General features: G+C 30.1%; 1 protein-coding gene across 6 annotated transcripts; it reads left to right on the top strand.

Annotated features, from left to right (window-relative positions):
• The first annotated feature begins 4,337 nt into the window (after window positions 1-4,337).
• Window positions 4,338-43,238, top strand: LOC142326342 (uncharacterized). 6 transcript variants are annotated; one of them, XM_075368769.1, is made up of 5 exons: window positions 4,338-4,396; window positions 12,259-12,404; window positions 27,559-27,873; window positions 30,763-31,016; window positions 39,784-43,238. In XM_075368769.1, exons 2-5 carry the CDS (start codon window positions 12,306-12,308, stop codon window positions 39,812-39,814), a joined length of 699 nt encoding a protein of 232 aa, XP_075224884.1. In that variant the 5' UTR covers window positions 4,338-4,396; window positions 12,259-12,305; the 3' UTR covers window positions 39,815-43,238. The 6 variants fall into 6 exon arrangements, with proteins under 6 accessions (XP_075224884.1, XP_075224880.1, XP_075224883.1 ...); XM_075368765.1 differs by having other exon boundaries at window positions 30,751-31,016; XM_075368768.1 differs by having other exon boundaries at window positions 30,751-31,016; window positions 33,966-43,238.
• Window positions 43,239-55,377: the final 12,139 nt, after the last annotated feature.

The following is a 55,377-nucleotide window of genomic DNA, read 5'->3' as shown; positions in this document are numbered from 1 at the left end:
TAATTTCACTTTCATATATTGAAATTACACGCATTTACCTTTATTAATAAGCAAATACTGAAATTTAGCTGAATAATAAGTTCCTTTTTCTTAAATTTGTCATTAATTACAAGGTCATTGTTAAGTTTGCGATAATTGTACTGAAAACATTTTCAGATTACTAATACAGTTGCCTTTATGAGCATTTCTAATGTAAAACCTATGAAAAGGTTTTACATTATTTTACTTTATCATTTTGAGAAAAAATTGGTTGAGTTTTTAAGAAATTTGTTTTAAAAGTACAATAAAACTTTTATATTTTTCTCAGTATTTGTCATATCTAGGATTTCAGTGTATGTAGAAGTAATGTTACAAAAACATTCATTTAGTTCACAGCAACCGTAAACCATTACAATTTCTCTATCTGCTGGGTATATTGATTATTCTACACAATGGTTAAATAATTTTATGGTGATTTTTTATTATACACCTTGCCATGTAACAGACACAGATGATCTCTGCATCTAATAAAGTTCAGCAGTCGTACTAATAAAGGAAGATATTCAAATCTTGTAAAGAATGAGCCACGTTAGTTTTTAGTAAGTGTTCCAGCATAATAAGTTGGCCATTTACCTGACTGATCAATTCTTATGATATTTTGTCATTCTCTTGAAAATTCCATTACAACTTGAAATCACTACCAAAATATATTTTTAAAATATGAAAAGAAAGCGGCAGTAATTCTTGGGTGTCTAGCCGAAAAATTATCAGTAATAAAATAATTTCAGAAGATTACAGTTCATAATTAAAAATATATCTTTTCTGTAAGTACTTTGTTCATGAGCATTTCTTTACCATCAACACCAGTGAGAAGCATTCAGCAGAGATCTGACAGACTGATACTTCTGTATAATTTAGCAAACTTAAAATAATGAATTTAAGTAAAAATACATACCAGTAAAGAGAAATGTAAACACGATTTGATAAGAAATTGAGATGTGAAGTGTTCTGATGGATTATACTCATGCATGGGTGTATTTTTCTACGTTTATAAATACTGAATAGATTTCCCGCCCTGACACATTGTACCATATTTTTTTATTGAAAACAAATGCACAACCAACGGTATCGTTTTGTTTCGATCCATCAGTGTATATAATCGCGTCTGGTTTCATCTTGGAGAGAACACTGAAACATTTGCTGGAAGACAATAGGTAGTGTTGATTGTTTATTGTATGTCGTAAGGTCAAAAGTAAAATTTATAAGGTTTATTCTCCACGGAGGATATGAGCAAGGATACGTAGGAAAGAATGACGGTGTGTCAACATTTATATGCTGCAGCAGACACCGGGTACGGACACTTTTAAATGAAATAAGATTAAATGAAGTGCAGCAAAAAATGTGTATATGTAATTTAATAGGCCTACAAGGAAGTCATGTGGTGGCCACATCATATTTTTAAATTTATTATCACTGCGTATGGATTATTTACTGAAAAAATAATTTTATCCAAATGCTTCCCCTTGTGTATGGGAGCCCCCTAAATGAAAAAAAATGAATTGCATAATTTTATTGGCGTAGCCAGGAAAGTTGCACAATTCATTCCTTTTTTTTTTAATCCAAAATGATTTTGAGATCCAATTAATTTTCAATATTAAAATCATGTTTTTTAAAATTCTTTATGAATTAAATTATATGTGTAAATTAATTACTAATCTATCCTCTCCATTAAAACTTGTATTTATATACTTTTAACTTTTTATTATCTTAATTTACTGATGATTTGTAATCAATTTTCTCAAAATGATGCATTATTGGAGTCAAAGCATTTTCCAAATTTATTCAAGGATTAGGAAGTAATACTACACCTCTAAAAATAGGATTTTGTCATTTTTCTAATTTTTTACTTTTTGGCTCCATAAACTGGAATTTTTTAATTAAGGTATTATTGATGTGAAATCTATCTTTAAGGGGTAGAATATAAATTTAAAAAAATAATTATTTTGTTGGGAGTAGCCCAAAACACTGATTTGAGAAGGTTTTATAAACTAAATTTTATTCTTCCATTTCATAAAGTTGAATTTGTGCTAATTTTTAATATTTTTTACCAGTACATTTATTAGCTCAGAAAAAATTTAACTGACTTCAGTAAAGGAGAAGGTCCTAAATTCAACCTGTTTAAGATTTTTTTTTAAATATGTTCAACCCTTACTTTTTACCAAAGGGGTTTGATGACTCTTTTTGTATTTTTTAGACTATGTTCTACTAATGCTACACTAAATATTTTTAGCAAATATCTTCAAAGGAAGACTTTTTTTTTTACAAAAAAATTGTGTTATATTTACATACAATTTCAGGATACTTTTCTTTGATATCATTATATCTTGAATAGTTATAGTAAAAAATCTTGAATAGTTATAGTGTTGAATTGTTATAGTATAATTATACCTAGCCTAATATGCATAATGTTTTCTGGTAAAAATTCAGAAAAAATTAAAAACTTGAGTAAAAGAAATAATAAACACATAATTCTTTATCAAAAACATGCTCAGTGCAGTTTATTTAGATTGTTTCTCTGCATTCCTTTTATGAATTTTTATCAAAATGTTAGTCCCATATAAAAAACACAAAAAAGTTAGATTTTCCCGTCTAGGTAGTGCTATAGCTCTAGAAGGGAAAGTATTGTAACTGGTCTAATTTGGGCATATGCAGTTTTTTTAAATTAATATTTTTACTGAAAAGTGGCATTCATTGTATGATGAATTTGTATTGATACCACAAAAATAATATATTTAGGTAGGATAGATATCACATGTGAAGGACTTACAACACCCATTCTGTCATAATGTTGGCAAATTATTCACTGTAAACATTTTAATCAGCCCCTCACAGCCTTATGTTGTTATCTTCTTTTTATAACTTAAGTTGCTCTGGTAATCATATCATTTAAGTCAATTTAGAAGTGTACATCATTTACAATCATTCCATTTTCACTCCTGATAGTAAATGGAAATTGACCTCATGAAAAAAACACTTAACCTTTTGTGATAATAAAACTAAATACACTATATTTAAGAAATTAAATGCGTCAACCTCCCACTATTTTGTTGTTTTGCAATTTGCAGACCTCTACTAAAAGATAATCACATCAAGCAAAACCTTCCAGTTTTGCAAAGAACATTTAGGACGATTAAGAAAAGCATGAAAGAGCGAGCAATATTTTCAGGTAAATGTGGTTTAAGGTATTTCCTCAGTATAAAGGCCAGAGATTGCTGAATAAAAACAGAAAAATTTGTACCAGCTTGTCATCCCAGCAGCCCAAAAAGACGTTAATGCATTAATGATCAAGGATTTCATCACATCTGAGGAGCTTGTAAGATACCATTTAGTGACAAATACTGCAAGGAAAGTGTTGTTCCTTCTCCTCAAAGGCTTTTTGAAAAAAGTAACATAGTCTTAATACCTCTTCTGCCACATTACTTAATATGAAGTGCCCAATTAGTTATTTCTTTAAACTTTGACAAGATATGTTATAAGATTGTAACTTTGAAGTATTTATTTACTTACTCTTAAAACAAAAATGTTTAATGAAAGATTGATTTATTTTTGTAGAGAATAAAAATATGAGTAAATACTATTTAATTGTAGAAGCCTTTTTAAATAAAATAAAACATGTTAATATGTTCCTGAAATACTTTGTAGATATTACTATTATTAATAAATAAAAATGTAAATAATAGCAATACTATACAATATTACGCATTGATGGGCATTTCATGTAGAGTACTATTTTGTGAGCTTCTAAACCAACAATGCTTAGGAGTTGGTGAGTGTCATTCTATATGAAGTCATTGAACATTTTTGGTAATATAAAGATTGGAGTGGATAAGTCATACGATTTTTCGTTACTGTAATATAAATTTGCTTTTATCATTGCTACATCATCAGGTACTTATTTCTTTCACGATATTCCCAACATTAATTTCTTTCGCAGTTCGTTCTGCAGCCGAAAGCGTGAAAAGAGATTAAAATAAAAGTACGCAGTTTGTCCATAACAAAACATCATATTTCTCAATATTATTTTAAAGACGATTTCTGTTAATGTCCAGAATTTACCTCTTAGTCTTTTTTTGTGATTACAATTTCCGTTTGCCATAAATAATTAACGTGAACGATTCAAATCAATACGACAATAAATTTGTTTCGTTTAAAACATTAACTTTAATGTAAAACGTTTTCATTAAATAATTTAATATTTTAATATAATGAATTTTTTTAAGATGGACTAACTGTAATTATAACATATTAAGACTTATTTTATCCTATTTAGTGTAACAAAATTTAATTCAGTAAGCGGTGGTCACTGTGTATAACTCGAACTATTGTCTGCTCTGCTTACATTGACTCAAAATTTTTGGTATGTTATATTTTTTATACAAATTTTTTTTTCAATATTTGCTTATTTAAAAACATTCTGATATGCGATAAACTGTTGTGGTATTTGGTTTTTGTATTTTAGGTCGTTATTCTTGTTATGAAACGGAAATATATTAATCGTACCGGACTCCATATTTGTGGCTTGACTTGTTGTAATGTTGCTTCTGTAAAAGCCGCGAAGTGTTGGGTTTATTATGTTATTTTTTTGTATTATTGTGACTTTAACCAGAGAATTTTTATTTAGAACTTTAATACTATATGATGTCAGATTTAAGTAACGTTATTCTGCGCATATACATTAATTGTAATATATGATAAGCATTCATTTCCCCTTGCTGTATATTTCTTCCAAGGTGGTCATTCATTTTCAAATTTGGTTATCTTTTCAGTTTGTTGTTTGTGATAAGGTGTGTTGTAATAAAAATATTTTAAAGTATGTTTTTGAGTGTAAATGAAAAATGACGTAGAAGTATTAAAGTTTTCTTCTAAAGTTTAATGTCGGCATTAGTCGAATTTTTGACAGCGATTCGTTTATAGTTATAGTTGTGCGTAAGTGTATGGTATTTAGAGATCAAATGTTACGTTGACAATTGAACTTACTTTCTTGTATGATTTGTGTCTATTGATAGTGGTAAATCGCTATCACTGTATTGTGAAGTATCTGTTTATTATAAATGCAGCTTAGTTCTGAAATTATATCAAATATTCCTGTCCGATTATTGCTGAAAATTAATAGTTAGCATTTGTAGATGCTAGAAAATAAATGAATTCATTTACTTTATTTTGCTATGTAATCAATTTTTTTTCAATTTTGTCAGGGTATCTTGCTATTTAAATGTTTGACCTCCAAGATTTCAAGATATTACAAAACAGTAAACCATTGTATTGGTTGTAATAATGTGAAATTTGAGTATTATATGCAAATTTTTATAAGGTTAAAAGTTGCTTTGTTGATTGGATTATTGTAGCGATGATTGTAATATATGTAAATTAACAGCGGCTTTTTAATTTTACAACAAACTAACACATTCTTAACATACAGCTTTAACTGAATATTGTTTCCAAGACAGTTTTAAATTAAGAAATTTGTATTAAATCTGTTTGGCTTTCTTTATCAAAGTTGAAATGCACTCCAAACAGATTACCTAAAAGCAATTTTGAGGTTATGAAGTATGTTATCAAAATCTTTGTACACTCTAAATTCAGAAATGAGTTTGTTAGTGTTTCTGTTTATGATATGACAGCTTTGGAATGTAAACCTCTGGAGTAATGTTGAAATAAGCATAATCATTGGGTTTTTTCTGTTCTATTGGAGTACATTCGTGGTTCAATATAAGGATGGTATGATAAGTCAGTGACTTTAGAATAAAAAAACATTTTCTTTTTACAAAAATTTAATCTATTTTTCAACATAATCTCCTTTTTGTATGATACATTTATTGCAGCGATTTTCTAACTTTTTTATGCCTTCCATAAAGTATGATTTTTCAAACTTTTCAAAGTACTCTTTCGTTTCAGCAATACCTTGTTCATTCGATGAGAATTTCTTACCACCAAGCCACTTCATTAGGTTTGGAAAAAAAGAAGTCGGAAGGGGCCAAATCTGGAGAATAGAGTGAATAAGGGAAGCAATTCATAGTATAATTTAGCCAATGTAGCAAATAAAATTGCAGATGAGTTAGCTGGTGCATTGTTGTGGCGAAAGAGCACTTTTTTCTTGCTAATTGAGGCCGCCTTTTCTTCAAAAATGATCTTGTGATCATTTTTCCCTTCTTAAACCATGTTTGTTCCAGAAAATCATGATCATGACCTTTCCAGCTGATGGAACCGTGTTTGTCTTTTTCAAAGTGAGTGTGTTTTGCCCATTTTACAATTGTGATTGCTATTTTGTTTCTGGCATATAATAATGAATCTATGTTTCATCAACTGTAACATAAGGTTGCAAAAGCTGTTTTGGATTGCGCTGATAAATGGTCAAGCATGTAATCATCATGTGGCACAACTTTTGATCAGTTTCACAGAGTCCATCTTGCTGGTAGCTTCTGCATATTCAACCACTCATGTAAAATTCATTATACAGGTTCAGTTGAAATACTTATGATCTTTGTTTGGCAATCTTCCAGTACAAATCATGGATTTTATCTATCATTTCTTAAGTATTTGCTTCTTTTGGACATCTGGGATGTTCACCATCACTTGTACTTGTATGACCACAGCAGAATTCAGTTAACCGCTTTTGAACCATTCCTTGTGGAGGTCCAGACTCCATAATACTTTTGAAAAAATAAATTTAATTTATTTTTTCCTCACAACTAGTAGTGTTTTCTGAGTACACAGAATTGGTGTTTTTCCATGTTTTCTTGACACATCAATTTCAAGATCTGTTAAATATGTACTAATTATCAGAATGACTAAACTTTATATGCAAGCCCAGATAAGATAACACTTATAAACAATTGAGAGAAAGTAGAGATTGGAGTGCCATATTCTGATAAGTCACTGACTTATCAAACCACACCCTTGTATTCCAGATTTTAACCAGGATTAAAACTTTAAAAAATGGATTACAGTGATTAATTAGTTATTTACCGTAAGCTATTTATTTGTTATACATATGTATGACAAATTTTTTAGAGTTCTCAATATTAAAAACTTAATAGGAGTTAAGGCTAAAGATAGGTTTCAACAATTTTTTTAATAACATTAATTTAAGATGATAAGTATTGCAGTCTTTTTTCATTGTATTCATTCAGAAATTTTGGGGTGTGACAATTTACTTTTAATAATTCTAAAATTAAAGAAAAATTTAGAATATTAATTACAATCCTTCATGTAATGCTGGCCTCTGTGTCATGATTGGTAGCGTCTTGAGCTTTCATCTGTAGGTCCTGGGTTCAAATCTCGGTCAGATGGCATTTTCATACACTACAAAAATTGTCATCATTTCATCCTCCGAAGCATTACCTAACGATGGTCTCAGAGGTAAAAAAAAAGAAGCCTTTGTTAATGAAACTGCTTAATTGAATCAGCTTACAGTAAGCTGTTCAGCTGATTAAATTTAATCAGTTATTTTGATCAATCCATTTGAAGTGTCCTAAAAAACATAGCTGGTTGCTAGACCAGTTTAAAAAAATTAAAACTTACCCACTTGTTTCCTACATATTTCAGGACCTTAAAACTTTTTTTTATTAATATTTTTATTTAAGCAGTTTTACCTGTGGTGGCCATTTCTGTTACGGTGCACACACCTATTTTTGTGATTGTAAGGGTTTATGGAAAAAATCATAACTAGAAAACTTTGGTTCTGGATGGATGAAACAAAAAGCAATTTAATCATATTTTCTCAAGGCAAAAGATTGGTCCAGTGGTGTATTTACCTATTTCTCTTCTTTCTATGAGAAAATTGCCAATGAAGTTGAACATGAAAAACTGTGAAATTTCACTTTTGGTAATTTTCTTTCTTTTGGGATGGCATACACAGTTTAAATTATTATGAAAATCTCAAATCTGCACAACTTTCAGTGTTTTTATAGATGTTTATGGCAAATAAAAAAGTTTCTTGTGTATTGTATTAATAAAAAAGTTATAACCTCTCAAAAATCATGAAAAAACTGTTAAAAGCGATACCATTTTGATTCAGTAAATAAGTGCTCCAAGGGTGTTTCTTGACTTCTTTGTACTTTATATTTTTTACGTTTAGCCCCTAAGTTGTTGAAGTTTACGTTTTCAATTTTTTTAAATAGTCTTTTTAAATTATTAATGATAGATTTTAATTTAATGAGAACTTAACCAATACCAGTAACCTAATACAATTTTGATTCAAAAATGCTTGTAAAACTTACCCAAACTGAGATTTCAATGAGTAGCCTACATCTTTTTTTCAAGAATTCATTTTTATTTCTGTATTGGTTTATTTTTGTAAACACTATCAAAGAAAAAATAAATTGTAGCAAAATTTTAATTATTCTTCAGTGAAATTTTGCCAGTTTTTGTAGCAATGAAAGTTTATTATTTAGTGTGGTTAAACAACAGCAGTGATATCTCTTCTGATAATTCTCTTGAAATTGTGCGAGAATAACCTGTTACTGTAGCTAGTTCAAGTGATATCAACTTTCTCAGGACTTTGCAAATTGATACCGACACTTTGTCTTGTTGAGACTTTTGATGAAATGATGTACATGGTACAGCTGGGTGGAAAAAATGAACCGCACATCGTCATTTTTTGAGGCTAATATCTACCACTTCCCTTATCCATCACTGATCATCAATACACAAGCAATAGAGTCTTTTTCCTTAAGTGAACATTGTATAATACTTGACACAAGATGGTCCTTATATTCCTTGGAGTCTGAAGTAAAGTAACATCTTGCAATGCCTTCTGACAAGGAACATATTTGTGGTAGCTTCTAGTACCAACGGCTCTTTCACAGCAGTCAAAACTGCTTTTTTGAATTTCTGAAATCTTAGCTGTCTCATCTGTTTTAATCAAAAAACATTTGATGTTTTTCAGCTTGTGATTACAAAATAAACACACTTCATCAGCGTTTAGTATCTGACTGTTTAATGGCCTTTGCAAGCCTGCCTTTGCTACGTCTTGTTTTGTTGTTTCTCCCACACCATCTCAGGTGTTTTTCCCATGGGATGTTCAAAGAAGTGCCATTCGGCTTCAAGGTAGCTGGAAGTTTTTTTTGTGACTGAACAATTTAGCAAAATTCTTTTTTATTTTTTGCTGGCTTGAAGCACAATCGGTAAAATAGATGAGTTTTTTAATGTTCTGATATACTTCCTTGATAATATTGCCTATTAAAAGTTTCTGAAAGCAATAAAATGTTGCTTTATCGTGCTTCAAGTGACTATTTAAAATACAGACAATTTATGTTGTAATACTTCATTTTCCTTAAAATAGAACACAAAAGGGTGAACTGTGGCTTTGCTGTTGACCCAATGGAAGCGTATTATCTCACCTTGAACAAGAAAAAAAAGTTTACTGCAAAGTCTGCCAACACCAAACATTTTTCTTCTTGAAAAATTGAGCTTGAGATTTTGACACTGAATGGTGAGTTTACAGCTTTTCCACTGATTCGAAAAACTCATCTTTGGTCTGAAGAACAGTAATCTCTGCTCAACCAGCTGTTACCCTCTGTTTGTACATTATTGTATCTGCCAACACATCATACTCTTTGGAAAAGTTGAGCACGTCAAACACTGCCTGCTTACTTGGATATTTGGTGCACACATTCATCATACAGCTGTAGTTATCCCTGTCATAAACAAAGATGTCTACTAAGTCCTTATAATTAACATTAAGTTTGGGACTATTAATCATGAGTTTGATGTTCTGATGGTGGGAGCAGACAACTATATGAGTCCCAGATGCACCAGCTAAAATACACCATTTTGGACAGAGTTTGCAGAACTTTGACTTCCAATTTTTTCTTCAGGGTTTTCACTTTTAAAGGAGACATACAATTCATTTAAGTTTATCAGAACAAGGCGCCTTCTTATGTTCTTTGACACCAACACGCATGCTAACACAATCCTTTTTACCAGGACATAGCCTGCTATTAATATCTTCATAAAATAACACAACTTTTTTAATTGTGTTGTTATTAATTCCTGTTTTATGTAACTCCGGTAGAATGCCTTGCTCATTAACTAATTCTCTTAACAAGTCTAACCAAACGCTCAGATACATTGAACACTGATATTATTTTAGATCTGGTCCAAGATTTGGGAAGTAAACCGATAATTTTAACCTTATCTTCATTAGAAGCAAGAACACAATTTTCTTTCAGTTTTAAAATAAGATCATCATATTCATGTGAAAAAGATTGAGCTGGATTTTCATTTTCAGAAACTTTTGACTCAAAACACAATTCAAGATTTCTTTTTTAATTTTTCAGATATCTTATTTATTTTAAATTTTAATGCTGATGGCCTTTGATTCGTGCTTAATTTTTTCAATTTTGATGGAGGTATACGCCCAAAATGTTGAAAGCAGCATCCAATTGTTCAATATTGTGATGTGGGGTAATGTATTGCTTTCGTCTTTGCATTCATATAGTTCTTAGTTCTGCTAAGAAAAATTACTTTTGAAACAGTTAACATAAAGAGACTTTCAGGAACTAAATTTGAATTTGGAAAAATGTGTTGTAAGAGCTTGCTCTAATGTTATTTGCCTTAAGTTTTTCTTAATTGTTTTTTTTTTATGAGTTCTCAAAGAGTCACAACAGAACTGTCCATACAGGTGACTGAATTTTGACAAAAACCTTTTTCATGATATTTACAAACACTAGTGACATCTGAATTAACATGTAAAAACAAAAAATGTTCTTGGTTTTCATCACTAAATTCACAAATTTTAATGAGTTCTTTTGGCACTGTACCATACACTTTTATGACGCTCTTCATTCACATAAATTAGTATGGCACATTGTTCTTCCATTGCTTTATGTGAAATTACTTTTTAAAAAAATGTAAAAATTTAACTGATTTAAAAATTAGCAAATATAATATTAAGTAAAACTTATTTATTTATATTTAATAAACACTTCCAAACACACGATGAAATTTGAGATACTCATAAAGATGTGATCAGGTCACTGACCAGTTTGTAACTGCAAAGCTAAATGATGCAATAAGCATAAATGAGCATGTTGCAACGTGAATTTTCCTGATGACTGGAAATAATTTCAAGCGCCTGTTATATAACATGACCGCTGTAGTTGAACCGTTCAAACAAGTCATTTCAACTGTAGTAATAAGTATAAAAATATTAAAGTGCCAAGAAGACAAGAACATTAGAGAACTTATCTAGTGAATCAAAATGGTATCGGGTTTTTCATGATTTTTGAGAGGTTATAAATTTTTTATTAGTACAATAAACAAGAAATTTTTTTATTTGCCGTAAACATCCATAAAAACACTGCAATTTGTGCAAATTTGAGATTTTTATCACCAGCCCCATGAGTTATTGGAAGCCAAAATTTGAATTATTAAAAAAATTAGTTTTCAAAAATTTATAAAAATTTAGGGGTAAGTATATTACCATTAATATTATTTATAGTAAAACTACTAGCATAAACCTACATATAAAAAATAATTAAAACTGTGTATACCGTCCCTACTTCTTGATAAAATTACCAAAAGTGAAATTTCACAGTTTTTCATGTTTATTGGTAATTCTCTCATAGAAAGAATAGAGATATGTAAATAAATCATTGGACCAGTTGTTTACCTTGACAAAATATGAATAAATTGCTTTTTGTTTCATCCTTCCAGGACCAATCGTTTTTTAGTTATGATTTTTTCAGTAAACCCTTACAATCACAAAAATAGGTGTGTGCACCATAGCAAAAATGGCCACCACAGGTAAACTGCGTAAAAAAAAAAAAAAAAAATAAAAAATAAGGTCCTGAGACATGTTTGAAACAAGTGGGTAAGTTTCAATTTTTTTTGAATTTGTCAAGCAACCACCATTGGGGTCACTTCAAATGGATTGACCTATTTACCAAGTTTAGTACTAAGCACATAAACTACATTTTGTTATTCTACTATAGATAAATTATTTATTACAATTTATTTTATGAATTATGCTTTACATTGTAATTTATAATTACAGTTTTCAGTCTGGTCCCATGGTAATTATAATTCAGCATTGCAAATTTTTGTAACAAAATATTTTATTATATTTTGTGTTTGAGTATATTTCACGTATAGTTTTTGGTCTGGAGATAAAATAACATTTTATTGGGATTAGACATGTAACTTTTTTTTTTTATATTTGAGTGGTAAAATAGGTTTAGGTAGTTTATTCATTAAAATTAATGTATTATCTTTCAGAGGAGATTGCTTTCGTGTTTGTGTAAAATCATTATAATTTCATCGTTATGAGAAACACAAATGTGGATGACTCTGAAAATGAATTTGATGTGGATGAACCAGATGAAATCCAGAATAATCACACTGATGATGAATGGACACCAGAGGTATTTTTATATAGCTCTTTTTTGATATTTTAGATATTTTTTGGTGTTTTACTTTTTTTTCACCAAATGTCATTATGTTAGATATAATTCTCTTAATCATATATACAGTATATTGTTATGAGCTCTTTAAAAAGTTACAATATTTGAAATAGTCCTGAAAGTTAATTAAAACTTCTTCTTTTTTTTTTAAATTGAACAGACGTCAAAAAATAAAATATATATTTTTTTTTAAATTTCACAGAAAAGAAAAAAAAAAATTTTTCCACATGCCCTTAATACAGTCTATGTAATTTAAAGTTGTCGCTAAATTAAAAAAAAAAAAAATGATAATCTGTATCTCATCTACTCGTAATTCATTTAAATTTTATTGCTAACTTAAAAAAATAGGTTTCATAAATTGTATTGAGGAGTAATGGAATAATTCATTTTCATTTTTAGTGAAGTTTTTAAAAAATTATTTAATTTTTTTGAATCAGTTCAATTTTTGAAAAAGGTTTTTATTTTACTCTTTTTAGTTTTGTAACTTTGTTGAAATTAAATTATGGCAGGCCTATAAAACAGACTGTTCGTAAAAGAAAAGAAAAGAAAGAAAATGTGATAATTTTTTGCCCATTATTTTTTTTGATTGTCTAAGCAACGGAATGGGATCACCACCTAGCAAGACATATGTCATTTAAGAAAAAAAATCATCAGATTGAAAGCTTCTGATCAAAAATTATACATGGGCAATAAAGTTTATTTATATATATATATATATATATATATATATATATATATATATATATATTATAGAGTGGAAGGTATTTTACTATTAATTGGAGAATAATTTGTTATAAATTACAGAAAGCTTAGCGCTTATAATCAGATGCTATAGAAAATTATTTTAGCAGTACCTTATCTGTTTACATTACAAAATTGAACATTTTTCAACTTTTTTCTAACTGATGTCTTAAATTTGCTGTTTACCGAGTGTGAAGTCTGCAGCAAGTAATACTGACATAACATTTTCATTGGAATGATTGTAGTCATTTAAAAATCTTTGGCAAAGTGAAAGAAAGCCAAAAAGAAAAATAAATCTGAATATGAAAAGGAATGGAGATTTTGTGAATGAAAAAATAATGTTCAGAATGAGCTTTTCCAAGTGGCGTTTCAACCATATCAATTGCCGTTTATTTCTTTTAGAAGTACAAAATAAATTTGACTATTCTATTTTTAATCCAGAAGTCCTTTATCAGCCTACTAGGTGGAATCTGTAGTAGATATTTATTATAAGTTTTATTCATGTTAATTTTGGATCTGTTGTGTTTGATTTGTTGAAAGATTTTCTGCTTGAGATATTTTACTTTTTTTTTATTACCAAATTATTTTAAATTCAAACATACAGTTTATTTATTGTCAATAGTATGTCGTTTAAAGCTGTCAGAAAATGAATAATATTTTTTTACTTCTTGTTTATTCAGGTATTGTAGTAGGTGTGTAATGATGATGACTGGAAACAAAAATCAATATACAGTTAAAAATTCAAAGCTTATGGAGTTCCTGTAGAATTTTTTTGATGTTGATCGATTATATCTGAAGTGGTTAGAGCACAGACAAAAACTTAAGAATTTGCTTCATAGTTAGAGTTGTTACAAACAATATGACAATATTATAAATAAATGTTTTATTCAGATTGGTACATGATACACAACATGCCATTATAAGATTAATCATTAATATAAAAACATTAATTATAAGACAAGAAATAGATACCTTAAGTTCATATTAATTATTTATATACACACATAATGTTAAGGTAAATATATTAAATGTAAAATATTATTACAAAATTATTCACAATTTAGAAGGTGGTATTGAAAAACATTTTGACCACATATGTACACGTTGAATAGGATGCAGATAATTTTTTTTTTTTATGTATTACAGAGAAATATTGTTTTTAAATAAAATGGTAGGAAAATATTTCAAATAGTTCAGCAATTTATTAAATTGGCAGCCACAGCATAAAAATGCCCTTTTACTAAGACAAAAAATTATATTGAGATTATACAAAACCAGCTTCATAGTCTGGTCTGGTAGGGGTGGGTGTGATCTTTTTAAATACAATTAATTATTCGTTTAGCAAAAATTTTACATAAACATAAACAAAGGATAAGTTAATTGTTTAAATATAGGTCTACCCAATTCATACTTTTGGATGTCAGATAATCTCATAGCCATTCTTGTATTTTAAGAACTTGTAACTTTTTTTAGGGAAGCCCCAAGAGATGACATTAAACTTTACGTAGGATTATATGTAAGCATAGTAAATATTTAATCGGTACAATTTGATTTTGTTACAAATGAAATCAATTTGATCATTCCATAAGAATTTGTCATCTTATAAAATTGTGCTTTATGAGCATTATTTGTTACGTGCTATGAGCGAATACTATTGTTGTGATTGTAGTGGGAATTCTTTTTCTGATAAACATAACATTGGTCGATTACCAATGTTATGTTTATCAGAGAAGCACAATTTAATAGTTTATAAAAAATCCGTTGGATGATTTTTTGTACTGCTGTTGCAGAATTTTTAATTTTTAAAAAATTAATTAGATCTTATGATGAATAGAAGAAGTCTGTCTTTACCTTGTAGACATTTGGCTGCTACTTTGAACTGTTTATACAGGCAAAAAAAAAATGGAGTGAAGTTCCACTCGCTTATGAATCCCGGTAAAGAAGTGATTATCTTGGTGGCCGTTTGAAGCAATTACTTTGTTATAATTATTTTAATCTGATGTTTTATGAAAACAAATAATGCTTCATTTCTATCCATGGAGTAGCATATCTACCCAGTCCTAACATGATTTGTATACAGAGGGGTCCAAAAAATGTGCTCACTGTCTGTAATTAAATAATATCTAAACAAAAAGACTTACTCTCACAAATCTAATGTGTAGTGTAGTGTAAGGTATTAAATTTGTCATGGTAGTTGGAGCTGGCCATTTATGCTGTGCTGTGGTTGGTCATGGAACAAGCCAGTCATATTAGCCATTGCACCAGAAGACAGTCAAGTAGCAACAATGACTGAGGTTCGCTTATCGTTTGTTGGACGTAAGGCTGTACTGAAGTGGTACTGGAAGTACGAGAACATTCACAAGGTACAACAGCAGTGGCAGAGAGTACTTAAAGTTTTGCATAATGAAAGATCCGGCCGACCATGAACACCTACAAGCCTGGTGTCAGTGCTGCGATGTTGCAAAATTTCACCCCATCACTGCAAAAATCAGTGAACCAGGGAGCTTGTGAAAGTGGAGTGAACCAGTAAAGTGTAAGACACATTCTGAAGAGTGCTGAGTGAAAAGTGTGCATTCCAAGACTGCTATATGCGATGAATGAGGACGACTCAGACCTAAGGCTGGAGTACTGTAAATGGTTTCAGCACATGATAGGCAAGGATGAGGAATTTGCAGGGAAGTTTGTGTGGACTGATGAGGCACAATTCAAACTTAACGGTACTGTGTGAACCGCCACAATTGTGTTTACTGGGCTCCTGAAAATCTTGTGAATCTATAGGGGGTTGTGTGGTTGGTTTGATTGGTCCCTTCTTCTTCAAGGGTATTGTAACTGGTGAAGCGTATTGTGATATTCTTCAGACAAGGATTTTGCCTGCCATCCAAAACCTGTATGGTGATGAACTTTTTTATGTGCAGCAAGTTGGAGCCCTGCCTCACTACCGTCGAGATGTTAGGTTGTATCTCGATAATACACTACCCAGACGGTGGGTGAGTCAGGGTCAAAGAGGTGCTGTTGAGTACCCACCTCGTTCTCCTAATTTGACACCTCTGGACTTTTATCTCTGGGGGACCATCAAGAATAACATGTATCGACAAAAACCAGCAACGAGCTACGTGAAAAGTCATAGTCATGTATTGCCATTATGCCAGCCACACAGTGGCTGGCATAATGGCAACAGCTGTAGTTCAGTGTGCAGTTTGGCACCGTGAGTGTTATGTAGAAGCTGCTGATGGTCATTTCGAACACGCCATAACCCTCTCTCAGATCCAAAAATTGTCACATCAAGTCAAATTTGTCACAAAATAGCAAACAATAGTACATTTTTTTTAACCCCTCTGTATAATGTATCATTGTTTATTTACTGATGAAAATAAAATAATTAGTTATTTATTTTTTAAGTAATAAATTTCTAACAAGTAATTTTGTAGTAGATATAAAATATCTAAATATCGTAAAAAATATTTAAATATCCTTTATGCTGCAGTTAAACTAATTTGTTTTATTAAACAATGCAATCCTTTACTAATTTGTTACAAAAGTGGAAACTTATTAAAATTTCAATAGGTAGATAAAATTGTGTAGGTTAACATAAAAGTAACTGAAAAAAAAAAATTAAATTAAAATAAAAACAATCAAAATTAATAAGTGTTACTAGTAGATATAATACTACTAATCATATCAACTATGTTTTTGATTTATATTATGCTCTGATAATGTGAATAATCATCACTTTTTGAAGATGCAGCTGTTAAAGTGTGATTGAATACTTCTGTTTAGATTAAATTGATTTTACATAATGTAAATTAGTTTTTTAAACACCATTAATGTTTAAATAATAACATACAGTTAATCATTATAATAGCATCCATCCAGTTGGAAATTATGTAGTCTTGTATTATGTAGTTTATCTTTATTTCATAACCTTTATTTTTAAGATGCATCTTACCATCGGATTTCATCCCAGCAACCGTCAGGTTTTAAGGAACACATTGTCCCTTTCCATTTATTGTAAGACATATTCCCAGACAGCAGTTTGATTTTAAAGAACACTGTAACAGAATTTATAATTATAACATTTTAATGTAACACTTATGCCTAAACCATCACTTTCAATTAATCATCCTTAACTTGAACAGCATGTATCACATTGCGTGAGATTAGGTTACTAATCCCTTAGTAACAGCACTTTTTAAAAGGTACAAAAATTTTTTTTAGCAGGACAGGTTTTGTGGAACTATTTTTATCTGATTTTTTTATGAAATACAAATAGTGTTTTATTTCTCAATATTTTTTCCAATAATTTATTACATCGGTGTATAAAAATAATAAACAAGTATTATTGTATAAATCCAAATTAATTAAATAAATAATATATATATTTAATATGTTCATATTTATATTTAGTTCATAAATTAAGTAATAAATATAAATAATGTATATGTATAAAATAAGCTAATAAATATAAATAAAATACACATGTTCTCACCAGGTCTCTGAAAAAGAACTCCGCAGTTTAAATTAAATTTACTTGACAAATGTTTGTGTTTTATTACATGAAGTCTGAAGTTTAAATTTCTTTTTTAATGTAACTCAATATGAGCACTTTATAGCCCTGCAGATGTAAAACCAATAATTCACCTACTTCCACACTCTGGAAAGCATGGCTGCAGGAATCACTTCCACGATTCTTACTGCTATAATAACAGCTATAGTTAATCTTTTGCACAGGTGATAGAGTGAGTTTGTTTTTTTGTATGTAATGTTTTTTTGTAGCTCCAAAAGAAGAAATCCATTGACATTAAATTGGGACTTCATGTTGGCCAAGTGGTGAGAGCTTCTCTGCCTATCGGTGTTCTGGAAACCTGTCACTGAGCGCAGGCCATACAATTTCAGGATGGTGAGGAAAAGCTCCATTCTGTTGGAAAATTAGGCCTTAATGTATTTCTAATCTATGGAAAAAAGTTCTCTAACTTGACCAAGTACACTATGCCTATATTGTGTCTGCTTGTGGGGGAAAAAAGACCCAAAGATTTGGGGTATGATACCACACCAGACATTTATTTTCAGATAGTTATGGATAAATTCCACCAATTTGGATTTTCAGAGCTCAATAAATAATGGTGATTTACGACTCCGTGAACATGAAATGTTGCTTCATCTGAAAATAAAATCTACTGCAGGTAGTTTTTATCAGCAGAAATGAAGTCTAACATGCTGGTTGCAAATTGAACTCTTTGTGGCTTATTGTTAGGTTTAATTTTATGGATTAGCTGCAGTTAAGTATGAAGTTTCAATTGCCTGTCAACAACAACACGGATGGGATGTTTTTAGGAATGTTTAGTTGAAGATTAACGCTACAAACTGAATGTTGTGGACTTCGTCAGGACATCTTTCTATGTTTTAGGTCTACCTGGTGAGTGTCCCTTCAAAACACTTCCAGTTTCCAAAAAGTGTTCACACCACTTTCAATTTTGTTATGCTTTTGTCACTCAGAGAATTTCTAGAATATTTCACATAATTTCTTTATAGATATTTTTGCAATATTTAATTTTGTTTCTGTGAGCCATACATGCCCTGTGTTTTCTCTTGTGGTGATGCCATGGTGCTGAAGTCTGGGCTCATAACAGTTTGGCCTGTGCAACAGTCACAACTGCTATCTGACAAAGAATGTATTAACCTTTTCCCATCCCAATGATCCGCGGTTGATTAGCGCTCTGCGAAAATATATTGGTATCTGATTGCCTCCCTTCATAGTCTTATGCTACCCTCTTGTGAAAAAAATTTCAAAACATTACAGTATATTAAAGAGATTTAACAGATTCTGACAAAAAAAAACATTACGATTGGATATTTTTTATACTTGTAACAACAAAAAAATTGAAACCGTACAAAAATTACGATAATTTAATTGCAGAATTTTTTTGCGCCTTTTTACTGCATTTTTTATTAGCGAAATATTTTTTTTTTGCTTTGTGTTTATGAAACATAGTTTGCTGATTTTAAAAATAATACTTTCAAGCAAATCGGTTGAAAATTGGGCAAAATGTGATGAAAAACCTGTGTCATAAATCACAGATTAGTAACGTATGTTAGTATAAGTGAAAGTAGATTCAGAAAACTACGTTTTATAAAAATCCCCACCTCTCAAAAAGCTATTCAGATTGACAAAAAACCATTTTTACTGTATACTGTTATTCATTACGAATCGATGTGTGTTACATGTTTACCGATATCATTTGTCAGAAGAGATATTTATAGACCTCAAGTAAAAGTGACGTATTTATGATCACAAATTCCTTGTTTTTTTTTTTTGTGTGCCGTATATCATAATTTATTATGTGTTTCAATACATCGATATGTTGCTAGTAAGATAAGCTATGTTTGTAAATAATAAATAAATCCGTAATCCTCATAGCAATTATAATACAAAAGTCACACACACACACACACACACAAGCACATTTCTGAGAAAAAATGGTCATATTCTTTCTAGTCTAAATAAAACATTTTACATCATATAAACGTCGTTCAAATTGTGTAATAAAACTGATTCCTTTGTGAATATAAAAAAAAAATAACTGACTTAGGTCTCATATAAAATGATTTTGTAACAGCGTTTTAAAACTGACACCGCCCATAACCAGTTCCAAGGATACATGATCTGAAAAGGTTAACTAAAAACTTAATGGTTGCCATTTCAAGATTATGCATAAACCACTGTTGAGTGCTGTAAAATAAAACTATATTCATTCTTGAAACCCAAGAGTACTTTTTTTGGACATCTGGTACATAATCTAGTAAGATTTTATAAAATATAAAATCTTTTGAAAAGCTAATTATTTAATGTAAAAAGCAATCTTTTATTTCGCTTTTTGGCCTTGATCTTAATCAAATCCTTATAAATAATAGTGTATATTTTATAATTTCTTGCATGAGGTTGGTTGAGAGTGAAATTACTTAATATCATTGGATTCTTGTTAGTTTATTCTTCTGTAGGATAGTACTATTAAACTGTTAATAGTTTTAGAACTCTAAAACTATTAACAGTTCATAAAATCATCACCATTATTATTATGTGTACCTTGCTAAAGGAATATCCCTTCAGTGAATTCCTGCTATCTTGTTTTTTAAAGTTAAGAGTAACATGTATGACAGTAACATAAAAATCATCTCTTAATACATTTCATCAAAGTACAGCTATGTTTTTTGTAAGTTAATATTTCTATTTTATTTTTTACTGCTACCTGAATTTTATAAAATTACTCCGATTATCAAATGAATTTTATTCCGCTTAGAATACAAATTTTCTTTTTTTTAAATGTCCCCCTTCTGGGATTGGGGAATATTTCCTGAATAGGAAATATCCTTATCAATTATTGTTCACTTCTTTTAGAAATATTCATTTTAAAAGTTCCAAAGATTAGTTTTTCCTCCCTTATAACATATTCATGGCAAAGTTACATCAAATAAAATTTTGTTCAGGCTATAAAACTACAAAATATATGTTTTAAAAAATTACAAAAAAAATCATTATAATGTGTGAGGTTTGAAAAAAAAATATGAAGGCAATTGTCAAGTTTCAAGATTTGTATTAGATTTATTCACAAAAGAGATTTCAAAAAGCTAGCTGTCCTGCAAAAGTTAATAATTTTATAAATGTTGCTACTAATAAAAGTATTGTTAATTGTATTAGCATCTTAAATCAGGGACCAACCTTACCCATTAGAGGGAGAAAAGTCTCCCTATAAATAAATAAGTAACAAAAGTAGTTTCACAGAGAGTTTCAAGTTAGGTCAGAAAATAAATTTGGAAAGCATCAAAATAATTTTGTGGATAGTAGAAGTGGAAGGTCAAAAATTTAAATACGTGGAAGGTTAATTAAAAAAATTAAGGACCATTCAATACTTTTTCTTGGGGGAGGGTGAAAGTAGAATGATAGAGAAAAAAATACTGCCCAACACACAGTCTACTTCAATCGATTTCATTTTGTTCAAAATGTTAAACGAGCTTGAATATATTTTGAACAAGACATCAGAATTGATAAAAGGACAATATCTTAAAAATAAAACTGAGATGATTTTCATTCCATAATATCTTTGTATTATTATTATTATTATTGTTGTTGTCATCTTCATCATTGTAGTTGGAATTGTAGTCATGATCATAGTTACTAGATGTAATGTTCAGTAGTAATGTTCTAAATAATATTGGGTGAAATTTTCTGTATTGTATGCTGTTTTATTGTTGTTCTGCCCATTACTTAGTATGTCCACAGAATGTTGATATTGAGGATTAAAAACTTGGAAATTCATAGATAACAATTTTTCATCCAATTTCAGCATATATTTATATCTTATTATTGAACAGATTTCTAACAGTGTTAAAGTTATTTAATCCTGCACGTACTTTGTTATTCCTTTTCATGTCAAAATTAGTGCAGCCATTGCCTTGTTTCAAGATTTCTTTTCATTCATTTTATTTCTTAAATTAATGTCCAACACCTCTATAGAGTAAAATAGGTATATAGACTGCTTTGAAATATTCAAACTCTTATAACGTAATTTTTTCCCTATGATTATTACCTTGAGGTATGGAAATTAAACAAAGAAATTATTTTAACTTATCAAGGTTCTTTTTTATTCAGGGAAGACCTGCTTAAAAAAAGACTTTTACTTCACTGATCGGAATTACCACATTGTATATCAGGTTATTAGGAAAAATATAAAGGATTAAAATGTAAAAACCGAACGAAATGCTTTGATTATTTTTTGATGAACAAGTGATTAGGATAATATTCAAATGAATTGAAATGTAGATGTTGGTTCAATGGAACTAACATCTACATTTCAACAATATGAGATCGTTTTGCATGAGAAAGGGATGCTAATTTTGCACATAAATATGAAATCCATGCTTTCATAGGAATCCTACTCCTTTCCGACTGTTCAGGTTGTGCAAGAAGACACATCAAAGATATTTGGGATTACTCTTGGGGAAGTGATGTATTTGGCCTTGAGTGAATACTGCTTTCATTTTTTGATGCGATGTGTTAGATATTCATGATCGCACACAAAGGATAAACCTGGATCACCTTGCAGTCTTCAGAGATTTGTTTGAGTTGGTTGTACATAACTTCCAGCGATATTGCACACCATGTGATTATTGGAGTTTGGACCAACAATTGGTGAAGTTTAGGGGTACTTTTATATGTACATCCCTAGCAAACAAGGAAAATATGGAATTAAGGTTTTCACATTGATATATGTAAACTCATTGTAGACCTTGGGCTTGGAAGCCGATGGTGGTAAGCAACCAGAAGGACCTTTCAAGTTCTCACAGCAGTGGAGGAAGTAGTTACTGGAACAAACAGAAACGTAATGACAAATAATTTGTTTACCTCAGTATCACTTGCTGAAAGGTTATTAGGAGAGAAAACCTTAGAAGGTACAATTAGGTCTAACAGGGTTAGTATACCTGTAGAACATAGGGCAAATAAGCAACACAAAACATATTCATCAATTTATGCTCACCATAAAAAAAAGATTGCCATTTCATATTGCACAAAGAAAAACAAAGGAGTGATCTTACTATCTGCAATACACAATGACCAAAACAATTGATCCTGAAAGTAGAGATATGCAGAAACCAGAAATGGGTCAATTGTGCACTAAGTATGATGTAATATGGAACACTAAATGCTGGCCTATAGTCCTTTTCTTTGATCTTGTAAATATTGCCGCAATTTTAACACTTCAAGAAGAAAATTCCTGAACCAGCTTGCTTGGGAGCTTCTTCCCCCCTAAGAAAGATTCCCCATCTCTTACCAGCTGATATGAAGAGCTGAACTAGAAGTAATCCTGGGTATTGAAGAGCCCCGGCATCAGCCTCTTCCACAAGACAACAAAGTGGGTTGTTGCTTTGTGTGTGGCAGATCAACCAGAAGTCCTGTCAACTATCTGGCTAGAAGATTTGCCCCAAACATTTTGCTGCTGTTTGCCGATGCTGTCTCAACAATCACTAACAGACTTAGGAAACGTATAGGTGTAAAACATATTTTATAAACTAACGCAAAACAGAAATTGTCATTTTGAAAAATGGTATTATTTTTCTTATTATATATATTTTTAATAAAAGTAAACAATTTTTATTGATAATTTTTACTTCATTTATGTAGCAATAAATATGTTTACAAAATATATCAGTTTCAGTTATTCATGTCCTAAAAAATTTGTAAGTTAAAAGAATTCACAAAGTTATATAATTTTTGATTGTTCAAAAATCAAAAAACCAACATTTCTTACTAAATTTTTTAACTTTAAAAAACATTTTAGATACCACAAAATAATTCTAGCAGCCTTAGTAAAACACATTGAATTTTCAACATATATAAAAAATAATTTGGGTAATAAAAGAAAAAATGAAATGGGCCACAAGTGTGGTCCGTGCGAGTGTTGTGTGACAAAATTCGCATGAGTAATTCTGGGTTAAAAAAAGTAGGTTAATTCATAGAAATACATACTGTAATATATGACCAAAGATTGTATTTAGAGAGATTTATAGGTAGTTTTAAATGGAGTCAAAAATGGGAAAGTATAAAATAAAACTAATTTGTATTTTGGTTTAAAATGAAAGGTTGGAATCTCATCTTGCAAGAAGTAAGAGCTATCAACTAGGTAGAAAAATAATTTTAAAAAATTCAAAAGTGGACTACATTTGAATATAGTGAAGCACTGATATATGGTCTTGCTAGTTTCATACCAGTTTAATGCACTAAACTCTGAATACCTTAACAATTATAAAACTATTACAACTGAACAAAAACCAGACTAATTGATAGACTTTGTGGATAATACAAAATTTTCCAAATGTGAAATTTGTAAATCATACACAAAAACTAAAAATCTACTGAACAACTTACGCTTTTTCCTGGTTTAGTGCAGGGTTTAAAATGTCTCCCTTCGATATTGGTAAATAATGTTATGCTACTGATAATTAGTATCAAAAGTAGTTTAACAAGCATTGTTGGTAACATTTTGTTAAAAATAGGTTTTTTATAGTTGTATGTATTTATATGTGAATCCAATTTCAATGCAATTTAATTTATAAGTTGTGCTTAATTTAATTTTAATTGGTAATTGCTGTAAAATAATTTATAACATGTTTTATGATCGATAGAATTAAAATTTATTTTGAAAGGTGTTTTTTATTTCATATTTTGGTATGATTCTTTTTTAAAAAATAAAATTTTGAATTAATATGAGATTGTGTTAAAAAGGTGAAATTAGGTGTGAAGTCAAATCACGGGTGAAAGATGTAAAAAGATACAAAAACAATTTGTTTTACACATGAATAAAAATCACTGCTCATTTAAAATAGTATTATGTATTCTTTGTACTTAATTATAATGACATTGACTGCTATGAATTAATTATAATTTACATAGATTGTTTTATATAATTTAATTCCATAGTTGTGTGAATTGTCGCACAAATCAATAATTTATTATATTAAAATATTATTTATCTTAAAAATTATCTACATACATAGAGTCATGTATTATACATGACCCTTTGTGTGTAATACATAATCAAATTTTTTTTTTTTCAGTATTAAACTATTCTATTTTAGGAGATGTAAACAGTGCAATAAAATTCATTAATAAAAAAGTTATAAATTATTTTCATGAATTTTACATTTATTATTCTTGTAACTCCATTAGTATTAATTTTTTATTATTAATAGATTTTATATTATTCAGTAAATCATTTTGTAATTTTTGATTACAGATTTGATTCTGTAATTTTTTCTTAATCATTCTTATTCCTTATAACAATGTGAAATTTTTAATTTATACATTTATTTTAAGCCTCATAAGTAATGTATGTTTTCTAAAATAAGGAGTACAAAATTTCCTCTTTTTCAGCCTAATATGGTTTTAAGCTTAATATGCTTTGTACTTTCCCGGGTACAGCTCAGTTGCTACTGTAGCAGCATACTAGAAAGGGAAAGTGTAGCAATCTACCAAAATTTTGGGAATTGGGGTTTTTGTAAATGTTGACGTTTTAAGATTCCCTTAAACACAAAAAAGATAGATAGATTTCTGTTACATGTATGTAACTACATCCATGTACATGAGTTGGCCTGTATTTTGAATATATATATATATCTGTGATTGATCAATAGCTGAGCATAAATTCTTTGAAAATTGCTCTAAAAATTTATTTATACATGGGGCATTGATAGCATTAAATTTTGGTCAAAATTTTAAAAAACGGAGTTGTAGTTTTGGCCACTTTAATTTTTGATTTTTTTTTATAGAGGTTGTGTACTGAACTTTGGTCTGAACTAAAAGTAATCTAAAATTACAAAGTTTTATGTCAGTTGGATTTAAGGGTAGGAAATATTCAGCATTATTTCTAAATAATTTTTGCCTCATATCTTATAAACATGTCCAATAAAGATGAAATTTGTTTCAAATGTTTGAATATATATATATATATATATATATATATTTATCCCAGCCTTGGCCTGATTTTTGACTTTATTGAACGAGGGAGGCATCACAGTATCCATATTTTTTTTAAACATAATTTTTAGTAGCTATTTCTACTATTAATGTAGACAACATGGATCTTTTTAAAGAAGGGACCACTGGACAAGTGTAATAAATTAAAAAAATATTTTGAATTTTTTTTGTTGTAATTTCTGATAATTGATCTGTTTTTCAAGTTGTGGCTGTTATTAAAAATGCTATGTGAGGAGATAACTTTTGAGCAAGAGGGTCATCAAACAGATATATTTTTATTTGTTTTTATTATTATTCTTAATTTTTTTTATCAAAATAAGTGCAATATAATCTTCATGATAAAAATGTAATTTGTTCAAGGGGACAACTGGGACCCAAAATGTTGTATTATGAATTTTGATTTTTTTTCCAATTATGTTCTTATATTGTACACTTTTTAAAGTAAAAACAAACATCATTTAATTAAGGGATCAAATAGAAACCAAAGTTTTTTACTGAACATTTTAATATTTTTTGCAATTGTGTTTGAAATCATTAATAACTTACATTTAATAATGACATTTGCAATTTTTATTTTCATTTATTTTATTTTATTATTTTCCTGATATGAGAAGTGTGCAGGTGGATTTCCCCTAATTGGCATATTACACAGTTTCTTTCTAGACTTAATGCTTTTCAAGATAGGTTGGCCACATTTGGCTTGATTAGTTCAGGCTTTTGTCCGAAGTGTAGGGCCATTGATGATGTGTGCCTTGTCTTCTTATATGTTTGCCCTAGGTACAGAGCTTATCTTATCAAAGTAGCTAGAGAGCTTGTGAAAATCAATTCTGGTTTTGATTTGCAGGTTAATTGGAAAATCAAAAGGGAATTTAACGTAGTTGCTGGCTTCCTTAGATTCTTAGCACTGTGGAGGATGGCTGAGAGTGGTCTCAGACCCCCTCATATATATATAACAACCTGGGTGGTTAGGGGCCCACCTGGGTGCTTACATTGCCAAGATAGGCAATTTGGTATCAAGCTTAGGCATTCGCTGTTAGGATGAGGCGTGTTTGGAAGAGGCAATACAAAGGCGATAGTAGGTTGTAAATACACTGATGGTAATGTCTACCGAGGCAGTTAAATCGGAGGCAAAACTGCCACATTGATGACAGGTCAAACTTAGGAATGTGATGTGTTAGCAAATTTAGAGGGTTTAAAAGACTGCAACTGGCAAAGTCCTTGGCTAGGAACAAGGGGGGGGGTGTGGTGATTGGGATTGTTATACCACACAGGAGGTTAGGATGGTATTGAAGAAATAATAAAATGCATTTCCTTATTTCAAGATTTCTGTTTTTGTGTGTTTGTGGGTAAGCATATGTGATATATATATATATATATATATATATATATATATAGAGAGAGAAAGAGAGGAGGGAAGAGCAAGTCAAAGAGAGAAAAATAATGACAACATTTGCTAATTGCTAGTTGATTAAACTGGAACGACTAAATTATAAACATATCTTAAAATTGTGTCAGTAGTCAAGTGAGTAATTCATAAATTAAAAACAACTTAAATATTTTATAAAAGAATGAAGAATTTAGACAAACAACTTTCAAGAATGATAAAAATTAAAAAAGTAGGTATAATTTTAGTTCAGCACTTGTAAAAAAATGTGTTTTGATTACTGGTGAACCAAAACTGTAGCAGTTAAAATTTTCTAGAATCCGTTAAATTTATCTCTGTTGTGGTTTGTAAGAAGTGTATCAGGAAAGCAGTAAAATTGTTTGGTTCTTTTTGTTGACTGTCAAATACTGCAATAGGTTTTTTTCTGTCTGTTATTAATTTTTTGTTGGTTTTGTTTTTATTAGGTTAGTGGGAGGAGGAGAACATCAACTAGATTAAGAAATTCAGGAAAAGCGAGACCATTGTTAACTGAAGTCAGTTCAAGTGATGAAGAGGGATCTGATGATGACGATGATGAAAGCGAAGAAGAAACAAGAAAACGAAGGAGTAAACAGAAAAAAGGCAGACAAGTTAAAAGAGCAAGAGTTACTTCAACGACAAATGAAAATTCAGATTCACAACAAGGTGATGGTGAAAATAAAAGTGTCACAAATTCAGATTCTGAACCTACCTCGACGACTACATCAAATTCAGTTACGAAGCACAGTAAAGAGTTTTCGGTAGGTAATTTTAGTTTCTGTTTGGAGTATGTTTTTAATAAATTTAACATATTTGTTAATTAATGGTAATATATTTGGTAATTAATGTAATATATTTGTTTGTTATTACATTGTTTGATACATTATGTTTATGTACATTCAAACTCGCTTACGTTCTACCCTTATTTCATTACTTTCTAGCTTCTCATCCTTGACATTACTCATAGCCTGATTTTTTTACATATTGAGAAAAATTATAAAATATTAAATATTTAAATTGTTTTTCAGGAATAATAATAATAATAATAAAACTAAATTTATGCTTAAAATTTACAAAAGAGGAGAGATCATTGTTTCAATGTGTTTGATACTTAGTTACATTTATAATTTTGAAAAATTATTAAAATAGAAGTGGAGTTATTTACTATAGGAAAACAAAGTTTTGATAAATGCTAAGAATCCCATTTGCAAATATAAACAATTATATAACAAATTCATCAATTTTTTTTTTCTAAAAGATAAGAAATGTGGTTCTAATCATCTAAACCAGTGGTAGTCAATCGTTTTATACCTACCGTTCACTTTTGTGTTTTCTGTTAGTAGTAAAATTTTCTAATCGCCCACTGGTTCCATAGTAAAGGTGATTTATAAAGTAGGGAAGTAACTTTACTTTATAAAATTTATAAAGCAGAGTTACAGCAAGTTAAAGCTTATAATAATAATTGCTTACCAAATATTTTATATCAAACTTTTGCTAAGTTTGGCAGAATAAATCTTTATAAAACAATATTTCACAATGTTTTTTTTTAAGCTTTAGGCATGTGCTCACTCTCACAAATCTGCATACAGATGTGCGAGCTGTTTTGGGACAAGGCTCTTTTTTGTGGTTGCACTATAGTGCCATTTAGTTTCACTTATGTAACATGAACTAAACTAATGTGCGAGCGATACAAATAGCATATTTTGTGAAATTTTAATTGTCACGAGGAATTTTATGAAAACCTAATGAAAATGCTATAAAATTCTTTTAAAAAGTCAATTAAATTTAAAAAAAAAGGAAACTGCTACAGTATCGGACAAAACCCCTGCCGCCCACATGAAAACTAGAACACCCACTAGTGGATGATAGGCACTGATCTAAACAATGAATAAATAAATGTTGAATTTATAAATTATTATTGGTGTAATTTGTTTTAATAGATTTCAATGTTGTAAACATTTTGAATTGTAATGCTGATAATTTAAAAAATACAATTTCAGTTTTATTAAAATGCAGTTATTGTAATATCTAAAGTCCAAATCAATATTAAATATTCTAAACCAGTTTTATTTAATTTATCCATGTATATTCTGTATTTGGAAGTTGTTACAGATTAGATAGCAGCAAGAAGAGATAAGAGTTTTCTTGATTAAAATGAATATTTACCTTGGAGATAATTAAATTTTTTAGCAAAATTTATTAATTAATGTAATTATTAACATTAACACCATCGTCATTTTTTTCATATTGTAAACGGGTAATTAATTGTTAATAAAGTTATTGGTAATTTCATAATATTTTTTACGCAATAAAAATTATTATTGTAGGACTGAAGCAGTTGTAATCTGTAGCTTGTGGATCTAACTAACTGACTAGCAAAACCTGACCAAAAAAAATTCTGGTTAATCATCATGGCAAACTGAACAATAAACAATCAAGTTGGTGATGCCAACTCTCTGTAATAGTTATTTGAATCTGTTTAAGTTATGGTTATCGTAAAAATTAAATGGTTTTTTATAATTACTCAGTAAATCGAGAAATAATTCATGTTCTGACAACACCATACAAGAAACTTCTTAGACTGGAAATTCTGATTTAGATGTCACTTGAGAGGTTTTGTTATCATTCACGGCAGATCGTATGCTGGATAAGATATTTCTGTTTACATGATGGAGAAAACTGAGATTAGTTTTTAAAATAACATGTTCGGCCAAAGGCTGTGTCATCTTATTTTTTTTATTTTGTTCTCTTGACATTTGATCTTTCATTTTTTTATATTATTAATTTGTTAATTCATCAATGATCATAATATTTTATTATTCATTGTCTTCCTACCACCACTTTTCTACCTAAAATCTCTTCTGCCTTAAGTACTTTTTTTTTTAATCTGCGACATTTTTATTCTGTATGTTTTTTTTTACAGTATATTGTTCAAAATTTACTTCGTATGTGGAAACATAGTTAATCACTCTGATCTTAGTGTGACTGCTCTGTAACAATTTATCAGCACATTCTTTATTGTGTACATTGTACGATATTGCAGAAACATAGCATCTCTTTGTAAGGAGATGCAGTTTATTTTTTTTACCGGAGACCCAAAAAATTTCTTTTTATTTTAGATTACTAATGTTTAGTGTGTTACATTAATGTAGATGTAAAGATGTTTCAGTGTTAATATAAAAACTTAAAATTGTTCATTTTTTAAAAGTTGTGAAAACATATAAATTCGGTTAATCCTCATACAATATGAATTCAGGAAAAAATAATTATCATGGAAGAAAATTATTAAAACTTGATAAATTTATCATACATAAATATCTTCTGCATACTATTATTGCGTTCTAAGATACGAGTCAAACATCTCTCTTCATACCCTTCTCTGTAAAACATGCCCATCATATAAATCAAGATGTTCAATAAGTTGCTGAATTTTTAAGACAATGTATAGCAGTAAATTCTCAGTTACCAACTGTTTGAAAGATATTCTGGCAAGTTTTAAAGAATTTTCCTTCATTATTCTTTTTAACTTAAATTAAAAGGTCTGTTTTGTCTAGCGTTTCTGTAATTTGTTTCTATTGCATTTTTATTGTTTTTGTATCATGTACATACTGATGTTATTAGATTGATTTAGTTGTTAGAATTTGTTCCAGTCTGGATCATTTGTCGTACTGAAGACTGATTTTGCCAGTGACGGGGATCCTCCATTATGGAAAATCGACGGTAAAGCTTTATTACAAAAATATATACCTTTCGAACAAGACGGCAAAACATATTACAAGAACACATCTGTTTATTCTGGATGGACTGTAAATAATAAACATCAGTATTATCCTGCAACAGTTGTATTTAAACAACAAAATAGAAAAGAACATATTGTTGAATTCCAGAGAAACCTCATCAAAGTGTAAGTACTCATATTTTATTTACTTTACGTTAACTACCATTTTCCAGAAGGCACGTACAAGATCGCTTAATCTACTATTGGTTTAAAATACATTTTCTCCGTAGATAACTTTTACTGTTAGTATGAGCTTCTCAAAGCAGTTTCATGAATACTAGTCTAAAAGATGTTGCAGTAAAAATGACGGAGAGATTGTGTCTTTATATGAGGCTACAAGTGTTAGATGTATTATCCTTCTTCCTTGGTTGTACCACAGTGTTGGATTATTGTATAAAATGAAGAATAAAAACCATTTATTTCAAGACGCTGGTACCGATCTTTAACCATATTTTTTAAGATTGTTTTAATATTTTTGGACAATTATTAAAAAAAATTAAGTTGATAAGTTTGTTGAATAATTTTTACATTAACATTACCGCAGTTAACTTTTGCATTTCTTTTAATCGATAACAACTTTGGAATAATCTTGAATTAAAAATATTTGTTCAAATGAGAGATAAAATTAAATAAGAGTATTATAAAGTTTTTCGTATTCCAATCCCCAACAAATATAATTTTTTAAGATGCTATAAGACAAAGAAAAAATCTCCTAAGAAATTCTAATCCCTCTTTCATTGTGTTTCTGCATCTTACTCATTTATACTATTTTTCTATAGCAATATACAATTTTTCTTTAACAGGTCAAATGTAACCTGTCACCTAAATTTTTAACAGTAATATATTTAACAAATTTTACTCTTTAACCTATAATAGTAAGAGCTTATTAGTCCTCTCATTGTACTCTTTAACCATAAGATCCAAGTCAATTTATTAAGGTATGGTTAAAATTCCACCTGGTTACCTTTTTCTGCATGAATTTTCTGAGTGTTACAACAATCCTGAAAAACCTGAAAAAAAAGTTTTCCAGTACTGAAGAAATCTAAAATTTTGTATTTTTGGTTATTTGCCCTGGAAATTTTTTAATAGTGGCTTGGAAATTTTGTAAAATTTTCTTTTTTTCTAGGCAATTATTTAAAAAAAAAAATCATTTTTTAGTGAAATATAAATAGAAAATAAAGCTAACACAACAAACAGAAAGTTGTTAAGGATGCCGTACTAAAAGTTCTGGAAAAAAAATTATAGATTCAGTTTATTATTTTCATTGTACCCTGTTTCTATTGTGATGTTGAAAAAGTATGCCAAATACTGTGTTTTATCCTGTCTTTTTGTTGTATTGCAATACAGTTTGAATCAGTTTCCATTTGGAGATTGGAGCAAGTGCAGAGAAGCTGAGTGCCTGTGTTATTAAATATATATATATTTGTAATAAAGTGCTTTAGACAATTTTGAAACTCTTTTTTGTTTTTATGTATAATAAAAAAGAATATATTCCATATAATATATACATGGAATATGTATACCTGCTCTTCTTCATACACTTCAGCACTTCTATGCTGTGTTTGAAAATTTTTCGTAGTTATTTTCTCTACTTTGATTTTCCATCGGCAGTCCTTTCTTCTCATCAACCCACTTAAATGAAATTTCCACAACTGGACAGTCCTTCACATCATCTTCAACCTTGGCTGTAACTTTAAAATCTGTCTGTCTAGGAGGTTTGTCTGACTTTCCGGCTTTCAAAAAAAAATCTTTGTGAACAGTAAGTTCGTTTGTTTTGATTTCCTTGCATCATTTAAAACTAAATTCACCTCTATTTCATTCAGAAAATGTGCAGAAATGTCACTAACATTTTTTTTTCCTAATGGCTGTATGCAGTTTCACCCATAAATTTTCACTCGCACACTAACGTAATGTAATTTTCACAGAATCTTGTAGGCTTCTATAATACACCAAATTTATTTTTTTTTACAAAAATAAAGATTTTTAAAGTATTGGTATAAAAAAAAAATGAATTTACTATATATATATTACTTATAATATATTGCTCTTTGAAGTACAAATCTTACTCTATTTTTGTATGTAGTTCTTGCCATTGTTGAGATACTTATAATAGCGGGACATTAGAAGTTGTCTTTTCATCGTATGAATGATGCTGCTTGTAATGCAAGCCCACATATTAATGACATGTTTGACATATCGTGGAACTGTTGGTGAGCAAAGAAGGTTTTAAGATACTGGAACTTGTTATAGTCACTTGATGTAAGGTCCAGGCTGTATCTGGAATGGTCAAACTGTTGGCAACTGAAGGTCATGAGGAGACGTTGCATCTTTAGAGACCCAGCACCCATTCAGTTTCCCATAATTCAGTTTTTCAGACAGTTTCATGTAGAAGCGATGTGAAATTTCTAGGAAGTTCAAATCGATGATTTGGTGTGTGCAATCATCTTTGATGGTCGCCCATAATTTTTCACTCATTCATCATCATGTACTTCATTAAGCAGTTGCATCCATCTCTGTACCGTGGAATTACTCATTGCATTTCCTCCATAAATTTCACAAGTTTAATGTTGAATTTCAGCCGGTTTAATGTTCCTTGTATTCAATATATAGGTAACAGACAAATTTCACATGCAGCAGATGGCTTGTTTTCTTAAACATTAAGCAGGTTTCTTAAACATGTCACGGGACTCTGTTTGCATAAGTAGAATCATGATTGTAATGGAACAGCAGCAGTATTATTTAGAAGTAGAACTTAGTTTCTGGATGTACCTCAAAATCTATTTTGCCCGATAATAAATCATTGTACTAAATAACTTGAAATTTTGAACAGAATTCTAATTGCTATGTCTACAAAGTATTAATGTGGATAGTTATAATTTTAACATCTTTCTGGATGCTTAGTGGAAAATCATTACTGAAAATGAGTAACAAGATTTGAGATTGAATATTACATTATGTTGTACAGCATATGTAATTGGTAAGTAATTTATTGACATTGATGTGCCATTTTAAACTTATGTAATAGCACTGGATATCTATGGTTACATTTTCTCAATTTCTACTTTTTTTTTGCAGTGATGAAACACCAGCTAGCGAGTAAACAAAAGTTTATAAAAGATAAAATTATCTTGATAATGTAATGATTGAAGTTGTCTTCATTATAACTTATGATTAACATGTACATTTTTTTATTATAGTACAGTTAAAAGACTAAGATTTGTTTCTATAATAAATAGGTTATATAATTATTTGTGTAATTTTTGTTTATTAGTTGGAAGTTAGTTGTTTTTATTTTTTGTGCTCAGTAATGATTTCAGAATTTTGATTCTGTATTTGGAGAAAACTGAAGTACTTGATAAGCTTATCTGTTAACACGTTTAGTACTGTATAAAACACATAATTTCATTTTCTTGTTAATTGATGTAAAAAGTTAAAATTTTTCCTTTGACATATTTTGTTTAGCATTGGCCATTATGTATTTATTTTATAATTAATAATTATAAAAGAAAGAAGATGAAACTAGTCAATAGTAGTTGATGTAATTTGTAGAAAAATTTTAGGGTAAAGATAACTTTTCTTTTTCTTTTATATAGTCTAACGGTTGTATTTATGAACCTTAAAAGTGTACCTGAATTTAATGTTGGAAAACATTTTTTCTTTATGATTTGCTGTTTGGTAAATTATTTTTTCATAATATTATTTATATTCTAATGCATACATTTTTATGCAGATGAGTTTTGGTTATTTTATCATTCTCGTACTTTTTATTATATATTTTCCCTTTATATAAACATTTTTATAAAAATTCCTACTATTTATATTTAAAATGCAAACGATATGATTTTTTAGACCTTTGAATTATTTTCTTCTGCTCGTACACGTATATTCCTTCTGGTTTTGTTAGTCATTAACATATGTTTCCAGCAATCTGAATGGAGTGTTTACTTGCACTTAGTTTTTTTTATACAGACTGATGTTCCCATTTGCGGGATGGATTATCATGTAATACTTTACTTTTGATAAAACAAATGATGCTATCTGATGGTAGAGATAGTAACTAAGTGTTTTATTAGACTCGACTTTTAAACTTATGTAAATTATAATTTTTTTTCTTTTTTTGTTATGATGTTTTTCTGTTGTTTACGATTTCCATTCATTTCATTATTATTATTTTTAAACTACCAATTTTAATTAAACTTGACAGTTTTTTAATTTTTTAATTTGTATTTTTTATCTTTCATCAGAAATTACTTACAGTTCTTTCCATTTCCTTAATTAAAAATTTACCAAGTACTTTTTTTCATCATGTTGTTAAACATAATATTTTAATTAATGCCATGATAAGTTATATTAAGTTGTAATTAATTGTTTTGAGGGTATTAATTATATATTAAGCATTAAGTAATTATTGCTAATACAGTGGATTCCAGAATTGGACTGCTTTGGGATCAGAATTATACGGCCCTTTTCAGCAATGTTAACAAAACACAAGGAGCTGTACATAAATACAGTACAATACATGCTAATTATTAAACATGATTTATTACTCAGAATTATTTCTAATACAACATTAAAGTTACATAAACAACATTTTAAATTGCCAAATGATTCAACTGTTTTACATCATTAAAAAAAAAAAAAACAGCTTGATAAACAAAATAGAGAGATATAAATCAAAATAATGATTGTCTTTTATGGTCAGTAAATTACAAAAATAGTACTTAAATGTCTCTTATTTAGTTAAAACCTTTTGAAAAATTCTTTTGTTTTACTTTGTTTTTTCCATTTGATTATTTTGGGTTCTACAAATTTGACTCACAATATTGTGAGTCTATATTTTGATACAGACTCACAGTTCTGCTAGGCCTCCTCCACTATCAATGAATTTTTCATCTTTTGTAGATACACATTTGACTTCATCAAGGTTTTGAGTAATTTTTTTGATGTTTTGTCATTATCTAACACAACTTGAAAGAATTAAGTGCTATGTAGACCAGTACATGCAAAACTTTTCTCCTAGTAGTTAACCTTTTAACTACTAAGTTATTTAGTTAGCATGCACAGACTAGGTTTTCTTGACTCATCTATGATAGAGCTGTAGTCCTTCTGTTGATTCATTTTTACTTTCATTTGTGTAATGATTTTATATTTTTATACGAAGAATATTTTATAAAAGATTAGTAAAAATATTTTTATGTAAATTTATTTATATATTACATTAAAAACCAATTAAAAAAGTTAATACTATTATGTACATCACTAATGTTATTTTAACACTGCTAAAACACAAATAAATCTTACAAACAAAATAAATAAATAATAATAAATTTTGAATTTGTGTGATAAATACAGACATGTACTACACACAACCCTACATCACATTGTGTACACATATGTCTAGATTCTTTCCCATTTTTTCATGTATTTCAGAATGTATTTTCTCTTTGCTTTTTTATATTTGTAGTCTGGCACAAGAGAAGGAAAATGTGTCTCAGTTGGTCTGAGTGATTGCTCTTTAGATGATGGTTGTCCCTCACACTGAAAAATCCTTGCTGTGTGGTACTGTTCAAGAAGTTGTAATGACTTGTACTTGAAAGTCACCTAAGGTGATGTGTTTACCTGTATTTACCGTGTACAAGGCATGGGCATTCAGCAGCACTATATCAGTGAAATGAAAAAAAAAAAAATTTTTGTACCATTTTACTGTTTTGCGAATACATACCACTGAACTAAGTATCATATCACTTTAATCTACTGCCCCCATCTTCCCGTTGTAATCAATTGTGCATGTTGGTTTATTTTTATTTTTTTGCTATGTTATCTTTTTTATGTGTTATTTTAATTTCATCTTTGTGAAGTGTATGTAAGAGAGCATTGTTATCTGCTTTTTGTCTAACCATTTCACAATCATATTACAAGCATACCTCAAACTCTATCACCTATGTTCTTCGGATCTGGCAGAGATGGCATCAATAACTTATATGGTTTTACGGTACCACATTTGTCTGCATAGCTTGGAGATGTAAAGACAACTTTGGACTGGTATACCGATTGTCAGTATACAGTGTGTGATGTTTGTTCATATAAGGGTTCAAAAGTGTCGTGAATTTACTCTTCACTAATACCTAATTCAGGCACACTGTTGATTTCAGTACCTTTACAGGTATATATAATGAAATCAGGCACATACCCTGTCTCACAGTCACGTAAAACAAACATTTTTGTGCCAAAACGAAAACGTTTGTTTTTATGTACTGTTTGAAAGCAAGATGCCCTTTGATCAACACCAGTGATTCATCTATAACTAAATTTTGAAATGGATAGAAAACAGCAGAAAAATTACGTTTCAGTTCTTTGAGAATGGTTGAAATTTTAAAAATACAAGCACCAACAGGCTGTTCTTTATTATTAGAAAAGTGTAGTGTACTTAGTAAATTTATATATCTATCTCTAGCCATGATTTCAGAAAACATAGAAGTTTGTATCAATCTAGTTGACGAGTATTCTTTTATAGAAATTGTTTTATTCCTGGCATTAAGAGTGATTCAGCTATAAATGTATATGATACGTGTTAGTTTCAGCTGCTGTTATTTGCAATTAACTACTGTTTAATTTTGTCAGTCAATAAAATTTTAAAATAACCTGCATAATCTGTATCATTTTGGTTATCAATTTTGATCCCAGAATCTGAATTGTCAAATGGATTAATAACAGGTTCAAAGGTACCTCAGACCACAGTAAAGTAGGTTTGACTTTCTTCATTTTTGTTTTTTTTCTGTAGCTCTTTATCTTGGTTTTTCTCATCAATCATCTTATGTTTTTTGCTAAGAGATTTTTTTCTATGAAGCTGCACTGTACCATCATCAGTTAAGTCGTCTTACATTGTTGTCTTTGGAAGATTGAAGTCACTATATTATAAACACCTTGGTTTTCTTCTATAGTCTTGTCAGCGGCTAAAAAGGTATACAAATTGATCGCTGTCGCTAAACTCACCATCTGATTGTAAATCTAATAATATTTCACAAATTTCATGTTTATCCATTAAATTATCACAATAACATTCAGAAATAAATGAAAATGAACCTGTACCAACCATTGTTTACAAACTAACACACAAGTACACGTTGTATGAGTTGAGGATAGCAGCTGGTAACATGATTTTTTGCACCGTTTATTTCAGCATTAGATAAAGATATCGATAGTAAAAATAATTACTTATAAAGCCAATAGAATGTAGCAATTGGTAGACCAATAATTATACTGATCGCGTTAACACAAAAGTAGTACTTGGCTGAGAAAGTTTGAAAACCGAATATACACGACAATAGACATATGCGAGTGCATCAAGCTGCTGTCACATGCATGTGACGCTAGTACTTAAAGGTTAAGCAGAGGTTATCTTCCTCCCTATAGCATTTAAATAAAAGGCTTAAATCACTAATAAAATTGTTTAATTTTTTAAGATAAACATACAAACTAGTGGGCCATGTAAGCATAATTTTGGGCTGTTAAACTGGCTTAATTTTATATGAATAAAATCAATGTTTTTGTTTTTACAGAGCTGCTCCAAATAAATAAAAACTCCTGGAATTCACTGTAATTTACTTAACCTATTTATTTTGTTATGAGAAATTTTTATGATTTTTGCATGTTTTTTTATTTAATATTATTTTGGTTGTCTGAAATACACCCACTGTGTTCTGTATCAGAATATAAGATTATTAAAATAGTATTAAGTCATTAATCAATTGGTTTGAAGAGCATCTCCACTAATTATTTTATTTGTATTATGTTTATACAAGTAGAAAAATTAAGCATTTAAGCAAATTAAACTCATAATTTTATATATGAAGAATAAACTGAGCACTTAAAAAAAAAATTATAAAATAGTTTTTTTTTGTTTTATTATTATGTAACTATGAAAATGTTAGTTTTTCTTATAGTTTTGTTAAAATATTAAATTTTTTAAGAATGTATGATTGTTGAATGTTATTATTGTTTAATCGGATATTTGATGTTATGTTGCTTATTATTAAATATGTTATAATTGATATGAACGAAGATTTTTGCTTTATTATTCTTTGAATAAGTAATTTTTATCATGTATATTATGTAGTATTTTATATGATTCTTTGTGTTTATTTTTATTTTGTAAGGAAATATGAATTGTATTTAATTATGATTTTTGTAATGTCTATAATATTATCGTATAGAAATTTTTATATTCCATTTTCTTATGATTTTGAAATAGATATGCATTTTTAATGTTTACTGGTTTTGTTTTCTGTTTATTTATACTCTAAAATACTAATTATGTTAATGTTAAATATGTTATTTATTGTATTTAAAATTCATGCCAAAGGGGTAACAGATGTTTTTAATCTTCAGTTTGTGGAATGTAGATCACATATTTCTTTAATCCATCAAATTGGATTTTAAATACTTCACACTATTAATTATAATAATGTCCAGTAGCCATAAAAAATAAATTATCTGTTTTTGATGTCTGAGATTTTGGTTCATTTTTCAGTAAAAAAGTGTATTCAAGAAAATGTATTAGTTTTTTAAAAGCAATTTTTATCTTTTATTCTGCATAAAATATTTCAGGCTCTGTTCATATGACAGAGACATATATTCCCTTCCTATCTTCTTCTACTCTTTACATTATTTTTTTAAATTATTACGCCTTTATCATTAGTTGGAGCCACTCATTTTTTGTTTCAGTTCTCTGTTTATGATTTTGTTTACTTTTGCATTATAATTCATTATTATTTTACTGAAAATTAATGTGAACATAGATTATGATCTAAAACTCACTGTCCAATCTATTTGTAAACTTTTACTTAGCTTTTATATGATTTTATTTAACTTGCTCTGTTCACTGTTTTAACAGATATGGGAAGAATTTTGCCTACAATATTTAGTTTATTTCCAGATGAGATAGAAGGCTAAAATTTTGCACACATGCTTGTTGTCAATGACCATGCATTTTGATAACAAAAAATTCAATTAAAAAATCTATTTTCGTAGAAAATTTGTTGTTTGCAAATAATGGAAATTTAAATAACTGCATATTTACAAAAGACATAAAGTGCATGTCAGCAGTGCTTTCTGTTAAGTAAGAAAACAAACTGACTCATAATGTAGTGCTATCTAGTGAGATATATCACAACCCTTACATCATTTAAAGACTTGTGTACCAAATAAGAACTTGAAATAAAACTATGAATTTCAAAATCAATTTTTGTGTTATTAATTTTGGTACATTATACTTCAGAAAAGAAATTAGTATAACATAACAAAATTATTAAACCATGTATTAAAAAAATTGCAAAACTAATATTATACTGTCTTACCATTTGCGTATAAAGAATTTTTTAGAATACAAACTCAGTGTGAAACTGAGTAACCCAGTATAATTTATATGTACATATATATATAAATAATATTTATATATATATAAATAAATGTTCAAAATAACCACCGTTAACATCAATTTACCAACGGTAGCAGTTTTCTACACAGTGTAATATGTGACATGCTAACTGCACTGTCTGCTAAAGGTATCATGTTAACTGTATTTTTGATTTGCTGTCTCAGCTTCTGCAGGTTTTGTAACATATGTAATGTCTTTTAAAACACCCAAATGGTCCACAGGTAAAGTTTGGATATTCAGCTGGTATTCCAAAGCAGTTTCTGTTCATCCTTTCTATCGTTCAGGAAAGGTTTTTGTAAGAAATTTCATCATACCATCATGATAATGGGTTCAAGCCCATATTGCTGTTTGATAGCATTTGTAAGTAAGAGATGCCAAGGTGACATTCCCCTCAAAAAAGAGTTGCTCAACAATCCCTGTAGAAGATAGATTCTAAAACTTTTTTCACCCACTATCTACATTGAGAATCAAATTTTCTAGCACTCCCAAAATTTTTAAACTTACCATCTGTTAAAAATAATTGCAATTGCGGTTTTTATGATGCGCTCAGCAATTGCAATTATTGCTTTTAAAATTGAAAGTGGTCTTTTCCCTCTAAAGTGGAATATTTTGATTCAGAAAAATCATAGAGACACAAAACAAAGAAAATTAAAGCTAAAATCTTAAAGCTTTAAAATGATTTTAATGCAGTTTACCAAGAAAAATTTGTTTCCCTATGCACTTGATCAAACACGGAAAAAAAACTTTCAAGTTTTTGAAACTTTTCTCACTTTTCTTAATTTGTTGATTTTTGAAATCTGAAGTATACTGTCAAAAACTAGAGTATTCAAGCTTTAATTTTTTTTATTCATCTCTAAGCCTCGTGGTTGCAAAGTTAAAGTAGGAAGAATACAATCATTTTTTATCATAAAACATAGGTGTCCTTTTAATTTTTTGTACTAGTGTAATAGGTATTTATTAATTTTAGTTTGAAATATCAGGAAAACAATTTTTGCCTTTCTTTTTTTAATCAGCCATTGCCTGAATGCCCCCAATTTTCTATGGGTCTTCTACCATCCCCCCCTGAAGACCTTCAGCGCTCCCTAGGAGAGGCATTACCTCTAGAAGATACTATACTGTTGTAAATTACCTGGTTTCTGTTCAATTGTGTGTGATTTGTGTTACTCCAATAAACAATTATGCCTATTAATTGATCCATTAAGTTTAAAAGTGGCTTCATCCAACCAAACGGTTAAATCTTCAAATCCTAGTACCATTCACAAAACTTAACTTGCCTGTCAGGATCATTTCTTTTAATCTATGAAAAAGTCTTTGTATGTATGGCCTCCACTTAGCTCATAAAATTTTATGAAAATGTTCCTTTTAATACCAGTCTCAATAAAAACATTGTCCAAGAGGTGTGTTTGGGGATAATTAAAGGTTTCCATTATTAAAGCGGCATTTTAATTACCTGTAGAGGATTTTCTTTGCTCAGATTGCCTCATTTTTACAATTTCCACTGTTCAATTAGTCACAAGTTCTTGAAATTCGTTTCATCGGTGGTGGTATTCCAGATACCATGGTCCAACATCTTTGAACCTTTGTAACATTCTTAGTTACAGCCAAAAAAGCTACAACCATTCAAAGAATGTATACACATACTTGACTATATATATATATATATATATATATATAATAAATGTGTGTGTGTGGGTGAGAGAGTAGAGTGAAAATCCCGTATTAAAGAAATGCAGATAAATTTCTCGCATTAAACTGTGGATAAAAAACCTAGAGACCATTTTAAACTTTCGAATTAAATTTTATTATCATGTTTATTTTATATTTTATCTAAATCTACAAATTCAGTCTTCCATGTTTGTCATTTTTTTAATTTTATTCTATTTATGAATAGTAAATTTGATATTTGAAAGTTATTTTTAAGAATTTGGTTGTAATGTTCCTGTTATTGTAAACCCATAATTTTTAGTGAATACTTAAAGCATAAAAAAAAGTTCTGTATCTGCCCTGAATCCATTATATTATGCCTCATGTTTTTCCTCTTTGCAACATCTATCTATTCAGTTTGATCCAACATAAATAATTAACCAGCCATTGCAATCCAGGCAAGCAGTTTGATTACATTTTTTATCACATTTTAATTAGTTTTTCTAAGTACACCTTTTAACATGTAGTTAAAGTTACCTAATTCGATGATAATTTTATTTTGAACTTTTGTAACTTTGTACCTTTATAATTCTTCCACAAAAAATATTTATACTCTACGTAAATCAACTAGGTCCAGTTTAATCTCTAACATACTTATCCTTTGTTGTAAAATAAATAATGATTATTTATTATGATTATAATAAATAATGGTATATTAGTAGTTAATAACATAACACAACTGTCTATGGTATGGGTGTAATTTACCTTTATTTTCTTTTTTTAAGTTATAAATAACATTAAGTAAAAAAATGTTTAATTATAATTTTTTTCAATAATGCTTGACAATTGAGTAAAATTTTATAAAGTTATATAAATGCATGATGCATCAGTTATTATATAACAGTTTATTTAATCTTGTTACCAATAATTATACTATTTGTATTCTTTAAACATTCAGTTATAAAAATATAATTACGCGTATTATATTTGCTGTATAATTTTATTTATTACATTTTTATTATGATTGGGTTTAGTTTTATAAACCGTGTAATTTTTATCAATTAACATTACTATAGAATTATAGTTTATTGTGTGTATAGTAGTATTGTACATTTTTTTACACTAAATTTATTAGATGAAAATTCATTCTGTAATGAAATAATTTTACGTTAAATTTTATTACAAATTCGACATTGTATGAAAATCTATTAAAACAAATATGTATTCAAAATGATATTTTTAATTGTGAATAAATATTTTTATTCTTACTTGTTCGTATTTATTTATGTCCACTGGTATGTCTGCATATCTGATTGTTTATTTAAAAAACTTGTTTTTTGGTAGTATTTTAATTATTGAAAGAAAGTTTTCTTTTTTACTATACACAGGTGTATCACGAAGTTCTCTCAGGACTTCATAACCTATTCTACTCTTGAAAATAATGGAAAAGGTTCATATAAACATATGTCCTAAGATGCTTCGTTTGTAAGTTATGGATTTCAGCTACCATGGTGGAATGAAGTCACACTGAAATTTTTAGGATGTTAATTAACATGTTGACTGTCATAATGACGCTGCGGGCCCAGCGACTCCTCTTGGTGGCTGTTATAGAACAGTCTCGTGGGAGGCAGTCTGTGTTATAGCCAGAGTCAAACCAACAGATATAGTTGCTAATAAGAAAGGAACGTTACATTTCCAATAGGTTAAATAACCTACTGATGTCAGAACGAAAGCAGGAGATTGAAGACCGGAGCCTTACATTTTGGCAGGTCAGGTGGAACGAATCCCCCACACGCATAGTATATTTCTTATAGTGTCTGATTTAGGTGCGATTGGATGGGTCTCCCCCAGTCGGTATATCACGCAGTTTCTCTCCGGGCATGGTGCCTTTCGGGCGAGTTTGGCTAGGTTTCGTTTGGTTGATTCGAGTCAATGCCCGGATTGTGGGACTGATGATACAGTGAACCACGTCTTCTACGTATTGTTTGCGATTCGATTTGAGGCTCCCGTTGGTGGGGGTGTGTTAACCCGTGCGATCGGGGGCGTGGCTTCCCTCCCTCGTGGTAGTCCTGATCGTGACTTGGTAATGCCACGCGAGACACCATGATAGGACCGGGTGGTGGTGCGGGGTTTATACCCGGCTCCTGCGCGGACCGGAATGAGGTTGCATTCCCCTTGTTAGGCGACCTAAATTGGTCGACTTATTTGGATGTAGGTCTGAATTTCTTTGTCGCTTAAGACATAATTTTGATCGGTATGAATATAGCACCGATTTAACTTCAAACTCGTTCGTTTTCTGAGGCATTCACAGCCACTAACGGTGTCAAATCTTTACTAGGCGCAGGGTTCGCGCTTCTGCGGTTTCGGTCAGTTAGTTTTAGAGAATCGTGTTAGGTTGGATGTGAAGATGTCCGATTGAGGCCTACGTGAAGACGAAATTTGATCTGTATTTTACTGATGCAACGTCTGCCGAGGCATTTACATCGGTGGCATCCCGACCGAGGCCTGACTGATAACTTAGATGTAATTAGTTAGAGGGTCTAAAGACGACCTTCGGTAAAGTCCTTCAGGGATCGGAACTGAGGGAGTAGTGTGGCGACCGGTAACGTTACAAGGTGTGTGTCTTCCTCCTACGGGGTTGGGATGCCATAATGTAACCCACCAGGTTAGTCTAGAGGTGAACTAGTTCACCTCTAGAACAGAATCAGCTGATTTCAAGTAGAGAGTTCTAAGGTTCAAGTCCTAGTAAAGGTAGTTACTTTTATGCAGTTTTGAATACTAGGTCGTGGATACCGGTGTTCTTTGGTGGTTGGGTTTCAATTAACCACACATCTCAGGAATGGTCGACTTGAGACTGCAAGACTACACTTCATTGACATTCATACATATCATCCGCTGAAGTATGTAAGTAAGTAAGTACGGTGATTCCGGAGGCTAAACAGAAACAGAGAGGCTAGCTATGCCATAATGTATAAGAAAAATCTTTCCTCCATGCCACAGCAGTTAAGGGCAAAATATGGAAACTAATTAATTAACTGGAAGTGGTAAATATCGAGTATATATTTCATATATAAAAACATGAGTTCACCCGTTGTTATTCACGGCATAGGAGTAATGAAGAATTAAAATTTAATTTTTTCATTTATAATATGCCGTGATTAATGCCGGTGATCTCACTTACAATGTGGTTTTTATATTCATGTAAAGTTATTTTTGTTATGGTAATATATGCTTTTAATGTTTTTATAATAATTTCTTACAGCGCTTAATAATTTATCGTTGGAAAAACGAATTATCGACTTGATGGAGCACCAACACATTTCACGAATAAAGGAAGACAGTTCTTAGAGGAAAAATTTACTGATAGTTTGTATTAAGTTATGTATTAAGTAATGATAGTTCTTTGATCATATTTCCGCCATCTCTGTTCCAAGCCGAGAACTTTTCGAACAGTCGTAGTACATTAAAATTTATAATTTCTCTTATAATGATATGATTTATATAATGTATTATTATAAACTGACGAGAATAATTTTTTTTTACTCATTTATGTTTAAAAAATTATAAATAATTTAAATAATAGTAATCTCTACAAAAATATAGGACCCGCTGTAGACTAAGACCAAGATGAGTGACCAACATGAAATCCACTTCATATCTACTTTTGATCCCTGATAGACTCCCACAATAAATCCAAAAATTTTATATGACCATGATTTTTTTGGAATTAATATATTATTTAAATGAATCAAAGCTTCCTCAATAAGTAATGTTTCAATATCTATAAAGAAATACAGACAATAAATTTATCATTTAATTTATTGTTTGTATTTTTATTGTCTTTTGGTTGTTTGGTGATTTCTTGTTTCTCTAGGTTTTAAAACCTTTTGAACAGTACAAAAGTGGAAGAAAAATGGATGAAATTTTAGTGAAATTAGTTTTAAAAAAATTTCAGTCTTTCAAAATTAATGACAGAACGTAAACACGCTGAATGGATCAAAGTTTTTCTCATCTTAATACTTGGTGGGAACTGAATCCTAACGTTTCAAGTAGAAATCAAGTGCACTACGCAACCAAAATTATTGCAAATTGAAGGAGTTAGAGACCAGACTTCTAAAAGGAGAGACTATTGACAAGAAAGAGCAAAACCTTGTGGCAAAGAAAAAAATGGCAAGAAATTCTTATCAGAATGTTTGATATAAAATTCCTTGCAAAACAAAATTTGGTCTTACGTGGTCTCAGAGAAAACAATACCGGCGCTAATAGAGGCAACGTTTTAGAATTGGTGCATTTAATCGCAAAGTACGATCCTGTACTTTGTGAACATCTTGTAGAATCTAAAATGGGTAGCAAAATTTCAATCAATTATATGTCACCAGAAATTCAAAAAGGAATTTATTTCAATTTTGGAAGATAAAGTTCGCCAACATATCATCAGAAAAGAAAAAAAGGGCAAATGTTTCTCACAAAGAACAAACAAGTTATGTATTAAGATTGAAAATACGTAGCGATTGAAAATCATGAAGTACAAGTAGCTGAGGTTAATACTCGTACATACAATTTTATTTGATGTAACCTAGTAATTTGAACTAGCAATTCTTTGATTAGAAAACCAGTGTTCTACCATTATGGTATCCCAAGTTTTAAATAACCTATATATTAAAACGAATTCTCTTTCAGTTGGATTTTTATTTTTTACTTCCTCCCTCCGTCAAGAATTTGTGACATCTTAAATTGAGACTAAATTATTTTTGTTAATTTATAAAAAAATTTAAATAAGTGATAAATAATATTGGTTAGGATACAAAGCAGTACATGAAAAAGTATTTTTGCAAATTTATAACTTTATCAAGGTGGTTTCTATCGATTAAATGTTATATTAAGTAACGATAAATTTTACAGATCGATTTGTTTTGCCTTTACTATCAAAGTTGTCTTATTTTAACATGAAAAACTAGATCCTTAAAACAAATTAGCAGCTATTTTAAAGAATATCAAGCATAATATTAATTTATTTCATAAAAATTTCAATAAATTTTGTGGGAAAAATCTATATCTATACTACTACATAAAAAGGAAGAGTATTTTTGCTTGTTCGGGGTATAAACAGAAACTACTCGATCAATCGCAACCAAATTTTTACCCATGTTTCTTGGTATAACTGAAAAGGTTTTATTTTTATATATTTCTTCTAGAAAAATCTCGAAAAAAATTAGTGGAGATTTGCCGGTTGAAGCACAAACTTTAATGAATTTAATTAATGAACTGTGAACTGTGAGTCTCTACCACTGTGTGAGCTGGCTTTGAATATTATAATTATTATATATATATATCATTATTATTATTATTATCATTATTAAAATATATCTTAGATATAAATTATAATATATCATTATAATTTTAAATAATGGTAAAATTCTATTTTATATATACATATTTTCAACAGAGAATAGTTTGCCAAATTTGAAAGAGAGTGTTCCAGGCTGTCTGAGCCTTTTGAAATGGAATCATCCAATCTATCTTCGTAAGAGATACCGGAGGATACTTTACTGTCGGCATTAGAAGGTACTGAGCCAGTGAGCCAGATGATGCGGTGAGCATTGCATGGGGCGGCTAAAATCTTGCTTTTTCTTTTAGAGGCCTCCGAGCATTCTGGGGCTCCATTGATGTTTGTCCATCACTCTCTCTTCCAACAATCATCATCACGTCGTCTTCTTTCCTCATTCCCTGAAGGGGATTTTCTCTATTTCAACTTTTACCGTCGGTGCATTATGTTTAAACCGACTTGTGCTATTTAGTTTACTTTCCTTCCATTTTCACCGGTCGAGAGGTCATTTTCAGGTCTGGAAGAACTTTGAATACTAGATCGTGGATACCGGTGTTCTTTGGTGGTTGGGTTTTAATTAACCACATATCTCAGGAATGGTCGAACTGAGAATGTACAAGACTACACTTCATTTACACTCATACATAACATCCTCATTCATCCTCTGAAGTATTATCTAAATGGTAGTTACCGGAGGCTAAACAGGAAAAGAAAAAAAAAAGGTCTGGAAGAACAACTTTCTCCTTTTTTTCTGTGTTGGTTTTGGAGTAGTTTCTGTAAAGGGCAATTTTTCAACTTTTCATTGATGATACGTTTCACCATGTTCGCTAGATCTGGTGCCAGTTCAGAGATTGCGACTTTTAGTTTAAAAGAATCTGCAGGAGCTGCAGCAACTTGAGCATAAGGCGCAACATTCGGTGACTTTTCTAGCTTCGAAGTAGTTGACGTTTTAAATAGTCTTTATCTCTTGCATTGCTAATTTCTCCTTTCAAATTGTACAGTTTCACGATCAGGTAGAGTGATGCCTATGGGAGTTGACACAAACTGGCGGATCCCTGCACGGGTCATTCGGATATAATGGGTCACCACAAGGACAACAGATCAGTTTCCTAGTGCATCATGCCGCTGTATGTTTGAATTTCTGATATCGAAAACAAAGCAATAGTAATGAATGGGCAAACATCGGTTAATGAAAACCAGCCTTTATTTTTCTCATACTTCTCCCTTGCGTCGTGTGTTCAGTCGACAACATGCAACAATTCCTTGCCCATAGAGTTCCTCTACAATTTCATCTTCAGTGGTGATCAACAAATCCCTTCACTCAACTACTCCCTAGAAGGTATTTAGCGTACCATGCGATACAGCCTCAATGTTTATACGTCCCATCTTCTTGGCCTTGAGTAGTGGTGATGATTGTAGGTCGTTAACGATTTCAACGAACAATCTCATAGTAAAAATTCTTTGTCTCCTTACAGGTCCTCCTGCAGCTTCTGTGATAGAGATTTTAGAATCTTCTTCCCTCTTTATCACCAAATATTATATCATCAAACTCAACGCTCCTTCGCTTCGCTTGCGAAGCCAAAGGCTCTCATAGATGGACATTTTTATGTGGATTATCTGCCACAGAAATCGTGAAAAACAACGTTTTCATGAATAAAATGACACCATTCAGTATGTCGCAAGATGCGGGCGAAGAGGCGTTTGGATATGCCCAGTGTCATTCATCCTACCTGAGTTCCCCAAGTCAGTTGCTTCCTACAGATTTAACCCGAGCCGGGGAGTCAGGTACTATCTGAACCTCTATACCGACATGCCAGCGCTCGCACATAGTAGTAAGGACTCTTATTATTATGAAATACACACTATTTAGTCCTATTTTTAAAAAAAAGGCAACTGAATAATAAATTTCGTACCTAACATTTATATATATTTTAATTTTGTTTATATTGTAAAAAATGTATCTAGGTAATATTTATTTGTCTTTTATATAATCGTAATTTTAATTACAGTTAAAAATAATCTGTAATATTTTAATGTGTTTTTAATTTTTTTATTTTGCAGATCAAAGATGTATAACTGATGATGTATAACAAAAGACATCTTATATACATATTTCTTCAATTCATAATAGAATTATGTTTATAATTTAACGGTTATAATTATTAACGGTTATGTTTATACATTAACGGTTCGTAATTCTCTCGGTTTCAAAAATTAATGCAATTCAAAAAAAATGTTGCGTCATTTCAAAATAGCAAAACAAAAACTTAAATTTCGTTCACAAAATTGAAATATGTTTTAATAATTTTTTATTCAATAAGTTAATTTTTTCCAAACTAATTAATCACAATTAGAGGCATTACTGGTGGTTATGATACTTAGGGTGAAGGTGACATTAGAAATGATTTCGTCACTTTGAATCTTCAAAATATCTAGGAAACATTTTATTAAAGCTAAAATTACGTATGATTAATATTGTGTAACTTTTTAACCATCATGAACATACGATAAATATATCAACAGAAAACTACAAATATAATTAGTTCACATAATAATGTCTGTAACATTCACTTTAAATTGTAATTACGTCCCGTACATTTTTCTAATGTTGATCTTAGATCAACACTTGATCTGATCGTTAAGTGATCTTATTATTGAAATCAGAAATTGAGTATTATTTTATATAAATTTTTTTCGCCGTAACGGACAAAGTTAACTTTTTGTTGAGATCGTAATGTATTTGCGTAGAACAATAAATAATGTTAAGCGTAAAATATTGAAATTTCGTTCAAATTCGTTCTTAAAAGCATGAAATCGGGTCGGCAAGAATTTTTGCATTTTCAGTCAACATATTTGAGAAAATTTGACGAATTTTTTATTATATGATTTGTGTTATTAAGTATATATACAAGTAAAAAAAAATTATTTATCTCCAATTATTTCTCCATGATTTCGTATTTGTTTTACGTTAAACAGGTCTATCGTTTAGTTACAATATTAGTAGAGCAGGAAGAAAATATTTAACGTTGTATATTTTTGTGTTTGAGAAAATGAAGTAGAAAAAATATATAACAATTATTATCTCACCTTTCATACATATCTATCCTTTTCTGATTTGGACAATGTATTTTTGAAGAACTATAATTAAATAAACTGATGAATTTTGATTTTCGATATTTTCAATTTACGGCATAACAATTATTATCTCGTCTTTCATACATATCTGCACTTTTTTAATTAGGACAATGTCTTTTTGAAGAATTATAAATGAATAAATTTTGATTTTTGATATTTTCAACTGACGGCAAATTCTCGCCGAAGCCTTAACACTTTTATTGTTTTGGGTGTTTTGATATCATCTGTTTTTTATTTTCTGTTCATTCGTTAAATTGAAACTTTTTTTATTTTTATATTTATAAAAATTCTGGTATCTGTCGTGTGTTTGCTAATAACTTTTTGTCGATTGTATTCACGTATCTAATAAAAAATCAAATTTGTTCTAAAACTAAAACATTTTTGGAATTTGGTGGCCAACTTTTTTTTTGCAATTAATAAATCATTAGCGTCAATCCAATTTTTCCCAACTTTTATCATGCTAGTATAATGTTCTTCTTTCATTGACTGCCCGTGATGAAATATTGCACTTTATATTTTTCCCGAATAGTTTGCAAGCATCATTAGACACTTTTTATTCCTTTAGTTTCAGTTATTTTGCGTAAACACACTGCGTCGTTTTCGAATAATTCTATTTGAAAGAATGAATTTCCATTCAATCTGTGTTTCCACATTCAGCACATCTTCCTTCGACATGAATTTTTTCACTAAAATTATGAATTAAATCTTGGAGACTTAAATTATTATTTTTCTTTAAACTATCCTTTTAACAGCTATGTGTAAAACTAAATTATTATTTTTTTGGCTCTGAAGCAAACGTACATTTATCATTTGCACAAATAATCGTGTATTGGTTAATGTGTTCTATAATGTTCTTGAAAGGTTCAACTTTGTCAATTAAATATGTGAAAAATACAACAGCATCTTGTTGTGTTGAATATTGAAATTCTCATGTACAAATTTTCTTATTTCTATCATGTCGACGTTTGCTCTGTTTATATAATTTTTAAGTGACGTATGTAATGTATGATTTTTTGGTAATTTCAGAATCTCATTCTTCAATAATGCACAATTAAACAAAAATTGAATAAATAAATTAGCATAACACGAAACTGAATCACCATTAGATCCGTGCAATTTTCTATCTTTTGCGTGGTTTATATTCATTTGCATCATTCGATTCTTGGCACTCATTGATATGTTTAGGCATAATCCAAATATCATCCTTGATTTTTTTAAACTTATTTTTCCCTCTTCAAGAACTAGAACATCAGGCCTATATTTACTTTTTAACCTATCGTATTCATGTATTGCTTCAGAACTGGCCTTGATCGTGGATGGATCAAAATTGATCAAATGCAATCCCTTAATAGACGTTGTTCTTGAAAAAGCGACGTATGCTTGACCAACTGTAAAAATATTATTATTACCAGCATCTACGAAGGCATTTTTTTGTACTCATTCCTTGTGATTTATGTACGGTGATAGCATAGCTTAAAGACAAGAGGAAATTGTTTCCGCATGACGAAAACTTTCTCCATAAATTCAAATTTAACACTTATGCTTTCTATTGTACGTTCTTCCTCAGAAGAAAAAATGCATTGAAAAAAATGTAATCTAAGAGTTAAAGAGCAAAATTCAACTGAAACAGAACAGCAGAATATACTCGATCTAAAATCATGCGATTGGGTGATTGGACGATACATCAAGTCTATTCTATAACTAACATCTGTTAATAAGTTTCTTTTTATTTTTATGGAAAAAAAACTTCAAAATTCTCATCAAATAAAGCACTCGATCTTCATGAATGAAAATATCTTTCTCATTTTTTTTTTTTTGCAAAAATATGTCTTCATGTAATATTTATTCCGAATATAAGCTAAATCGAATCATAAATAAATTTTTTCGAAATATCACGACCCCAGCGCCACCAAATAGTTCTAACTGTAGAATTAAAATTTTACAAATTTATTTCTATTTTATTTATTCCTTTTTTAATAAAACTAGTATAATCTCTTAAATTTTTCTTTTAAATTTTATTATTTCAAATATACGATTTGAAATTTCGTGTCGACTAGCGACACGATTCGTAAACGGGTTAGGGAAAAAACCAGGGTTAGAAAATTTCACAGATTTGAAAAATTTCAAATTAAAAAACCTGAAATTACAAAGATCATCTCAAATTTATCGTAAATAACGTATATTCATTAAGAACATCTATTTCTGGATGATATGTAGCTTTATTTCATCAAAATTATTATTTTTTTTATATTTAAAAAAATTTTTTAAATGTTGAAATGTCGATTTGCGAGTTGGTCAGAGTAAATAAGTCTTCGGTGTTTCCGCATTCGGACAAACTCTCGCCGGCGTCATTCCACCGAACGACTTGAACTGTTTGTCTCTTCTTCATACTTCATAAAAGTATATACATTTCTTATTTTCAGTTGACGAGTTCAACAGTTGTTTTTATGTATTACATTTTTCATATTGTATTGTAAGTCTAATTTAAACATTAAAAAATGTAGCATTACTCTTTATAAATATAATATATTATTCTAAAAATAAGCACACAACGAATTATTTGTACTCTATTTAAATATGATATAAACTAATATAAATTTAAAGGATATCTGAGTAGCAATATTATAATCAAGATAAATAGTATTAAATTATTCACAAAATAAAAATTTTCAACAAGACTAACAATCAATTTATTTAAAAATATAAATGAACCAGCGCCGTAAGTTCAGAATAGTGACAGTTGCATTAAGGTATACTTATTCGAATAGAATACACTCGATGTATTCTAGTGATGAACGAGTCAGGTATGGCATTCTGATATCAAGCAGTTCAGGACAGTCCACCTCGCCGATCAGAACTCTACGGAGAAACATAACATCTTGAAACCGTTGCCTTCTCAGAAATGGCTCCAACCCCAATATCTCCCCTACGGCACCCAATGGCACGGAGCGGTATTCAAAGTCAAACCCCAACCAACAACACGCAAAAATCTGTCATAAATCCTCTGGTGATGTCGGATATGTCCAACCCAATGAGGCGACCAAACAACACTTCCAAACTCCGGAACTGATCTGACAAGAGCAACATAAATCATCCTCATCGCCAGCACACTCAGACCCCTCTTGGACATTCTAATGAGAAGACCCACAGTTCGAGCAGCCCTGCTATTAATAGCACCGATATGACCCTCAGGGTTTGAGATTGTACGAAAAGTGATCACAACACACTTGCCCGCATTAATCCACAACAATTCAATGTACACCATTCGTCAATTTTAGAGACAGTGCGGGAGCGATGGCAATCATCCACAGAGGAGATAGAAGTGTAGTTCTTAATGCCGCCAGCAAACAACAGGCACTCAACATTGATACAGTCCACAGTATCATTCAAAATTATGATAAATAAGAAGGGTCCCATGTGAGAGCTTGTGGAACTCTGGATGTCGCAACAAAAAATCGTGAAGAATCACCAAGAAATTTAACAATGAGTGTCCGGTCAGCAAGGTAGGAATGAAACCACCAAAGAAGACTGCCCAAGATGCCATAAGCTCTTAACTTAGCAAGGAGATGCCCATAGTTGACTGTGTGAAATGCCTTAGAGTAATCGATCTAAACACTATCAACCTGCTTATCTTCTCTGAAAGAGGAATGAATATAGTGTTTGTGAAGAACGAGGTTTGTAGTAATGGATCTACCACGAGTAAAACCATGTTGCTCTTGCTTCATGATACCACCACAAACTAATATAATTGAGCACAAGGGACTCGAAAACCTTACCCAAGGCTGGCTGGATAACAATGTGTCGGTAGTTCCGTATATCAGCAACATCAGAAAATATATGAATAGGAACTCCATAACTGGTCTTGAGTCTGTCTTGGAAGACTTCAAGTTCTAAAATTCTTTTAAAAACTTTTGTAAGTTGAGGTGCAAGTAGCTTACTGCACCGCTTTAGAACCAGTGGCTGTATTTCATCAGGCCCCGTACCCTTTTTTAGATCAAGAGAGGACAGTTTACACTCAACATCAGTCTCTTCTAGCACACACTCGAGAGATTTAAAGGAATTTAAAACAGGTAATAAGGAGTAGGAGCATCGTCTTTAGCGTTTACAGAGGAGAAATGGTCGGAAAAAAGATTGCAGATTCCAGCAGAGGAAGACTCGAAGCTGCTGCCGAGGTAGTAAGTTTCTGTAAAACTTAGAAGCTCCAAAAAGATCTGATATTTAGAGGGACAGTACTGTTAACATGGGAGATAAACTCAGCATAACACTTAAAGCTCAGCTCCTTGTACACTGATCGCAGCCAACAAAATTCAAAGTAATCATTGGGATTAAAAGAATTTTTAAACCTCTTATGGACGACATTCTTCCTCATCACCAAATATCTAAGTTCAGCAGAAAACCAGCAAGGAAATCGAGGTTTAGGGGTTTTCTTAATAAGAGTGTAGTTAAGTACAGTGCTGTGCAAAATGTCCATTAAATGATTGAAATATTCCAAAACATTGGGTATACGGAACACAACAGGGCCAAGCTGATAATGCAGTGTGCTAAAAGTCTTGTTGATATCACAACGACGAAAATCAGGTTCAGCACGCCGAACACTAGGCTGCGGTTTAGGGAGCAGAAGATTACAGTAGATCACAGAGTGAGCAGGTTCCTCAGGCAGAACAGGATACAGAGCCGGTAACGCACAAAGATGGGAGCTTGAGCTGAATACTAAGTCAAGGGTAACATTATATGACTTATTCATTTGAGATAACTCAAAAGTAGAAACCATATCAATAATGACCCACGATCTATCGCTTAGGAGTAGGTAAAGGTGCAGTCCAATCAACCTCGGCCAGATTGAAGTTGCCGATAAGAAGTACAGAACTAGGATAGGCAGACACCTGTCAAAGTAACTGTCATATACATCAGCTGGTTACTCAATAGGTATATATGTGCCACAAATT

Source organism: Lycorma delicatula, chromosome 6, assembly GCF_047948215.1.
Source record: "Lycorma delicatula isolate Av1 chromosome 6, ASM4794821v1, whole genome shotgun sequence".
NCBI lineage: Eukaryota > Metazoa > Arthropoda > Insecta > Hemiptera > Fulgoridae > Lycorma > Lycorma delicatula.
The sequence above is the reverse complement of the archived record's forward strand: the minus strand, read 5'-3'. Positions and strand labels throughout refer to the sequence as shown.

Excerpts from the sequence above, each read along its gene's own strand:
- LOC142326342 (XM_075368765.1), top strand. The coding sequence starts at position 12,306 with ATGAGAAACACAAATGTGGATGACTCTGAAAATGAATTTGATGTGGAT. Across the intron at positions 27,874-30,750 it reads AGCACAGTAAAGAGTTTTCG|AATTTGTTCCAGTCTGGATC; the intron begins GTAGGTAATTTT and ends TTTAGTTGTTAG. Across the intron at positions 31,017-39,783 it reads CAGAGAAACCTCATCAAAGT|ATATGGGAAGAATTTTGCCT; the intron begins GTAAGTACTCAT and ends CTGTTTTAACAG.